This window comes from Cervus canadensis, chromosome 4, assembly GCF_019320065.1.
Source record: "Cervus canadensis isolate Bull #8, Minnesota chromosome 4, ASM1932006v1, whole genome shotgun sequence".
Lineage (NCBI taxonomy): Eukaryota > Metazoa > Chordata > Mammalia > Artiodactyla > Cervidae > Cervus > Cervus canadensis.
In genome coordinates, this window is record NC_057389.1 from 54,328,878 (window position 1) to 54,392,966 (window position 64,089).

The window sequence follows — 64,089 nt, forward strand, 5'->3', positions numbered from 1 at the left end:
TTCAACCCCTACTGTGTGCATTGTCATGAATACCAAAGAAGTATCAGGTGGCATCCCTGCCTGTTTTAGCGTAATTCATGGCCTAACATAAGAGATCCCCTTCTTTTTGTCAACCCTAAATTAAGTAATTTGGTGAAAGGTTGTGAACTTTAAAGGGTTAGAGTCATCCAAAAGCATTTTTCAATGAAGTCATTTTATTTTCTACTCAAGATAATATTAAATAATAATATTATCTACACTGTTTTTCTGGTTCTAACTATAAGGCTTCTTACTTGAATTATTTGAGAAATCCGAACAAGATCATACTCTGTTTTCAGCAGCACAGATAAAAAAGTGCTGAGCTCAGTGGAGATGTAGAGCAAGGACATGCCTCTTTCTTTTGTGCCCAAAATGATCAATTTAGAGAAAGACATAAAGATGGAGAAGAGTGTTTCATGCTTTCCTTTCCACCTCTCATTGTCATAAGGGAAACTACACATGATATTGGAATAGCCCAAGTGTTGCATTGCCATGCAGTCGAAAACTCCCTCTTTGTCCATGTGAAAGAGGGATTGTCATATGGCAAGGGCCAGGAAGATTTCCAGAGTACACAAAGTAAGTTTATCTGAAGACCTTGGCTTCTGCCCACGAAGAAATCTGACTCTAGTTGCAGAAATAGGAATAACTTGAAAGTCCTACATGCCAAGGGAAAAAGTGAACTGACCTAGTCAGCTTCCCTTATGAAGTGAAGGCAGAACTATGCAACAGTAAGGCTATACGTGGAAGTATTAATAACAGGAGCCGAAAAGGCATGAAGACCTGTATGCGAGGTAAATTTACATTTGAGCCAAAAGTATAAGCAAGTAGAAGCTGTGAGGTGGCTTGTGGTGCTTGGAACACATTTTCCCCAGACTGCTCATTAATCCTACAGATTTCAGTTTAAACATCACCTCCAAACAAACCTCCCTATCCTCCTTCCCTACTCCTATCCCCAGATATGGAGACTTGGTCAGGGTCCCCTGGTGTGTGCCTTCATCAAATCCTCTGGTATCTACCCCATCACACTTAGCACATTTGTAGTTAAAGGGTCATTTATGAGATTTTCAGTTGCCTCTGTCTTTCCCTGGCTGGGCTGTAATCTCCATGCTGACAGGGGTCACATCAATCATTTTCTTATTGTACATACTCTCAGTGTTCACACAGTGTCTGGTTTGCATAAAAAAAATGTTTCTTAAAGTATTTAATGAGAAGAAGTCTTCACTCTGCAGAGGTCACAGCCTTGAGAAGCCTAAAATGAGGAGGCTGGCTTCAGAAGACAGGTGGCTGTACCAATTTACATTCCCACTAACAACATACAAGAGTTCCCTTTTCTGCACGCCCTACCCAACACTTGCTATTTGTGGCCTTTCTGATGATAGCCTTTCTGACAGGTGTGAGGTGATATTTGATTGTGGTTTTGATTTGCATTTCCCTGACAATTAGCCATGTTGACAAACTAGTGGTTACCAGTTGAGAGGGGGAGTGGGGAGGGTCAAGATAGGCAAATAGAATGAAAAGGATGCAAGTTACTGTGTATAAAATAGATGAGCCACAAGAATATATTGTTAAGCACAGGGAAAGTAGCTACTATTTTGTAATAACTTTAAAGGGAGTATAGTCTATAAAAGTATTGAATCACTATGTTGTACATCTGAAGGTAATATAATAATGTAAATCAGCCATGCTTCAATTTTAAAAGAAGAAAACAGGTTGCTATTGCTGTCCCTGGAGAGATCCCACCCAGTCTCTGAGTTTCAAGCCTTCAGCCCAGTTACACTGAAGGCCCTGAGCAACTTCAGCTCTGGGGTCCCAGTTCCTATCGCAGGATACTTAAAGGTGAATTCTTGGTAACTTACATATATCCGCAAAACAAATAGCAGAGGGAAAAAACAGACTGTGTGCTACGTAAGTGGAATTATTGCTAAACGGAATGCTTCTCAAAGTCCCAGAAAGCAGTCAGTGAATTAAAGGTTTATATTAACCTCATTTCACATTTCCCTTCATTTACAGGAAATTATTTTAATTTTCCATGACCATCTGTTTGATGTTTACTTCACTGACTGTATTAAAAAGTAGCTTCATCATTCTGTTTTGTTCTAGGTTATTTAGATAGAAAAAGGATCCCAATTAATATTTTATTAGTTGCTGTATAATAATTTGTTTTCAAAATACAGGAGTTTAAAAAAATTCAGGATACTATTACATGTCTGTCATACTGGAGAGTGAGAGAAATATTTTTAAAGAACGTCATGTTCAAAAATAAGTAAAGCGTCTCCCTTCTCTTTAGTGGGCCTCAGTCAGCTTCAGTTCAGTCACTCGGTTGTGTCTGACTATTTGCGACCCCATGGACTGCAGCATGCCAGGCTTCCCTGTCCATCACGAACTCCCGGAGTTTTCTCAAACTCATGTCCATCGAGTCAGTGATGCCATCCAACCATCTCATCCTCTGTCGTCCCCTTCTCCTCCCACCTTCAATCTTTCCCAGCATCAGGGTCTTTTCCAGTGAGTCAACCAACTCTTTGCATGAGGTGGCCAAAGTATTGGAGTTTCCACTTCAGCATCAGTCCTTCCAATGAATATTCAGGACTGATTTCCTTTAGGATGGACTGCTTGGATCTCCTTGCTGTCCAAGGGACTCTCAAGAGTCTTCTCCAACATCACAGTTCAAAAGCATCAATTCTTCAGTGTTAAGTTTTCTTTATAGTCCAACTCTCACATCCATACATGACCACTGGAAAAACCATAGCCTTGACTAGGCGGACTTTTGTTGACAAAGTGATGTCTCAGCTTTTTAGTATGCTGTCTAGGCTGGTCATAGCTTTTCTTCCAAAGAGCAAGAGTCTTTTAATTTCATGGCTGCAGTCACCATTTGCAGTGATTCTGGAGCCCAAAAAAATAAAGTCTCTCATTGTTTCCAGTTTCCCCATCTATTTGCCATGAAGTGATGAGACTGGATGCCATGATCTTAGTTTTTTGAAAGTTGAGTTTGAAGCCACCTTTTTCACTCTCCTCCTTCACTTTCATCAAGAGACTCTTTAGTTCTTATTTGCTTTCTGCCATAAGGGTGGTATCATCTGCATATCTGAGGTTATTGATATTTCTCCTGGCAATCTTGATTCCATCTTGTGCTTCATCCAGCCCGGCATTTCGCATGATGTATTCTGCATATAATTAAATAAGCAGGGTGACAAAATACAGCCTTGACGTACTCCTTTCCCTATTTGGAACCAGTCTGTTCCATATCCAGTTCTAACCGTTGCTTCTTGACCTGCATACAGATTTCTCAGGAGGCAGGTAAGGTGGTCTGGGCCTATACGGCATATTTTATAGGATTAATTTAGATATCCTGGCTGTTAAACTGTCTGGATTTTCTGTGCATTGTAGGATGTTTAGCCTCTGCCCATGAAATTCCAGTGGCACACACAGGCTATAGTTACAACAATCAGAAATGTCCTGCCACATTGCCACATATCCTAGGGGGCAAAATCATCACCATTGAGAACTGTTGGTTTAGAGGGCAGGAGAGGCTGGCAGGCAGACTGTTTCTACATCCTCTAAGAAAGGCAGACCTAAATGAGACAATACCATCTTTGGCCTTTTTGGTCATGTATTTTTCTTTTTTCTTTATTTTTGGCTGTGCTGTCTTCATTGCTGCCTGAGGACTTTGTGTAGTTGCAGTGAGTGGGGGCTACTCTTTGTCATGATGCTCTGGCTTCTCATTGCAGTGGCTTCTCTTATTATGAGGCACGGGCTCTTGGCACGTGGGCTTTAGTAGTCGCAGCATTCCAGCTCGGTCGTTGTGGCCTGTGGGCTCTAGAGCTTGAGCTCAGTAGCTGTGGTTCATGGGCTTAGTTGTTTTGTGGCGTGTGGGATCTTGACAGACCAGGAATTGAACCCATGTCCCCTGCACTTCCAGATGGATTCTTAACCACTGGATCATCAGAGAGGTCCAAAGGCTTTTTGTTCTTCTAACTGGGGTATAGTTGTGTAACCAAGTTGGGGCAGTTTCTGCTGTACAGTGAAGTCAATCAGCTGTAAGTACACATATATTCCCCCTCCCTCTTGGATCTCCCTTGCACCCCTCATCTCCATCCCACCAATCTAGGTCACAACAGAGCACTGAGCTGAGCTCCCTGTGCTATACAGTAGGTTCTCATTAGTTATCTATTTTATATATAGGGGTGTATATACATCAGTCCCAATCTCCCAGTTCATCCCACTCACCTCCACCTCTCCAGGTCCACACATCCATTCCCTACATCTGCATCTCTATTCCTATCTTGCAAATGGATTCATCTGTACCTTTTTTCTAGATTCCACATAGACACATTAATATGCAATATTTGTTTTTCTCTTTCTGACTTCACTCTGTTTGATAGACTCTAAGCATACACCCTAAGAAAACCGTAATTCAAAAAGACACATGCACTCCAGCGTTCATTGCAGCACAATTTGCAATAGCTAGGACATGGCAACCTAAATGTCTATCAACAGTTGAATAGATAAAGAAAAGGTGGTACATACAATGAAATATTACTCAACCATAAAAGGAAATGAAATCACACCATTTGTAGAGACGTGGATGGACATATATTTGGAAAAATATATGACAGGAAAGTCACTAATTTGGTCTCCTTAAACTACTCTGGACCAGATGCAAAAATGCTCCATGGAGTCCCATCCCTGGTGAAAACATGGAACAGAAAATCTCTTCCTAAAATGCACAGAGGCTTCCCTCCTCATACAGTAGAAAGAATACTATAAAGTGATCTAGTCAGACCCGCAGTCTGCTGCTTGTTCCCCGTGTGACCCTGGAGAGTCCCAGGTCCCTCACAAAGTACAGGTACAATACTTGGTCCCCATACAATAAATATTTAGAAGAATCAAATCAAAAAGTACCCAGTTTTGTTTTCCACAAGGGACAGAATCATACCAAGTAATTCCTGTCAATGTATTTCCCTTGTTTGAAAATATTACTTTATTCTTAAGGAAGGAGTGGGAGGCAGAACAGAGCATGGTTACAGGTCTGGTCTTTGAAATCTGACCAGGCAGGGCTGAAAGCAACTGTCTCCACCTACCAGCTGTGTAGTTGGTATACTGACTGGGACACATAACCTCTCTTAGCCTGGCTTTCCTTATCAATAAAATTATCATAACACCTACTGTTAACATATAGGGTGGATTGTGAGAATTATAGAATATATGCAAGGCACTTTGTACAAGTGTCAAGCACAGTGAAAGCATCCGTAAGTTATGTTTGCCGTGACTGAAATCATTTTGAGGGGGCTGTCTATTTTATAATTACATTTATTTACTTGGTTTTGGCTATGCTGGGTGTTCATGGCTGCACAAGCTTTTTTCTAGTTGTGTTGAGCAGGAGCTACTCTCTCATTGCAGTGTGTGGGCTTCTCATTGCGATGGCTTCTCTTGTGGAGTATAGGGCACACGGGCTTCACTAGTTACAGTTCCCTGACTGTAGCTGCTGCTGCTGTTAAGTCACTTCAGTCGTGTCCGACTCTGTGTGACCCCATAGACGGCAGCCCACCAGGCTCCGCCATCCCTGGGATTCTGCAGGCAAGAACACTGGAGTGGGTTGCCATTTCCTTCTCCAGTGCATGAAAGTGAAAAGTGAAAGTGAAGTCGCTCAGTCGTGTCTGACTCTTAGCAACCCCATGGACTGCAGCCTACCGGGCTCCTCCATCCATGGGATTCTCCAGGCAAGAGTACTGGAGTAGGTGGCCAGTGCCTTCTCCGCCCTGACTGTAGAGCATAGCCTTAATCATTGTGGCGCATAGGCTCACTTGCTGTGCGTTATATGGGTTTTTCCTGGACCAGAGATTGAACCCATGTCTCCTGCACTGAGCTGCCAGGGAAGCCCTGTTTTTGTTTTTAACATTTATTTAGCTGTGCCAGGTCTTACCTGCAGCATGTAGGATCTTTAGTTGAGGCATGTGAGCTCTTAGTCATCACATGTGGGATCTAGTTCCCTAACCAAGGATCAAACCCAGGGCTCATGCACTGGGAACTTGATGTCTTAGGCACTGGATCACCAGGGAAATCCCTGTCATTATTGTTAATAAATGCAGAAAATATCATGAGTTGCCTGGCTCATGGGAGAGACATTTGGGAGCAGAATTTCCTTTAGAATCCCTAAACCAGAGGCTTAAAAGGAATTTCCACTTAAATGGTTTTGCTCAAGCGCTGAAAGACATGTTGGAAAGATTAGCCCTGTGTCAGGTTTTGATGGCAAGAACTGTGTCTTATACGTATTTATATTCAAAGCACCTAGGACAGTGCACAGCCAAAGTAGATTCATTCAATCCTCTACTGGATAGGTTAAGTTCCTGAGCATCTACTGGATACCCAAATCAGTGCAAGGGTCTGAAAGATGGAACAAAGATAAGCAAAAACAGGTGCAGTCATAGCCCTCATGGAGATGGTAGTCCCATTACAAGACTGCAAATCAAAAATTCCCAGGGCATAGGAAGATGTCAGAAAAGTCACATAATCTTTTTGGCCTCTTTAATTTTCCCACTTATGATAGACACGTAGTCATGGAGAAATCATTCTCAGTTTTAAGAAAACCAACATTATAAGACTTGCTAGGTAATGCAGTAGATGGCAGATGCTACAGCCTCGGTCTCGGAGAAGTGCCTGGTAAGTGTGGCTCACTGCGGGGGAGAATGTCCCTATTGAACCGTAAATGTGACACAATCTCCAAATAGATTTGAGATTTCTGGCTCAGATCAGACTGAAGAGAACTAAGTTCCAACAGTGAGGCATTTATAAAGGACAGCGGATGGCAGGCAGTTGTGAGGGCCATGAGTAAGGGATACGATCCCCACAAGACTGGGTTGTAGGAGCCAGATCCCCTAGTCTTTGAGCCCATTTGTCTCAGCCAGGTACCTGACAGTGTAGGTCATATTGTGCAACTAGGAGGAAGGTAACAACTGGCCTACCCCTTTATAAAGATCTCTTTTAATATTCACCCAAATTATAGAGATGGGAAAGAGGGAAAACACATTTCATTCATCTTGAGAAGACTGTCAGAAATTTCCTCTCCAGGCGATTTTAAGCACCTTGTTCCTGCAGGAAGAAGCCTGTACCAGGATCAAGCATTCCTCTGCTAGATTAAATCCTAATGCTTTTAGAATGGTTAAGAACTTGTTGAATGCCTAGGGTTGGGCTTAGCCTCTTGAATGCCTATGATTAGAATCTTCATAGAGTCACAAGGATGCCTCAGTCTTGAGATTAGGACCAGGCTGCACTCAACTTCGCTCTTCTTTTTTGTGATTTTGGTCTTTAAGCTGAAGCATCACAGAACTCTGGAAAAGGAACAGAATGAAGGTAGGATTATAAAGAAAGGCAAAAGGAACTAAAGGACATTGAGAGAGGAGATCTCAAAAAGAGTTTGAGGTCATCATAGTTTTAAAATAGATGTGAAGAAAAATTCCAGACTGCATTATTTACTTCTAAATAGGACAACAGCTGGGTCATTTTTAATTAAAAGGTCTGCAACATTTTACATATAAGAAAATGTGCAGTTCTGTGGTCTGTGTCATATAGGTTTCAGACTTGTCTGGTTTTCTCTTGGCACAGTTATAAAGGCAAGTATAAATTGAAAGCTATTTTAATAATCTTTATGGTGCAGTATTATATATTAGATCCAATTCATTGTTTCTTACCCCATATTTATTTCCCACAGCATACCACTGCTTTTACATTAGATGTCTACCCTGTAGGGAGAAAAATGGGCCTAAAATATAAAGCTAGCCCTTTCTTTTTACAGACATCCTGTAATTAGCTTAAGTTTTCATCTCTTCACAGCAAGATCCTGCTGCACAAAAGTTTTCTTTTCTCAACATGTTTTTGCCAGATGTTTCCACACAAAAAGTGTAAAGGCAAAGTTTTTTTGTGCATTGGTGCATATGACTTCATCCTTAATGACGGCCTCAAAATGCTCCCCCTCCTTAATTAAGAGAATTAGTTCCCCCTCCCCCCACCCCTCCCCACCCACCAGTTCCTGTGTCAAGAATATCTGTTGTCTCTTGTCTTCACAACTTCTCAGCATTTCAGCCATGTGTGAGTGTCCTGTGTGTCCTCAGAGGGAATCAAACTTAGCTCCACTCATACTCATCCTGTATGTTTAAAATCCAAAATAAACACTTAAGCTCTTTGACTGACAAAAACTCATTCATGGCAAGTTAGCATGTGAAATTGCTATTCTCTCCCCAGTTAACCATACAGTTTTGTCTGATTAAGGGATGAGTCTACACTCTGTGTTGAAACACTGTGATAAGTTTGCATCCATATTAGCAGTCAGGCTCTATTTTATTTCAGATAATAAGGTTTTCAGCTTTACTAGAGAATATTTCTGTGTATTCTAAAATATTTTCCATACTTATGATCTTACCTATCTCTGCCATCCATGCTGAATTTTGTAAGGTCAGTAGTGGAGATAACCTTAGGAAATCTGATTCAACCCTTTATTTGGTAGCTAGCAAAACAGAGGGAGTTGCCCCAATCATACACCTGATTAGTAAAGACATCTTGACTCTCATTCTCTATTCCACATCTGTTAATAACAGATGGCACTGAATTTTCATGTGGAAACCCAAAACTAAACAACAAAATTCCTTCATCTTTTATTAATATCATTGACAGAGGCACTGAAGATGATGCCTACATATGACAGAGGCAAGTCAATGTTTTGCTCCAACTATCTCATGAGTTGGGCTGATGTAGCCACACTTTCATTTAATACACTTGGAATACAACACAACTGTAAGCTCCCAAGGGCAAGAGAAAAGTCTTTACAGTTAGATATGAGTCCAGATCGCGACTGTTACCCTTTATAGAAATGAACTTGGGCAAGTTATTCCACTTCTGAAAACCTCAGTTTTCTTATTTAAAAACCGAATTAGAAATGGGAACTTTTGCAGAGAGCTGTTGTGAGGAATGAATAGATGCATTGATGAGCGTAAGCGTAGATAGTGTAATACCTGACATAGCAAGCATCTGACATACAGCTTTTGCTATATTTGGTTAAAATCCCAAGGTTGGTAACTTCCTGAATTAAAGAGCGGGGGAGAGAAGTGGAGCAGCAGGCAGCGTCACATGTGAAACTGAGGTTTCAAGCCCAGGTTACTAGATATTTCTAGTCTTCACCGGTATCCACTTTACCTCTCCCTCCCAGATATGAGAGACACTGCATTTCCTAGCCTCCTATCTGTTAGGTGGGGCCACCACCCGGACAAGGGTGAGACCAGTAAGTTTCCTAAGATGAAAAATATAAGGAGCTGCTGGCTTTCGGGGTCACACCAATGCCAATCCTATGCTTGCATGACCCAAAGAGCCTGTGCCTCCTTGGATGTCACACTAAGGGCTTCACTCCTCTCAGCCTCATCCTAACCCTGAGTAAGACCATGTGATGAGGGCTGGCCAGTAAGCTGCACGTGGAAGTGACCCTTAAGAGCCAATACCAGATGATCTCCATGCCCTTCTCCTCTGCAGCCGAGGAGGCCACTGGTTCCAGAAGGTGGAGCTTGGTGGCTCCATGTTGTAGGGTCCTATGCTGGCCTACACAGACATGGAGCATGATCGGGAAATGAGGTTGTGTTCAGCCACTAAGGTTTGAGGCTTTTTTTTTTTTTTATGTTGATGCTGAAACAAACCTAGCCTATTTTTATCCTCATTATTACCACTATCCCAATCAAAATAAATCATTTTATTTTTGTCATTCTCCTCCTGAGAATTGAACCTAGGCAGAATGAAGTTGAAATGTTAGCCTTGGCTCTTTCTAATTGTATTTTCTCTGAACTTCAGTTTCCTTGGTCAATAAAATAGCACTAATAAGCCAAGGCTTGCAGGGGCTCTGGGTGGTGTCGGGGACAGGGGTTGGGGGTGTTGGTGCTTTTTAGTTGCCTGTAAATGGGAATGTCCTTCTTAAGCTTCTCGTGGGCAGGGAATATCTCTGTATCCCTTGCACAGCGTCTTGGCATGTTATGAATGTTTAACAGATGTTTATTGATGAAGTTAAAAAAAAGACTGATTTACTAGTTGTAGCAAGTTTTCTACAGAGTAAAAGCTACGAGTCATCAGTCAACCAAGAAAATGGCCCAGATTTTCTCCTATGTCTCCCTGCAAATCTCTTATTCTTTCAGCCTGCACCAACTGGGTTGTCAAGATTACCTCTTATCATCTTTGGGACATTATTAGATATTGACCCATATTGTGCCAAATTATACCTGGACCTGGATGTACATTTGCCTCCCTTACTGTTCTGACTACTGTCACTCTCCTTTCTCATCTGTTTCCCTCATTCTACTGTATTCAAAAATGGTGAAAGATTTTAAAGCTTGGCTCTTCACCAGAATGAGATGTCATTCTGTACTATAGTGACTCAGTGGGATTTCAGTGGGATTATATTCAAACCTTGAATAAATTGCAAAGCTCTTTTCTCAGCATTTAGGTGAAAGTTCATCTTTTCCTTCTAAATGAAGCAGATACAACGTGGAGTTTCTTGCATAGTTCTGATGAACTTTCTCACTTTGTTAACTTGTCGTCATTGTCACCATCATTGTTCCAGCAACGTATTTATCTGGTCCTGCTACTGTGTCGGCTCTAAGTCTCCACACGCCTTGTGTCATTTATGCCCCACCACAGCCTTGCGAAAGACACGCCTGTGTTAGTCCTGCCCTACAGATGAGAAAATTGAGGTTCAGAGAGTAAGTCACTTGGACATAGAGTAACTAAATACCAGAGCTAAGTTTAAACTCAGGTTCAATTTGACTCCCGATCTTGTGATCTTACCTTGCCATTGTACTAAGCAAAAGAGAAACATGAAGGGATCTCAAAGGTAGCCCAGTTCCTTCCTGTTTCATGAAGTTTTAAAGCATATATTTGAAAAATGGCAGTGATACCTAATATTCTGAGAATGTCAGTAAGGATGGGAAATGAGGAAGAAAAATTGGTGACCCGGTCTGAAGAATTAGACTTAAATAAAGCATTACTTGGAAAAATACCCCGCATTTCTTTATAACCTACATTTTTAAGAGAACAGGAAGGGGAGGAGATTTGGTGAAATCATTTATTAAGAGAAAGTATTTTTTAAAAGCTATATTTAAAGAGGCACAAGAGCATTTTATATATTATGAAAATTAGATCTTTTGACTCATATTATACTCTATTTCCCAAGTCTGTCATTTATATTTTCTTTCTTTGTGGCATTTTCGGTATAAATTTATTTTTCATTTTTATGCTTAAAAAGGTAACTTTGGTGCTTCCTGTAACAGGGAAAGAATTTGGATGTTAAGCCTAGTTTCACAAGTCTATTTTGTGCCAATAAAGAAGGCAGGGAGCCACTGTGTAATTTGTGAGGCAATTTGCAGAAGGCTTCCTGTTAGTCTCCGGACATCATTAAATAATAGCCATGTGCTGATTTGGCTATTTTCCATGCAAGGCCTGGAAGCCACACTATCAGCATTCACGTCAGTTTGCAATCCTGGTTGATTAGAATAGGTGTTAACACCAGCCCGTAAAATCACCGCTACTTTATGAATTTGTTGAAATGTCCAGTGATTTGCTGCTGAGAGAAAGAATTTAAGAAAGAGAAGCATGGTGAAGGCTGAAAAGAGGGCAGAGGGAAAAATAAAGAAAAAAGAATAAAAGAAAAGAAATAGGAAAAAGATAAAGAAAGTTATTGAAATAAAATGGAAAAATAAAAAGGGGGAAGAAAGAATAAAAGGAAAAAAAGAAGGGAATCAAAATATAATGGTTGGGCGGATAGATGGAGAGATGAGAGGAAAGAGAGGGACTAAGTGGGGAGAAATGATGGCGGGAGAGAGGGTGGGAAGAAAGAAATCAAAATATAAATCCTCAGGCTAAATTTATTTCAACCACGCAAAGAATCAGAAATCCTAGGGATGAAAGAGAATACAAAGTTCCTTTAAAGCTCTTCTTTTGCAGGAGTTAAACCTGAAGCCCAGAAATATTGAGCAAATTACCTCAAGCTCACACAGCATGTCCATAACAGAATGAGAATCAGGTTCCAGCCCAGTCTCCTGACTTCCAGTCTAATATACCTTCTCGCACACCTTTGCTTCACTGGAAACTTGCTATTGGTTTGAGTTGACTTCAAACAACTTCCAACATAAATGATATTATAGCCAAAAGTGGGCCCTTTGACAGACCAGAAAATCTGACCTCATGTGATTTTTTTTAGGTTGTAACATATTGTCATAACAGAATTTGACCTATGATGTGTAAACATCAAAAGGCAAGTGAGCTAACAGTTCCTCCCTACTTTAAAAAAATTAAAAGGGAAAGTTGTTTGCAAACTCTAATAGAAAAATGTATTTCAAAGCAAATGACTTAAGACAACTTAGGAAAAGGCCAGAGTCTTCAGTACTGTTTGGTAGAATTTTGATTTTGTGCCATAGATACTTGAGGAACATTGTGCTTTCTTCTATTGCTGTTTAGGGCCAGATAATCAAAGAGAAAGGGAAGCAGGAGGCGGATGTAATTGCAGTTGGCTTTTCATTTCAGTGAGCGTGATTTCAGTTCAAGATATGACTTTTCTAAGAAGGGGAGGGAATGGTGAGTGGTTGAACATCAAAAGGAAAAATTGTGAACAACGGGAAAACCAAAGTATTTCTCCAAATGCCCTTAAATACAGAAAAGATCCCCTTTCATGTGATGTAAATGTGCCCCTCATTCTTGCTGTCAGGATCAGGACTGGATGAGAGCTGCCTATGACTATGCGATCCTCTAACAGAAAAAAAAAAAAAAAGCCCCTTTGCCCTACTTAACTGGTTATTGCTTTAACTTTCTATTTTACTTTGACAGTGGGGAGCTTGCTCCATCCAATTAATTTATTTTGAATGGCACTCTGCTATATTATCTTAGCTGTTTAAGATTTGTGCCAACAAGGTCAGAGTGTTTCGTTTCATCCATTCATTCAACAAATAGGTATTGCGCTAAGTGCCCACTGGGCACTGTTTTAGGTATTGAGCATACAGCACAAACACCAGATTAAAAACTTTGCCCTCACAGAGTTGGCACTCAAGTGGGTTGTTGGTAGGCAGAGATCAACCATAAGTAAATTGGTATGAACACATAGGGTGTGTTAGGAAGTAGTAAGGGCTGTAGTGCAAAATGAAACAAAGGGCTAGAGAGGGCAGGGTTATTGGAGGAGCCTTAAGTTTAGGTAGAATGAGAAAGGGTCAAGGCAGGTGGTCTCTCTGATGTGAAAAGGCTTGAGCAAAGGCCTGAAAGAGATAAGGAGACATGGGTATACAGCCCCTTGGTTCTAGTATCCATGATGCACACCAAAATCCACAGATGCTCTAGTTCCTTACGTGAAATGATCGAATTGCAATCAGATATGGAACCCGCGGATGCTGAGGGCTGACTCTGAGGCATTGTTCAAGAGAAGGGAACGACCCTGAGGACAGGCATTCAGGTTGCATGGCAGAAGCACTGTGAGTGAGTGAGCAGGGAAGCTCAGAGAGGTGGTACCCAGAGCTTGTAGGGCTGAGTAGCCTTTGGGAGGACTTCAGCTCTGTGAGTTAGATGAAAAGACAAGACACTGGGGATGCTTGAGCAGAGGGCATGATCCACATTTTCACACTGTCGCATTGGCTACTGGGAGGAGAACAGCAAGAAAGGCAAGGGGGGGACCACCAAAAGGGACCAAGCTAGACCAGACAGGAGGTGATGATTCGTGTCATGACAGTACCAGAAGTATGTGGCAGATCCTGACATACTGATACCAGAAATGATATAATCTGTTAACAAATTACATGTGAGGTATGAAAGAAAGGGAGGAGTTGGGATAATTCCAAAATGGATCCGGCTGTCTTCATTCCACTACACAGTCACATAAATCTTCCATGTCCACCACAACCCTCTTCTTCTCTACCTCCACCCACCCCAGGCCCAGATGTTAGCACAAGTTGTCTGCCATTTGGACTTATATAATCTATTCTGATTTTCCCTTTATATGAATTTACAGACTCCAAACTGAGTTTGAGACTGTAGTCATAACTAGATTTTTGTTGCACGTGTTTATTCTTCTTTTTCTATGGTTTCTGGAATTTTATTTATGTTTTCATGGCTTGATTGTATATGAGCTTTTGTTGTTATTTTTAAGCTAGAAAAGACCTGGGTTCAATCCCTGGGTTGGCAAGATGCCCTGGAGAAGGGATAGGCTATCCATTCCAGTATTCTTGCCTGGAGAATGTCATGAACTGTATAGTCCATGGGGTCACAAAGAGTCAGACATTACTGAGCAACTTTCATGTTCACTTTAAACTAGAAAAGCATATACAGGAGGAAGGGAGAGAAGAAGGAAGGGAGGGAAGGAATGGATGGATGGATGGGGAAAGAGATAAAGGGATAGTACAGCCACCATGGAGAACGATATGGAGGTTCAGTAAAGAATCCACCTACAATGCAGGAGACCTGGGTTCAATCCGGGGGTTGGGAAGATCCCCTGAAGAAGGGAAAGGCTACCAACTCCAGTATTCTGGCCTGGAGAATTCCATGGAGTCCATGGGGTCGCAAAGAGTCGGACATGACTGAGCGACTTTCACTTTCACTAAAAAACTAAATATGAGGCTTCCCTGGTGGCTCAGTGGTAAAGAATCCGTCTGCCAATGCAGGAGACATGGGTTCAATCCCTGGTCCAGAAATATCCTACATGCCGCAGGGCAATGATGCCCGTGCTCTAGAGCCCGGAAGATGCAACTACTGAAGCCCACATGCTCGAGAGTCCATGCTCCACCGTAGGAGAAGCCACTGCACTGAGAAGTCCATCACCGCAACTGGAGAGCAGCCCCCACTTGCCACAGCTAGAGAAAAGTCCGTGCAGCAGTGAAGACCTAGCACAGCCAAAAATAAATTCAATAAATAAATAAAATTATTTTTAAAAAACTAAGTATGCAGTTACCATACAACCCAGAAATCCCATTCCTGGGCATATATCCAGAGAAAACCATAATTCAAAGAGATAGATGCACCCTGATATTCACTGAAGCACTGTTTACAATAACCAAGACATGGAAACAACCTTAATGTCCATCAGAAGAGAAATGGATCAAGAAGGTGTTGTATATATATGTAGTGGAATATTAGTCAGCTGTAAAAACAAATGAAATAATGCCATTTACAACAGCATGGATGGACCTTAGAGATTATCATACTAAGTGAAGTAAGCCAGACAGAGAATGACAAACGTCATATGATATCACTTATATGTGGAATCTAAAAAATGATACAAATGAACTTATTTACAAAACAGAAATAGACCCACAGACATAGAAGACAAACTTATAGTTATAAAGGGGAAAGTGGGGGGAGACTAAGTTAGGAGGTTGGGATTAACATATGCACACTATTATGTATAAAATAGATACCCAACAAAGACTTACTATATAGCACAGGGAACTATAGTCAGTACTTTGTAATAACCTATAAGGGAAAAGAATCTGAAAAAGAATATATATGTGTGTGTGTGTGTATTTGTGGTACACCTGAAACAAACACAACATTATAAATCAACTATACTTGGATTAAAAAAAATAATAAAGAGATAAAGGGAAAGAGCTGAAGTGGGTAGGAGAGAGAAAGAGAGGAAGAGAGAGAATATGAAATGGCCAAATAATAAATAGGTAATTTGAGTTGGAAAGTAAAGAAGTAAATGCAAGGAGAATCCATTGGGCAGACAGAGCAGAAGAATGTGATGGCTCGGGATAGATTCATCATTCCTCTTCGAGCTATCAAAAATACTAAGATACTCACTGCCAGTGCAGCAGTATTGTGTCCCTAAGTTGATGATTAATAGAACTTAAGGTAATGGTTCACATGAACTTATTCTGAGGCAAAGCATAAAAAAAGAAAGAACAAAATTTAAAAGACTAAGAGGAATACCTGAGTTCAGTATATGCTAATTCAGGAAAATGTTTTTATAATTTCAAGAAGGAGAATAGCATTTTAAATGTTCTAAAAAGATAGCAAGTAGCACCAGGATGATGATTTTGGATGTCTTAAGTTTATCACATTGAGACCAGATTTACTAATATTTATATATTCATGCTCCATATCCTTGTATGATAGCTTTTAAGAATGTATATAGTAGAAAAGCAGAAAAGTAACAAGTGAAGGAATCACAGCAAAGAGAAAATATTGAGAAGAAAATAAAACCAAGGATAAAATTAATGAACAATCACTAATTTCCCTAAGAAAAAGAAAAAAGAAATGCAAAGATGAAGTTCACAGAGTCATTAGAGATAATCAGTAAGTTTGATTTTGAGCTCCCTACCAACCAAAGCAAAGAGGAAAATATGTATAAAAACCTACAGTTTCTATAATATTAAAACAAACCAGCACTACTGCAGAACCTAAGAGTAAAATCTGAAGAAACTATGTTCTGAGGTGCCACATAATATGGATCAAGACCTTGACAATATTCTTTCAACAAATACAATAATATGTTTTATAGAACCGGTTTCTTCTTAGACTCTTAATAAGTTGTTCATCTTTTCTACTTCTAAAGGAAAACATCTTAATTCTGATAACTTTCATTTCATATCAGTTTTTTTAGAACAATTACAAATATACCATAAAATAATCCTTGACACTATGGTAACCATTGGAACTGGCTGTTTTGTATCCACCAGTTAATGGGATAAAAGGGCAACAGTTTCTGGGCATAATTTCTGCAGATATTTTATGTAAAACAACATTTCTGCAACTTCTGCCATTTGACCTGTGTCAAGCAAGTTTGGAAACAAATCCATTTGACAGATTCTGCTATGATTAGGACTGAATGAAAACCTCCTGATTGGGACTAAAGCCAGGACTGTTGGTTCCACTGTGGGTGTTCTTGGGCTGGGACAGTTTTGGAGGTCACCCTCATTAGTATCAATATGGCCACCTAATTGGTCCCTCACTTGTTCAACCGTTACAAATGTGCTTGAAACTGAGCTCATTTACAACCTAAATGCGTGTGTGGGACAGCAGGCAGAGCACAGTGCTAATTTTGGTATTGTGTTATAGGGGCAACAAATGGTATGTTAATATTTTATTCATCTTCAAATCAACTGTAAATTGTGCATCCTCGTATAGCTCCTCCTCAGGCAAATGAGGAAGTCTCAGTCGTTAAAATGAATGTACAAAAATCAAAATGATAATTATTTTCCTGCAAGATATCATCTTTTTCCACTGGATGGTCAGTATGTGTGTTGGGGGGGGTTTGCTCGCAGCCCCTCCAGAAGTCGCCTCGTCCTCAGCTGTTGCTCCCTCTCCCCCTCTTTCTTGTGCCTGTGCAGACATCTGAGTTGCCCGCGAAAGCACTTTCACTTCTGCTGGGGAAATTACAGCATGCTTCTTTAGAGGGTAGAGAAAAAGGAGAAAACTTAGATCTTCTGACACCAAATCACTGGACTTTGAAAGGTCAGTAATCTGTCAAGACCAACAAAACCATAAAATGCCCACGTATCTCAGAGAAGCACCGAGGCATAAATAGGGGAGGGATCAAAAGAGAAGGGGAAGAGAAGGAAAGACTAAGAGGTGATGACAAGCCAGTAGAGTGGCGTGAGTATCCATGCACTCATCTATTCTAGAAGTTCTTGTTGAACATCAGGAAATGCCTGGCACCAGATTTCACATATATATTAGTTTCCACTAGGGTCTGACTCTGGGAATATCTGCTGAATCAGTGGCTCTGAACTGAACCAGAAAATTCACCAAATTAAGAGAGTAATGGTATCAGTCAGGGTCACTCTAGAAACTTATAGCCGAGAAGAAGAATCCTCTGATGTGAATTTTTCTCGTCTTGTGAAATTCCCTGCTTCATGTTCAAAGCAAAGACCACGTGGACAGTCATAATTTATCCATCAAGGGCTGTACAGCTGTCTTCCTCTGGAAAAAGAGTCTGCATCACCTCTAAGCTAGACTTCACTCTTCTGCTGTCTCAGAGCGTTAGCCCAGAAAGGGGCCAGCTTCCGTGAGCAGGGCTGCAGAAGAAGGTGTCATTGATGTCCCACAGATCCTAACTTGGATAAGCACTTAGTGAACACCTACTTTGTGCAAGAATGGAGAGAAAGCACAGCCTCTACCCTCCTGGGACTTTCATTACAGCTTCATGAGGAGAATTTTCTCGGGGCTCCTTCCCTCTCAAAACAGAGAAGGCTTCTCAGAGCCTGCTCCAGTCAAGTGTCAGGGAAGGAAGGTAGGTAGTCTTTTCATTCCCATTCCACAGCTGGCTAAAGTGAGTTCTAACAAAGTCAGGTTACTTGCTAAAGGTCACCCAGAGGTCAGAGCTTCAGAAAAAAATTATCACAAGATTGGTGTCATGTGCTGGGTAGTTTAAACTAAAAAGGAAGAAAACATTCGTATCTAAAAAAGAAATGGGTTGCTCTGAATTTCTCAGTTTCATTTATTCAGCAAGTAGGTGCCAGGTACTATTCTAGCAATGGGAGATATAGCAAAACTCACATGGTGCTAGATAAGAGAGCCAGACAAAGCATTTTAAAAAATATTTAATGTGTCAGATGAAAAATATTATGAAGAAAGCAAAAACACTGGGGATAGAGCATGCTGGGAGGAGGCTGTGTATAGAGAGTAGGGGGTGGTGCTTCCCTGAGGAGGTGACATTTGAACAGAGATCTCAAGAAAGGGAAGGAGTTCATTATGTGGTATCTGGGGGACTCGGAGCAGGGGAAGAGCAAGTAGAAAGGAAGGTGTTTGTCAAGGTTGAGGAACAGCAAGAGGAGCAGCATGGCAGGAGCCCAAAGAACTTGGGGCGGTGGGGAGATGCAGCCAACATGGCAGCCAGGGTCTGGCTTTGATGCTGAGTGAGATGGGGAGCTGTTGAGAGTATTAAGCCAAAGAGGACTTGCCACGACCTGGGTTAGTTTAACAGGATCCCTCTGGCTGGTGTGTGCACAGACTGTATGAGGCAAGTGTGAAGCAGGGAGGTAGCCAGGAAGCCAATGCTAAAACTGATCCTGTAAATGAACGATGGTGAAGACCCAGGTGAGGGTGGAACAGAAGGGCTGGTGAAGGTGGCCATTTCACTGTGGATTCCCAACATGAAGTCTGTAGAACTGGCTGGAGCATGGAATATGGGGTGTGAGAGAAAAAGAGGCTTACAGATCAGAAAACTTAGATGAGCTGTTAATCCCTTACAGCTTCATATTCCATGATACCCATCAGGGCCAAGGAAAACACCCTTCTCTTGGATGCTGGGCCTTTTGGCCTAACAAGATGACTGTTTAGTCCTGGTTCCACCCATTACTAGGTGAGAGACTAGGGCACATGAAGGACACTCTCTGCTCCTCAGGATCTTGGCTGAGAATTAAGGATGGTCATTTCTGCTCTCCCTACTTCAAAAGGAGTCATTGAACAAAACTAGAGTTCAGGCAGCTCAGGTTTAGGGATTATTGGTTACGTCATTAGCACCTTCAGAGTTAATTTTATGAGTCAGCTGAGTTACCTTTGGGGTATCATTAATAGATCCCAGGAAGCTCCCCGGCCTAGAAGACTCCTCTAACTGCCTCTCGGGATGAAAGAATTTCACAGTTAGCCTGATTCTTCCCTGTTCAGGCATCATGGACCCCAGGCATCCTCCTTTAAAACAGAAACTCTTGAGCTACCATCAGTCACTTGCCATTTTAGGTGAATTTACATCACGTCTCTGCCATGATAGCTGGCTTAAGTTTGAATGGGAGGAAGGAAAGAATAAATATGGGGCAGAGATGTGACAGTTGGGGGGTTGCTGAGTATACTGTGGGCAGATTGAGAGGATCCCTTGTGGGGAGAACCTCTGAAAATAAACTCTGTCAATGGTGAAATATTATCCAGACTTGCCTCACATCATAGTGTTGGTCTCATCTAATAAAAAATGAAGTCCTACAAGGGCACCATCTTGGAACAGTTATAACAAGTAGCCATGGCAGCCAAATTGCTTTAGAAAAATGTTGAATTTGTGGAGAATAACATGCCATTTGTTAAAGAATCCACCTGCAATGCAGGAGACCCTGGTTTGATTCCTGGGTTGGGAAGATCCACTGGAAAAAGGATAGGCTACCCACTCCAGTACTCTTGGGCTTCCCTTGGGGCTCAGCTGGTGAAGAGTCTGCTTGCAATGTGGGAGACCTGGGTTTGATCCCTAGGTTGGGAAGATTCCCTGGAGAAGGGAAAGGCTACCCACTCCAGCATTCTAGCCAAGAGAATTCCATGGACTGTATAGTCCATGGGGTCGCAAAGTGTCGGACACGACTAAGCCACTTTCCCCCTTTCACTTTCAACATGCCTCAGTGGCCCCTTTGGCTTGCTTTGTTTAAATAAACTTGCCCCAAGCACCTCACACTTCTCTAATTATGAATGTCCCTGCTTTACCTCAGCCTTTTAAAGAGCCCTTTCCCTCTAAATATTTCTGGAATTGCCAAGGGTACTGAAATGTGACCAGAAATAATTTGGTTGAGTGTCCCCATCATGGTGGGAACCCATGGATCCAGGCTTCAGTTCTTCCACACAGACTCCCCCTCAGGACTAGACATCTGTCCCCAGCCCCATGGCTGTCACAGAGGCCACTGCAATCCTGGTAAGTTTGAAATACCTGCCAGTTCCCTAAACTGGAAGCGATTGTCACCTGCCCACTCAGCAAAGTGAGAGGAGGACACATGGGGCGACATCCAGCTAGAAGTTCCACAGCAGATTTGCTGAGCCTCAACTGTCATAGTAGCCCAGGGCAGGGCTCCCTCACTGGAGGTGCGGAGAGCCAAGCAGGGCACCGCTCAGCCCACACCCTGACGGCTCTCCCTGGGCGCTGTGTCTCCAAGCTTGAAGCTCTGCTGTCGCCTTTGTGGCCACTGTCATCTCCTCAGGGAGAATCATCTCTGTGCCCAAGCCAAGATAAGTGAGATTCAAAGGCAGAGGACGTCATGGCTGTAGTGCACTCATCTAGGGCCCCCCTGCAAAGTTGCTTGAGTGCCAACATGTGCCTATCATTATAGGGTATCATTCCTCCAAATGATAGAGAAACACTATGGCATGAGGCAAAGCTGGATAATATTTTACCCACAGTCCCTTTCACCAAGGCTGCAGATAGGCCCCGGCGGCCCAGGTCAGGACAAGTTCTGGGCTCAGTTGAGAGACTAACTGTAATCCCCGCTCTCCACACCTATCAACCTTTACTCCTGGAATTGCAGCGCCAGTTTCATTCTTCTCTGGAGGTACCTGTTCCTCCACATCTGTCCTCCACCCGGGAGCACCTCATTTTGCAGAAGTCAGTTTGCAATTGCATTGGTAGGCAGGATTCCAGTCTTTTCTCTGGACATTCCTAAGCCCTCCTGTTGAAAATCAGTAGAAACAGATGAAGGTGTTGGGGAAGAGAGTGGACTAACTCCCTCTGAGAAGCTCCAGGGCCACAGTTTATGTCTGGTCCTGGATTATTGTTGTTCAGTCGCTAAGTCGTATCCAACTCTTTACAACCCCATGGATTGAAGCACACCAGGCTTCCCTTCCTTCACTATGTCCTGGAGTTTGCTCAAACTCATATCCATTGAATTGGTGATGCTATCTAACCATTTCATTCTCTGTCGCCCCCCTTCTCCTTTTCCTTCAACCTTTCCCAGCATCAGGGTTTTTTCCAGTGAGTCAGCTCTTTGCATCAGATGGCCATGTCTGGTCTTGGATACTGTACTCCTAAACTATGTCTGAATCTTTTCCCTCTTCTCCTCTGAAAAGACACCAAACATTACATCCCATGAAGACACAAAGACTAAAACCTCCTCTCTTTTCCCCACATCTCTGCTCAAGGAACATTGTACATGATTGAATTCAAGACACACTTAGCTGTTACTAATGAATGGTCAACTGGAAGTTCCTAACTGGAAGTCAGAATTATTTACAAGTTCAAAATGGGGATGTATTTTTAGTGGTTGCATGTAAATGTTCAACAGCACTAAACAGGATGGGACCTGGCGGTCCAGTGATTAAGACTGCACTCCCACTGCAGGAGGTGTGGGTTTGATAACTGGTCAGGGAACTAAGATCCTATGCACAGAGCAGCCAAAAAAAAAAAAAGAATTTAGAAAATATTTGTAGTAGAATAAAAATGAAAAGGTAATTTACCAGAATTTGTTGCATGCAGCTGAAGCTGCTCCATGCAACTGAGTAGAGTGTAGAAAAGAAAGCAAAGTCACTCAGTTGTGTCTGAGTCTTTGCGACCCCATGGACTGTAGCCTACCAGGCCCCTCCATCCATGGGATTTTCCAGGCAAGAGTACTGAAGTGGGTTGCCATTTCGTTCTCCAGGGGATCTTCCCGACCCAGGGATCGAACCTGGGTCTTGCTCATTGTAGGCAGACGCTGTTACCGTCTGAGCCACCAGGGAAGTCCTAATAGAGTGTGGAGTCTTAAGATATGAAAACAAATAATGGACACTAGCATAAAATTTTGTAAATTTGAACAAAATCTGTACTTTAGTTAATAATACTGTATCACTTGTTAATTTCCTGTGTGTTTTTAACAATGTAGTGGTCATGATTTTTGATGGCATCATTCAATCTTATGGATGCAACATAATTTATTTAACCATTCTCCCATTGGTTGAGATTAGGGTGCTTTCTAGTTTTTATTAGCACACAATGCCCCTCTTATTCTTAGAGAGGTAGGATGTATTGTTAGGAATGGAACTTCCAAGGATAGATATTTGGCATTTGGGAGTATAATGCCATGCAGACAGCCAGTTGTGATGTGGTACCAGGTTCTAGGTGGGTGACTGGCCTGGAGAATGAGCAGCTACACATGGTTCGGCTTCAGCTTTTCTTTCTAATGGGAGGAATCCATTACCCAGTTCTTAATGTTCTTATAACCTTGTCAAATCACAGCTTACCTGCCTTGGTTCCCTTTTTTAGAAAACAAGGTTAATCTCATCAGTTTTGTAAACTATAAACTATTGCACAAGGATAAGGTATTAGTTTAATTATGTAAGGTGCTTATAGGGTTAAGGGAATTCATTAGTGCTCTGCATCAGATGGTTGGTTTTGACTTCTGGATCCATCATTCATTACTTATTATTATGTAACTTAGGGAAGTTACTTAACTTCTCTTTTCCTCCATTTCCTCATCAATCATATGAATGCAAAGCACCTCATAGGTGAGCATTAGGTAAGGTCATGCCTTTAAAATATGTAGCAAGTTACTATTATCATTGTTGCTTATTATTAAGCAATGAATTTAGACTCAGTGTGTTTGAAGCTCTTTGGAAGTCCCTGGCTTTCTGTTGAATGTTCTTAAAGCACTGACGGTGTGAGTACATCCGTATCATGTAATTACAAATGTTATCAGAATACCAAGGTTACTTTATTCAAAAGGCTTAAGCAAGTTAGTAAAACCAATGTTTTTCAAAATGTGTGCCTGAAAGATATCAGTTCTGCAGGGACCTGACGGGAAACATTGTAGTAATCAGAATGGAAAGGGCAATTGGAATTTCAAGATTGCCACCACCACCGCCACCCACCCCCCTACCCACCCACCTCTAGCCAAGAACATAGCTTTGCTTTCATGGTGAAAAATTGTTTGCCATCATCAGTTAAAAATTGTTAGCTGATGAGCAAAACCATTTCTCCACGGACCCAAAAGTGGACCTCATTCCCAGGTCCATGCAGTTAGGTGTTACCATGTGACCTTGAGGCATTGTAGTCTCTGTCTCAAGCACCCACCTCTGCCCCTGCTGCATGGGAGCAGCCCTCAGCAGGACGCAAACAAATGTGTGTGGTTGTGTCCCCTACAGCCTTCCAGAAACAGATGTGTGTGGTTGTGTCCCCTACAGCCTTCCAGAACTTCACCATAGCTTGTCAGCCCCTGGACTGGAGCACATCAAGCGAGGAAGAGTTGTACCACAGGGCAGGAAGGGCAGAAATTGCCAGAATTGTGTACCCTAGCATTAAGTTTGCTTTTTACCCAAAGAGTAGAAGGAAAGCCTTCATGGAGTTTTGGAAAGAATATGACCTGGTATATATAAGCCCTGCCCTCAGCTGACCAGTATTTCAGCTTTCAATCACCATGTGACTCATTGGTCCTATCTGGTTAGTTTCTCTGTAGAGTCTCCTCCTATGGAAATTCACTCCTGATTGAGATGGTATCTTCAGGGTATGACCAGCAGCTAACCCCAAGGCACCTCATGAGGCAGCACTGATAACCTTGGTGAATCTGCTGTGGCTTTTAATGCGAATCCAAGCCAGGATCAGAACCTTGAATCTGTCAGCCCACATATCTTTCTCCCTGTCAAACTTACATCGAGTTCAAGTGATCAACATATGAAGTCAGAAGCTCATCATAGTAACTGTCAATGAAAAACATAATTGCCACATGTGAGCTGTCTCCACTGATATACTTACTTTGGAATAACATAACAATAATTATGATGGTTGTCATTTATTCACAATGTGCTGAGCATAGCATGAGGCACTCAGCGTGATAACCTTGTTTAGTCCTCACCACAAGCCTGTCAGGTCGGAACTGTGGTTAAGCCCCTTTTACAGAGAAAGTCAGAGGTTATGTAACTTGTAATATGACAAATCTAGTAGGCGGTAGAGCCAGGAACTGAACCACGTGGTATAAACCAGAGTTGGGGCTCCTAACTGCTACACCATAATGTCCATAGAAGGCATATATGCTCAGAAGGCTGCTAGTAGACAAATCCTTAGAGAAAGGATAGCAGAAAATCCAGTTTTCAGGTGCATCCATTTCACAGAAGAGTGATATCACCAGCAGATCCTCTGCTCACAAAGTCCTTTGGTTACAACCCTCCATCCAACTCCACACTGACTGTGGCCTTGCCACTCAAACGGGAATTCTCAAATCCTGTTATTCCCTAGATGGGGCCTGAGAAAGCACTACTGAGTTTTGTTTTACCAACACTTTTCCCTCTGCATCTGGTCTTATCTGCCATTCTTTCCCCTTAGATGACTGCATCTATTTCATGTAAATTTCATAGTCAAACTATGAGGCGTAATTCCTTCCACCCTACTCCACCATCAGGCCAGTCCCCAGGTATGATTAATCATCCCTATCTAGTAAGATGCAAAGTGTTTCAGAATCTCTATTTGTATCCTCACTTTAAAAAAAATTTTTTTTAAGGAAAGAAATGAAATAAGCCATATCTGGAGTAGAATGGTCAATAAGAACACAGTTTGTCCCATTAAATAGTGAAAATCCTTAACTCCTTAACTCAGTGTAGACTAGGGCTCTTCCTCAAGGGCTAGGCATGTTCACTGGGGAGAGTGCCTCAACTTTTGAACTCCTTCAAAGAAAGCAGAAATGAAGGAATATACCTGCTTTGGTAAACAAGACTGGGTCCTTATGATTTATGAATTACATGCCCAAGAACAAGTCAGATACTACATCCACTAACACACATGCTCCTCTATCCAAAGAGCAAGCAAGGTACTATTGGTGGAGTCTTCATGGTGAACCAGGCTGAGGGGAGGCAGTAATCACAGGAACCCCACAGGTTAGCCCCAGATACACAGCCATTCAGTACCCTCCAAGAGCTTGTACATCACTAAGAATAACTCATTTGGCCCTTTAAGACAGTATTTGACCCACAAATTAGTGTACCATAAAGTTCTAATAAAATTTGTTTTTTCAAAGTGCTGTTTTAATGAACAGTTGAATTATCACATAGGAGTTTAAAAATTAGTCAGAAGAGTCTTAACAATCAAGTCCTTTAAACTCTGCTCTCCCTTGCTCACTTGACTACTCTTGGTAACAATCTAAATGAACTTCTCACCTAGTATGGAACACATGTATTCTTACAAAACAAATATTAATGGAATAACTCTTCTGCTTTATTATTTTAGCTGATTTGTATCAATGTATCAACATTCCAAAGAAAATAGAAAGCATATGTTGTTGGTTTCTAATAATTTTTTTCTTTTTCATTATTACTGTTGACATAATTCACGTAATGTAAACTTCACCACTTTTTAAAGTACAAGTCAATGAGTTCCAGTATATTCATAGTTTTGCACAATCAGCCCCACTATCTATTGCCAGAGCATTTCCATCAGCCCAACAATAAAACCTGTACCTTTTAACAGTCACTCACAATTCCCTTCTTCCTAATCCACCTGGCAACCACTAATCAACCTTCTTTCTCAATGGACCTGCCTATTCTGGACATTTGGTATAAGTGGAATCATATAATATGTGGCCTTTTATGTCTGTCTTCTTTTAATTAACATAGTGTATTAAAGATTCATCCATCTTATAGTATTTATCAAGCAGTAGTATATTCTCTTTTATCACTGAATAAACTTCTGTTGAATGGATATACTACATTTTGTTTATCCATTCATTGGTTGATGGACATTTGGGTTATTTCCACTTTTTGGCTATTCTGAATAATTCTGTTCTGAACAGCCACATGTAAGCTTTTGTGTGAGCATATGTCTTTATTTCTACCAAGAAGTAGAATTGCTGGGTTATATGACAGCTCTATGTTTAGCTTTTTAAGGAACTTCCACAGTGGGTGAACCATTTTATAATCCCATCAGCAAAGTTTGAGAGTTCCAATTTCTCCACATCCTTACCAGCTCTTATTATTTTCCTTTATTTCTTCTTAATTCTAGCTATCCTAGTGGGTTTGAAGTGATACGTGTTGTGTTTTTTATTTGCATTTCCCTAGTGACTAATGATACTTAGCATCTTTTGTGTGTTTATTGGTTATTTGTCTGTGTTCTTTAGAGAAGTGTCTATTCAATTCATTTGGCTATTTTTAACATAAAATTGTCTTTTAATTGTGCTGCACTGTGCTGCTGTGCTGTCGTGTCTGACTCTTTGTGACCCCATGGATTGTAGCCTGCCAGTCTCCTCTGTCCATGGAATTTTTCGGGCAAGAATACTGTAGTGGGTTGCCATTTCCTACTCCAGGAGATCTTCCCAACCCAAGGAGTAAGCCCGCATCTCCTGCATTGGCAGGCAGATTCTTTACCACTTTATCACCTTTACTACTGAATTGAAAACACATGATTTTCAAATATTTCTTCCACTTTTGTGAGTTGTCCTTTTATTTTCTTCATTATTTTCTTCAAAGCAGAAAAAAAATTTTTTTATTTTGATGGGGTCCATGTTATCAGTTTTTTTCCCATTTGTTTACGCTATTGGTGTTGTCATGCAAGTGTATGCTCCTGGGTTCTTTGTCTCGTCACAACGAAAATTTGGAGTGACGGACATTAAAGCCCCTTGTCGGGTCACAGCTCTCAGAGGACAGACCCTAGTATAGCTCTTAAATAAATCAGTGTTACAGCTCAGTGTTACAGCTCTATTTATTTAGATAATAGCAGGAAAATCCATCTTTAAGGAGTGAGGGCACGTCGATCCAAAGACGCAAAGAGAAGAGCACCCCATCGCGCGGGAGAGAGAGCGGGCTTTGGCTCCTCTTTTTATATGTTCCTCTGTCCCTGGGCCTGTCTTATGTAAATTGGGCCTAGGCAGGAGCGTTGTTTGTTTTACCTGAGGTTCTCACTCCGGTCCTTGGACCTTCCTTTGTTCTATTTTCGAGGGCTTTCCCCTTCCAGGTCTTTTAGCCACCGCCATTTTGGACTCCTTTTCCTTATTCTAACTACCTAACAGTGTCATAGCAATAAACCATTGCCTCATCCAAGGATATGGAGATTTACACTTGTGTTTTCTTCTAAGTGTTTTATAGTTTTAGCTCATATAGCTAATTTTTGTTCCATTTTGGGTTAATTTTTGTATACGATATGAAGTAGGGATCCAACTTTATTCTTCTATACTATATATGTCTATCCAGTTGTCCCAGCACCACTTGTTGAAAAGATTATTCTTTCTTTATTGAACAGTCTTGACATTCTTGGCAAAAATCAGTTGTTCACGGATATATAGCTTCCTGGATTCTCAGTTCTATTCCATTGATCCAACTATCTCTCCTTATGCCAGTCCACACTATCTTGATTACTGTGACCTAGTAGGAAGTTCTGAGTTCAGGACTTATGATTCCTCTAACTTCACTCTCCTTTTAAGATTATTTTGCTACTCCTGGTTAATAACTTTTTAAAACATTAAAAATGAAGCTGCAACTCACTAAAGAAAGAAAATGTCAAGCAGGCACTGTGACCTGTGCTTGTTATATACAACTTTCAGAAATGTTTATTCCACATGCTGGATTGATTTAATGTGAAAGTCACTTCTTCTTTGGAGCCTTTCCTCAAACTCTTTTTCTAAGAAAACCAGTAACTTCTTCATTCATACACTGCATATATATCTACCAGCACCTGGAACTGGAACACTATATTTGTTTATATGTCTATTCCACCACCCCCTGCCCCCATTAGACTATAGCCCCATGGAGGACTAAAACCACACTTGTCTAATTTGCCTCTGGATCCCCAAAGTCATGTCCTAAGTAGATGGCCAGTATTTATTTGTTGTAAAGAGAGAAGACAATAATGACAGAAGGGTGGATACTTAAGAAGGTTAAAGGGAAGCAAGAATGGATGAGAAAGAGAAAAGAAATAGGTGCTAAGTCGTTTCAGGCATGTCCGACTCTTTTCGACCCTTTGGACTGTAGCCTGCCACGCTCCTCTGTCCATGGGGATTCTCAGGCAAGAATACTGGAGTGGGTTGCCATGCCCTCCTCCAGGGGGTCTTCCTGACCCAGGGATCGAACCCGAGTCTCCTACAGCTCCTGCTGCTCCTGCCTTGCAGGTGAATTCTTTACAGCTGAGCTATCAGGAAAGCCCAAAGAAATAGGTAACACTTACAAAATGTTTATAATGTTCCAGGCATTGTTTTAAGAGGCATTATTTCATGTATTCATTCACACAGCAACCCTAGGAAATAAGTTACTCTTATAATCCCCATTTCACAGATGAAAACATGAGTCACAGAGTTCAACAATTTGCCCAAAGTCACACAGCTATCAGGTAGCCTAGGGTAGTCTAGCTCCTTGGCCATGTTCTAAAATACTGTGCCAGGCTGCCTCTCAAATAAAGACTAATAAAACAGAGATCCTTGAACTCTGCCTTTAGATTTTTATTCGGTAGGTTTTTGGTGGTACCCAGATATCTGTACTTTTAAACAGATTCTCAAATAATTTGGTGGAAAGCTCAGTTGGAAACCAATGCTTTAAGAAGTGGCCAAATAAAACACTGGATTTTATTGAGAGCAAGGAGGATTCTGTTGAGATGTCACACTTGGGAGGAAACACTAGGAAAAGTAAGAGAAAACTGGATATGAGTAAAGATGAGGGAGGAAGAAAAATACAAGCTACTGGTAGTCTAACCAAGAAGTAGAACTAACCAAGCATCAACCACCCCTCCCTTGGACCCCAGCTGGCCCTTGACTATGACTGTATGGCATATCCTGCAATGACATGTACCTTCTACCAAGTCCTTATCATACCTAGAATCATAAGATTTCAGAGTGTCCTATGAGCAAATGAATAAACCATAAGGGCAAATAGGAACAAATAGTAAGAGAAAGAACTAACATTTATTTACTGTTTATTATGTGCCAGGCTGTGTTCCAGATGCTTTATATATAAGAACTCACTTTGCATAACAATCCTAGGAGGCAGGTCCTATTGTCTTCCCTCATTTTACAGGTAAAGAACCTGAGTTACACACAGGTTAAGAAGCCTGTAAAAGTCACATGGTAAGAAATGACAGAGCCAGATTCAAACCTAGGCAGTTTTGCACCAGAGCTCACACTCTTAGACTGCTTATAGAAGAAAGAGAAAAAGAAGGAATGAAAGATGAGACCATTAATGGGATCAAATTTCCAGGAGACATGAACACACAAGCCCTCTGAGGCCCACTGATGCTGGCCCCACTCTGGCAGGAATGTTCAGAAGACCGAGGGAGCCCAAAGGGCACTCAGCCCCCTCCCCTGAGAGACTATGGGAACCACCACAGATGGCTGGTCATTTGGACCTCCATGCAATGGAGACAAGACAAGACTGTTCCAAGTTTCTAAGACTCCCAAATAAGGGCTGAGTCTCTTTTTGGTGAATTTCATTAAAGAAACAGCTATCACAAAAAGGGTGTATTTGTCCTGAGTTATCTCAGTAAGGGAAAATGACTTTTTAAAATTACCATTACTTTTGTAGCAAGGAAAGTCTGAATGATGCTATCAGGGGCTCTGAAGGACTTTTATTTCTGCAGATGTTGAAACATGTATGATGTCTGGAGGATGAACTTTCACATCTGAAATTTGGGTCTTTAGAAACATTGCTTTGCTGTTTCCTGATGGTGACTGAGAGCCAGCTGCAAGTGGGTTACATCAAGGGCAGGGATTGTTGAGCTCTGCACTGTAGACATTTTAGGCTGGATAATTCTTTGTTGTGGGGACTGTCTTGTGCATTGTGGGATGTTTGGCAGCATCCCTGGTATCTAGCCACCAGATACCAATGAGATTCCCCCTTCCAGCTATGATAACCACTCATTGCCAACTGGGCAAAAGTTAGCTGCAGATGACAACTACTGATCTAGGAGAAACCATTATAATTAATGGCTCCTCTATGATCTCTTCAAGCTTTGCATGAAATGTTCACTTTTTAATCACAGTGCTTCAAATACTTGGGTGTTATCCCTAAAAAAATTTATAAACAAAATATATTTAGTAGTGGGATATGAATATGTTTGTGTCCTTGGAAGAGCAAGAGGAGGCAATATGTTCTTGGTGATAGTAAATTGGTAATACTACCACTATTATTATTATTATTAGCTATTACTAACTGTAATTAGTGTCAAGTACTGTGCTAAAATTAGCATAAATAATCTCATTGAATCCTCACAACAGCCCTAAGAAGGAATCTAGTCATTATGCCTATTTAATAGACTGGGAAACTGGGTAATTGGGTCAAGATCACCCAGCTAGAAGCATCAGAGCCTGTGTTCTTTGTAGTTCTGCCCTAATCCAAACCAGTTTCTTTCTCTTAGCATGATCTTTGTCATCTCACAGGAAGCTCAGACTATATCTATCTGCCCCACCCGACACCAACTCTTGCTTATCCTTTAAATCTAAACCTCCTTCCTCCAGGACCTTCCCTGTTCCCTGACTTTAGCCTCTGACTTCCTATGCTCCTGTCATAACCTGTACACATCTTTATTATTGCATTTACTGTATTATGTCATCTCTTTGTGTTTCTGACCCCTCTTCACTGGGAGAGCTTTGAGGGTCAGAAGCTTCCCTTATTTATCTCTATCTCCAGTGCTTTACATATAGGCGTACAATAGGAGCCAAATGGCAGAAAGTGAAGAGGAAACTAAAGAGCCTGTTGATGAAGGTGAAAAGAAAGAGTGAAAAAACCGGCTTAAAACTCAACATTCAAGAAACTAAAATCATGGCATCTAGTTCCATCACTTTAATGGCAAATAAAAAAGGGAAAAGTAGAAGCAGTGACAGATTTTATTTTCTTGGGTTCCAAAATCACTGCAGGCTGACTGTAGCCCTGAAATTAAAAGACACTTGCTCCTTGGAAGAAAAGCTATGACCAACCCAGAGAGCATATTAAAAAGCAGAGACAGCACCTTATCAACAAATGTCTGAATAGTCAAAGCTATGGTTTTTCCAGTAGTCATGTATGGATGTGAGAGTTGGACCGTAAAGAAGGCTGAGCACTGAAGAACTGATTCTTTCAAATTGCTGAAGAAGACTCTTGAGAGTCCCCTGGACAGCAAGGAGATCAAACCAGTCCATCCTAAAGGAAATCAGTCCGGAATATTCGTTAGAAGGACTGATGCAGAAGCTGAAGCTCCAATACTGTGCCCACCTGATTTGAAGAGCCAACTCATTGGAAAAGACCTTGAGGCTGGGAAAGATTGAAGGCAAAAGGAGCAGAGGGCAGCAGAGGATGAGATGATTAGATAACATCACTGACTCAGTGAATGTGAGTTTGAGCAAACTCTGGGAAATAGTGAAGCATAGGGAAGGCTGGTGTTCTGCAGTCCATGGGGTTGCAAAGTGTCAGATACAACTTAGCGACTGAACAATAAAAGGAGCCAAATAAATATGGGCTGTCTAGTAAAAACTTCACAGTCGGAACAGGATTACTTCTGTTTGGGTTGAAAGACATAGGAAGTAAAAGTCCAGGGACCTAATCAAAGAAAGACAGTTGAAAAGATGAAAAGAAACCTACCCAAGATCATGTAGTTGGGGGTTGGGTGAGGCAAGAAGGGGTTCCCAAAACCAAAACCCAATCCCCTCCCCACCGCTCAATGCCTTGTCCACTTGCTATACAAACACTGACGGTGAAGTGAAAGGAGTTTTCATGGCAGTGATAAAAGTAAACAAATGAATTTGTGGGTTGACACATGGCCAGCAATAAACTCATAAAAGGTAAATATTGACATATGAAGATTATATATCACTGTATTTACTGAGTAGAGAACTCAACCAGGAATTAGGATAGCTTGTGTGTTCGTTTTGGTTCCTTGGCAAATTAGTGAGATTCCAGTCAAATTATTCCAGTTCTTTGCGCTTTTATTTCTTTTGGCTGCAGGATTTTGCTGATTAAAGGACATACGATCCATTTCTATGCTTTTAAATGTCTTTCTCTATTTAAGCATGCTCAGCTGGAAGTTGAAATATGTGGGCTTCATGGGATAAAATCCCATCATGATCTGTAACTTGTGTGGTTTACAGAATTATTGAGGAGCTCCTCCAAAGCTTTGAGGAGCCTGATAAGTCATACAGTGAAAATTTCCAGCTAGTGGCTGAATTTCTTTTGCAGAATCCCCAGCAGGTGCTTAGTGAGTCTCACCTCACTATCTGTGATGTGAGGAGGAAAGTGATTTAGACTGAAGGACGCTGGGGTAGTGTGAGTGTATGTGTGTGTGTTTCTGATTGGCGTATGCCTACATGTCCATCTCACTTTCTGCAGGGGTTATGATTTGTTGGTTTCTTTACATTACTAATCTTTAGCACAGGGCTTAGTAACAACAATCATCATGTAACATAACAAGCACTTATGTCAGAGACTGTGCTAAATGTTTGACATAGAATAGCTTATTTAATCTGTATAAGAACCTTATGAAACAAACACTATTATTACCTTTATTTTTCCAATAAGGAAATTAAGATTCAGAGAGGTTAACTAACTTGGCTAAAGACACATGTCTACTAAGAGCTAGAGTCTCAAGTTTACTTCCGACAGAGCTGGAGTTATTAATAACTAAATAAATATTTACTGAGTCTAACTAATGAAATCCCCATCTACCACCATGCCTTATGTCCCTGCTACAGATGAGAGAAGAATATAAAGCTTACATACACCAAACAGTAGCAATATTTGTATAAATATTGTAGATTTAATTCAGCTGAGGGATTGGTTTTTCATATTATTGGAGGTTTTCCTTTAGCTATCAAGTTTGAGTTTCAAAAACACAAGTTAGAAAATATATAAAAATACTTATTTTTATATATATTTAAAGATATAAAAAATATATAAAAGATATAAAAGTATATAAAATATTTTCACATATACTTCACTAGGCCATATTTACAAATGCTGTATTTAAGTTAATATATTATCAAGTCTACTATAAACAAAGCAGTAGAATATAAGGCTGGATCAATAAAGAAAGCAGAGTAGTAACTTAGGCTTCCCTAAAGAGAAACTGGGGCATCCCTGGTACCTCAGCAGTAAAGCATCCAATGCAGGAGATGTGGGTTCAGTCCCTGAGTTGGGAAGATCCCCTGGAGAAGGAAATGACAACCCACTGTAGTATTCTTGCCTGCGAAATCTCATGGACCGAAGAGCCTGGTGGGCTACAGTCCATGAGGTCACAGAGAGTCAGACACGACTTAGTGAGTAAACACAACAACAAAAGACAAACTAGATAAAACATTTCTTTGGGAATATTACCAACCTTTATTTTTTCTGTTAAAACACAACCTAAAGTAGAGAAGTAATTTCTATATTAATTTTAAACAATGGAAATCTAAGGCAGATATAGCCAAAATGAGTAAATTAACTGAAGGTTGATGTTCTCATTTATGGATATATAAATAAAGAAGTTTGGCCATCTCATATAGTTAATTATTAATGGGGAAATGTGAGCCAAACTCATGAAGCAGGTAAAGTTTATTTTTAGACATTCAGCTGGCTTCTCTCTCTGGCTTCTCTTTTGGGGTCACCCTAGATGCCTAGTAACCTTAGCCTGCTTCTGTCTTCCAGAAGAAGCAGTGCCCTGTGTTTTAGACCTTTACTTCTTCTGTCAGGATCCTTTCAGATGCCCGTGTTACAGAGCTAACACCAACTGGCTGAAGAGAGGAAAAATAATTTATCAGAGTGTGTAATTGTCAAGTCTAGGGGTAGCCCTAGCCTGAGGACCTAGGTATTCGAATTACATAACTGAGAAGCTGTCTATCTCCAGATCCCTTTCCTTTTTCTTTCTTTCTTTTAACCTCTTTCTGATGGAGGTTCTAAGTGGTAGAATACAGCTGCTCCACATAGGCATCTTATCAGCTTAGCTACTCCTGTTAAAAAAGGGCGAGTTTCTGAATAGTCCCTGCAGGCCTCGACAGGCTCATTTGTGCCTGTCACGTGCCCGTCTCCTGACCTAAGGCCAGGCCTGTCATCTCTATAGAGTTTGGGATGGAGTTAATCCCATCACAAACACATGGACTTAAGTTGGAAAGAGGATAGTCTTCCAAAGGAAAGTTGAGGTCCTAGTACCATATGTGGTGAATGAGTGTGTGGCAGTCACAAACAATATCTACACCCATCTAGTTATCATAGAGAACATAACAGGTACCGTCATACGATGGAGACTGATCACTAAAAGCATTGTGGTATCCCTAAGGGACCACATGCAGGTGACTCTTCACAGTTCATATGTAAACCAATCCTCTTGAATTTATAATATAATTAACATAAGGATGAATACAGCAAAACTGGATCCATAGCAATACACAAGGAATCTTTAGGTAGTAGCCCATTCTGCATAGCCACCCGTGACTCCTGCTCTAATTGAATCTTACTGTAATATCTCAAGGAAGATGAAAGTAGAAAAAGAGCTGGTAATGGAAAAGCAGTTTTCTAATAAGCCCACTAGTGTGCCACACTTGGGTGCTTAATGATTGTTATGAATCACATTTGTCTGAGTAATTTCAATTATATACTACAGAAATACTTTCACCATGCTGTGTAAAGATATGCAAAGATATTCATAGCAGCATAGCTGACAATTGTGAAAAATTGGGAATGACTTAAATATTTATCAATAAGGTAAAGGTTAAATAAATTATAGCCAAACAATAGAAAGCTCTGCTGGTGTTACCTGAAAATGTTGACATGGAGTGATGTCCCCAAACATCTTATTTGATGAATAAAGTTGAAAAAAATATATAGTAAAATCCTAGCTTTGTTTTCTTAAGAAACTATATGTGTGTATATGCATAGACAAGAAGGAGGTCTGAAAGAATGTACACCAACTTAAAATTGTTACATCTGCAAAATGGGATCATATGGAAGAGAGTTTTTACTTTTTCATTTATGCATTTCTCTCTTCTATATGTTTGAATTTTTAAAAACAAGTATGTGTTTTAGCATGTATATTTTAAAGTTTTTTAAAAGACAGAAGTAATATCTAAAATTGTGTCATTCTTCTAATGCCATGCACACAAAGACATTCGTTTTTCTTGAGAGCCACCAATCTTCTCTCTGTAAAATCTTTCTCTACTTGTCATTTTCATAACTCATACTGTCACTCTTCACTGCTCTCCATTTGGTCTATAGAGGGGTCCCCAACCTCTGGGATCTAATGCTTGAAGATCTGAGGTGGAGCTGATATAATAAGAAGAATAGAAATAAAGTGCACAAAAAAAAAAAAAAAAAAAAAAAAGAAATAAAGTGCACAGTAAATGTAATGCACTTGAGTCATCCTGAAATCATTCTCAGTCCATGGAAAAAATGTCTTCCACGAAACCAGTCCATGATGCCAAAAAATGTTGGCGAGTTGGGGACTGCTGCTCTATTGAAAGACCCAGTCAGGACTTACAGGCTTATTAGGCATTATTTCTAATAAAAAAAGATTGACTTGTAAGATGTATGTGGAATGTACTAACAGAGTAGCCATTCGGTATCCTTTTCTTTCTTTCCACCCTCACAATGTATCCCCTCACTAATCCAAAGAGTACTTAAACTCTTTATAATAAAACTAATTTAGATAGATGGATGGGCAGATGGATGGAGGGATGGATAGATGGATGGATAGATACATAGATATTTCATATGTGGAATAAAATTGAGCAAGTTGAAACAGATCAAGGAGGCTCTGTTGGTAAAATCACAGGGAGGTGAAATAGGGAATGAAAATCAGGACCAAGGAAAGAGGAATAAAAATATGCTGGACATCATTCAATAACTATTTGCTGATGGTAATTATAGGGATGGAAAACCCATCAGGCCTATGGAGCTAAAATTAATCAGCAAGTATTCATGGAGTGCCTCCTGCTTCTTTTACTGGTTCTGGCTTCCTGCCTGCCCAGCACCCAGGCTGGAGACAATTGCATGACAGTCAGCTTGTCAGGACAGAAGGAGCAAAATAAGCAGGCAGAGGCTCACAGCAGCCTTCTATAACCTGTCATGTTCACTGGAATCACAGGCAAGCAAGATAAAGTCCTTCTGTGAAAGACTACAAACCTAGCCTACAAATTGCGAATATCACTACGTTAACTGAAAAGGGCCAATTAGTAGAGGTACTATTTCTGCAAATAGTTAATTCATTTGTGCTCTATTTGAAATGTTTAAAACAAAAATCCTTATGCTTTTCCTATTAAAGTTGGGAAGGGGAATCAGTAGGATTTATAACAACTATACTTAATTTTCAGCGTTCATTGCTGGCAAAAATTTTAGGTCATGATTGCAAAAATTTTAGGACGTGATTAATTCCCCTAAAATGTAAAATATGGTATCTGTGTCTCTGTTAATATTTTGATAAATAGCTGTTGAAGTAGACATCTGTTGTTTTCTGCGTGGCCTTTTCTCCTACTTTAATTTAAAAGCCTAATTATTGGAAAGAGCATCTCTCTTCTCTCATTTTTTCCTTCTCTTTCTTTCTCTCTCATTTGTACCCCACTATGAAGTATCAATGGTGGGCATTTCACCTAGGCTTTGCCAGTCAGAGTATAATCCCAACTAGACCCAGCAAGATCCATGGAGCTACTCCTAGGGACATCCACTAAAATTTTTGGAAAAGAACTTTCTTTCCACTGAGGTTACTAAATCCAAGTGCTATGGGCCACCAGGTGGGGGTAACCTTCCCAGGAATAAAGCCAAAACAGAGGAAAGTAAAGCTAAGAGATAGGGGTCAAGTCCTTTTTTGAAATAAGTTTTAATTTTATTTATTTATGGTTTTGCTGGGTCTTCGTTGCTGCAAGTGGGCTTTCTCTAGTTGCAGTGAGCAGAGACTACTCTCTGTTGTGGTATGTGGGCTTTAAGTGTGCAGGCTTCAGTAATAGTGGTGCTTGGGATAAGTTGCCCTGTGGCATGTGAGATCTTCCTAGACCAGGGATGGAACCCATGTCCCCTGCACTGGGAGGCAGATTCTTAATCACTGGGCCAACAGGGAAGTCCTCAAGTCATTTTGATATCATTTGAGCCCTTGAATCCAACCATGCCTAAAACTAAATTTCCTCTTGACTTTTAAGCAAATCAGTAAACTTTCTTTTTGCTTTAACAGTTGGGTTTCTTTTAAATCCATCAAAAAAAAAAAAAGTCTTGATAAAATACTAATGGCAAGTTTTCTTTGTGTTATTTCCATGAGAAATAACCTGGAGGAGAATTTTCATAATTTAAACAAGACCTGTTCACCTCCTGGAAATTCTCCCTGACCACCACCTCCAGACCCACAACTACCTCCCTGTCCTTAAACATCTAGGTGACTTGATGGGTATGTAGAGCTCCATGCAGCTGTCACCACATTTCTACACATCTTCCTTGTTTGATAATGACTTGTTACTCTGTCTCCATTTCTTCCAGAGTCCAGGCTGTATCTTAATCATTTTTATGTCCTTGAAACCTTACACTGGGACCTAACATGTAATAGTTGCTATTTTGTTGAAGAAATTATATTTTCCTGAAGAAATGAATGAATGGGAGAGGAAAATAGTTGGGAAAAATCCCTTCTATTAATGAAGATTCTATGATTGAAATTGTCAATAAAATAACTGGTATCAGAAGGCCAGAGTAAACCAAATTAATATATCCAAACTGAATCCTCAAACTGTCAGTCACTAGGGGTGTCTAGTTGAGAAATTCAGAGAAGGCAATGGCATCCCACTCCAGTACTCTTGCCTGGAAAATCCCATGGACTGAGGAGCCTGGTAGGCTGCAGTCCATGGGGTCGCTAAGAGTCGGACACGACTGAACGACTTCACTTTCACTTTTCACTTTCACACATTGGAGAAGGAAATGGCAGCCCACTCTGGTTTTTGTTCTTGCCTGGAGAATCCCTGGGACAGGGGAGCCTGGTGGCCTGCCGTCTATAGGGTCGCACAGAGTCGGACACGACTGAAGCGACGCAGCAGCAGCAGTTGAGAAATTGTCCTTTCTTTGATCATTAGGATTCAGAAGCTGGGTGAATATGGAGGAGATGGTCCTTTTTTTTTTTCCCTGCAAAACATTGACTGTTTAAAATTCCGCAAAATTTCATAACCTCTTGCAATATGTTTTAAAACTGAAACGTACAACCTGCAATGTGGAGTACAGGTTTTATGCTATAAGGGAGGAAGCAGCAAGAGCAATGCTGACCAGAATCTTGCTGCTAACTAGTAGGCAATACAATAGGTGGCTTACGGTAGGGGTCTTCTGTGACAAAGCAAAGAATAATAAGGTCCTGAGGAGAATAAAGAGAGGCAGCACCATCTCTGTAGCACAGGGTGGTTGAGTGAGTTTTACAGTTAATATGGGCAAATGATGGGGGAAAAACTCTACTGTACATTGGGATAGGATCAAGGCATTGGAATAACAATCCCTTTATGTGGGCAAAATCTCTTTTTAATTGATTTTTATTGGAGTAGAGTTGGTTTACGATGTTAGTTTCTGCTGTACAGCAAAGTGAAAAGATATACACATATCCTCTCTCTATTTATTTTTTAATTAATTAATTTATTTTACTTTACAACATTGCATTGGTTCTGCCATACATTGACTTGAATCAGCCATGGGTGAACATGTGTTCCCCATCCTGAACCCCCCTCCCACCTCCCTCCCCATCCCATCCCTCTAGGTCATCCCAGTGCACCAGCCCCGAGCATCCTGTATCATGCATCGAACCTGGACTGGTGATCCATTTCACATTTGATAATATACATATTTCAGTGCCATTCTCCCATATCATCCCACCCTTGCCCTCTCCCACAGAGTCCAAAAGACCGTTCAATACATCTGTGTCTCTTTTTCTGTCTTGCATATAGGGTTATCATTACCATCTTTCTAAATTCCATATATATGCATTAGTATACTGTACTGGTGTTTTTCTTTCTGGCTTACTTCACTCTGTATAATAGGCTCCAGTTTCATCCACCTCATTAGAACTGATTCAAATGTATTCTCTTTAATAGCTGAGTAATATTCCATTGTGTATATGTACCACAGCTTTCTTATCCATTCATCTGCTGATGGACATCTAGGTTGCTTCCACGTCCTGGCTATTATAAACAGTGCTGTGATGAACATTGGGGTACACGTGTCTCTTTCAATTCTGGTTTCCTCAGTGTGTATGCCCAGCAGCGGGACTGCTGGGTCATATGGCAGAATACTATTTCCAGTTTTTAAGGAACTTCCACACTGTTCTCCATAGTGGCTGTACTAGTTTGCATTCCCACCAACAGTGTAAGAGGGTTCCCTTTTCTCCACACCCTCTCCAGCATTTATTGCTTGGAGACTTTTGGATAGCAGCCATCCTGACTGGCGTGTGATGGTACCTCATTGTGGTTTTGATTTACATTTCTCTGATAATGAGTGATGTTGAGCATCTTTTCATGTGTTTGATAGCCATCTGTATGTCTTCTTTGGAGAACTGTCTGTTTAGTTCTTTGGCCCACTTTTTGATTGGGTCATTTATTTTTCTGGAATTGAGCTACAGGAGTTGCTTGTATATTTTTGAGATTAATCCTTTGTCTGTTGCTTCATTTGCTATTATTTTCTCCCATTCTGAAGGCTGTCTTTTCACCTTGCTTATAGTTTCCTTTGTTGTGCAAAAGCTTTTAAGTTTCATTAGGTCCCATTTGTTTATTTTTGCTTTTATTTCCAATATTTTGGGAGGTGGGTCATAGAGGATCCTGCTGTGATTCATGTCGGAGAGTGTTTTGCCTATGTTCTCCTCTAGGAGTTTTATAGTTTCTGGTCTTACATTTAGATCTTTAATCCATTTTGAGTTTATTTTTGTGTATGGTGTTAGAAAGTGTTCTAGTTTCATTCTTTTACAAGTGGTTGACCAGTTTTCCCAGCACCACTTGTTAAAGAGGTTGTCTTTTCTCCATTGTATATTCTTGCCTCCTTTGTCAAAGATAAGGTGTCCATAGGTGTGTGGATTTATCTCTGGGCTTTCTATTTTGTTCCCACTTTTTTTATATCCTATTTCCACTTAGGTCATTGCAGAGTACTGAGTAGAGTTCCCTGTGATATACAGTAGGTCCTTATTAGTTATCTATTTTATATACAGTGATGTGTACCTATAAATCCCAATCTCCCAATATTCCTCCCCCACCCTTTCCCCCTTGGTAACCATAAGTTTGTTCTACATCTGTAACTCTATTTCTGTTTTGTAGATTAGTTCATTTGTAGCCCTTTTTTAGATTCCAACTGTGAGTGATATCATATGATATTTGTCTGACTTATGTAGTATGATAATCTTTAGGTCCATCCATGTGGCTGCAAGTGACATTACTTCATTCTTTTTTATGGCTGAGTAATACTTCATTGTGGGCTTCTCTGGGTGGCTCAGTGGTAAAGAATCCACCTGTCAATGCAGGAGATGAAAGTTAAATCCCTAGGTTAGGAAGATCCCCTGGAGAAGGAAATGGCAACCCACTCCAGTATTCTTGCCTGGAAAATCCCATGAACAGAGGAGTCTGGTGGGCTACAGACCATGGGGTCACAAAGAGTCAGACACTGCTTAGTGACTGAACACATACACAATATTCTAATGTATATACATACCACATTTTCTTATTCATTCTTAAATCAGCAGACTTCTAGATTGCTTCCATGTCTTGACCATTGTAAATAGTGCTGCAGTGAATAATGGGGTGCATGCCTATTTCCAATTAAGGTTTTCTCCAGATATATGGGCAAAAATCTTAATAAAATTACTAGATGAGTAAGAAACTTCCAAGTATTTGAGTTCTGGTTAGGACATGTTACTGGTATTTAGGGTTTTCCCTCCTTTCTCCCACTGCAAGGCAGTCAAGCCTAACTTTTTGCATGTGCTTCAAAGAAATGAATTTGAGCTGACAATTTACTTCTCTCCTTCCACATGCTGCTTCCTCCATGCTACTGTCAGGTGCAACTCGTAGAAGCACTCACTTCCTCCAACCACTGAGCCTTCTCAGTCTTTGCCAGACAGTTTTCCTTTAGCATGGGTAGTTCTGAAAGTCTGTCTCTTCCATGGAGCTGCCAAATGACTGGTTTGCCTTCCTTTGCCTCCAAAATGTTTCCCCTGTCCAGCCGTAGCTTCCCACCTCCACTGGCACCACCCCAGGGCAAATCTGTATGTTTCCTTGAATCCTGTGTGCCCGCCTCCTCACTGTTCCCCCTGCTTCCTGCCTTAGCTCCTACAACCCAGGCTCCACATGACAGGTGGAATGAGCTTTCAAATAGTAAATTAGATTACACCCATAATCAGTGTGCTGATAAATGTCTAACAGCTGCTGGGAGGGAGTATCTCTGTATCTGTTATACAGTTTTACTGATACAAAGAATGCATAGCATACAGTTTACCAAAAAATAATAAAATACACTTTCTACAGTAAATTCTATATAGCCCATTGATTTTCAGATTGGTTTCAATGGTTTTTGCCAAACTCTTGTACCCATAGTCAGCCTACAGCTGCAATTATGTTTGGCAAAAGCAGATCATATTTGGTTAATATTCAGTTCAGCAAAGAAGTCACTCATGCCACTGAAGTTCAAACATGAATGTTAATTTTTTTTTTTTTACATTAATGAGCAAGATGAAAGTGAAACAACAAAGATGTATGTTTGGACTACACTTTGGCAATGATGTGAGTGCTTCTCTGTTGATCAGATAGTAGTTTTCAAGTACTGGAAAAATATTTCATCACTCTTTTGTGTTATTCATGAATGAACACACATTGAAGTCCAATCTTTTTTGCTAAATTTTCTCCTATCACTTTCTTAAGTTTAGACAATCAACACAATAAATCAAGCTCTGATTTGCAGCGTTTTCCAATTTCTATAGCATACATACTCCATCACAATTGATTTCAAACTACTGAAATAACATTTCTGAATGCAAAGTTGGGAAGAGATGTTGTGTCACACCATTATATGGGATATGCATTATAAAGAATGGACTGAAACAACTTTAAAGCATAGATAATGGTAAAGCAATTAAGAAGTGAAGTTTTGAGCATTTATTACCTTGTTTTTTTAAGTATTTTGTTTAATTGTAAGTTTCTAAATGGTCTAGTTTTGAATCTTGGCCATGATGAACAACTGACTTACAGAATTCCTGAAAACTTAGCAATCAGCTCCCCAAGCAGGTGCACCTGGCTGCAGCACTCATGAGTTGCCTCTCCTCTGAGGGAATTGTCAGGCCACCCATTGCACTATCTGGGGAAGGAGTGAAGAGAGGCAATGATGATTGTCAATAAAATTAATAATTACTTTTGTTGTGGTGAACTAACAATGAAAAATTATACACACCCCTCCTTGTTTTCCCAAGCTTAGTGTTTAAAAACTCCTTTTGTACACACCATCCTGTTTGACTTACAGATTCCTGTGAGGTAGGGGGTTGATATCACCCTTCTTTTATGAATAGAAAAACAAGGCTGAGAAGAAGTGAATGACTGGCTGCAGATGATTCAGTTAAGTAAAGGACAGAACAGGATTTCAAAGTCAGGTCTCATATTGACAAACAAGAGGCTAGAGAAAATTAATTGACTAATACTGACATCAGATTTAAAAGTTGTAACAAATGTCCTTTTTAACACTTAAGAGTCTCTTATAAAGTACATTCGTGTCTTGTTAAAGGACCCCTATAACAAGGATGTTTTGATCTTTCAACTCCACTATTTCTAACAAAGCCCCACGTGACCTAATAAATAAACAGGTGTAAGCACCAAAATGGAAATGTAAGTTTTTGAAAATGAGCTGACGGGTCCCGCCTAGAAATGGAACCGATTGAGACAATCTCTACTAAAGGTACATGGAATAGAAAAGGAGATTAAATCAGAAAGAGGAAGAAAGCTAATGACATAATGGCCAGCCACAAATGCCACAGATGAAAAACAAGGTACATAATACTTGTTACAGTTATTCAGTGTGCTTGCTCTAATGTCTGCAAACACTAAAAAACATTAGGTTCCTGCTCACTGCAACACTTATCTCATTTATCTGCTGATATTTACCTCCTCTTTGAATCAGGTATTGCTTAAACTAAGTTCTGCAGCATAAAGAGTATAGACTTAATAGGACACCCATAAGCATATCATGCATATGAGTATAAACTGTGATATTTTAGGTAGCTTATGATGAAACCATTGAAAGCATCATAAGAATCAGCAAAAACACCAGGGGTGCCAGTAACAATTTAGCATTTCCCAGTTCATGTGGGAATGTTAATTCCAATTACAAAAAGAAGTACCAAAATGGAATTCATTATGATTAAGAACTTGCTGTCCTAAATGTGCATTCTTTATAAAAAGCATGTCTGGTGTAAAATGCAAATATTGAAGCAAAGAAAGACGGGGCTTTTGGAACTCAGCTGGGTTCCGTTGAAATTCTGACCTTACAAAGTTAAACAAGAATAAAAGTGTTTCCTAAAGACAGGATACTGTTTTAAAGAGGCATCTAATACCTATGGTAGCTGTAGAAGTAATCTTTTTAAATAATTCCAACAACCCATGAAATCTGCTTTTGCTGGCTTAATGTAAAATTAACATGTTCAATGAACTGCCATACTCCAAATTAATACATGTGAAAATGATAAAAATTTATTGATTCTAATTTACATTTAATGTCATAGATTTAAAGTGAGGTGGGGGGATAAAAGGATAGAATAACCAGAAAGTACAGCCATGACAAGGAATCATGGGCTGTAGGAAAATAAGTTACAAGGAGGTCTCTTTATGTAAAAGGAAATACATGTGGTAAACAATGGTAAAGGTAGAAATGAATGTGGTATGTACACTGTGCTCTTTCTTCATCAGGCTCTCTCTCAACTAAAACTACTAAAAGCATTCATATCAACTAATCCAGGTTCTCCATTCTCCCTGGAAACATACTGATTAATGCAGGACAAGCTGAACACTGGGGCCATGGTTACTTCCTATGCTCCACATATTGCTGTTTCTACCAGTTATGCTCTCCAACAGTTCCTGTCAGTTTTTCCCCCAAAATTATGTTTATTCCATTTGCATCGGTCTAGTAATTACTTGATTTAATTAAATATTAAGTAAAATGATGAAACATGAGTAATGAAACTTTTTGGTTTATAAAATCCAAATGGAAAAACACCCTATAAATAATTGCTGTCAAACTGGGTGAATCTAAGACTGCTTTAAAAGATTGGGGTGAGGACAGAGAGGATGAATGATAAAAATTTAGAAATCTATACTCATATTATTTTTAAGTATTTTTAATCTCTTGCTTTACTTTAAAGAAAACTGGAAAAATAGTAATACCACATATTAATAATAACTGCTAATGATGACTGAACATTTAATATACCCCAAGAATTAGTCAAAGCACTTCAAATATATCACATTTGTTTAATCTTTATCATAATTTGAATTAGTACTATTATCGTAATATCTTATGGAAATACCCAAGTGAATTTTTTGGCCAACCCAATATCATCCCCATTTTACAGATAATAGAAACTGAGGCACAGAGAGTTAGGTTGCCCAAGGTTACATTATCCATAGAGGTGGAGGCCAGCCAGCCAGTCTGGCTTTTAACAGCTATGCTGATGCAATGCAGGTGTAGTTTATACATGAATGAAAACACAAAATGCCAGTCACTGGACTCTCAAAAGCTTTAGACCCTCATCAAAGGATTAACAACTAAATATTGCCATAAATTCTAGGTTTTAAAGCTTCAAATTTACAACTATAATTTTTATGATTCCCTTGCTTTAACTGACTTTAATACCAGTGCGATCACATTGGTGACAAAGTTTTGCCTTCTACAAGGGTGAAAGTCGTAGTCTTAAATACTAACCAGAATGAGAGTTGAGGTCTATATACACTGGAATAGGGATTTATTGTAGATACTTAAGCAGAAGTGTGACAGGATTTAACTGATGATTTGGAGGAGCATTCTGGCAGTGAGGCCTGGATTTTTTTCTTTTTTTTTAATTGGTATATAATTGCTTTACAATGTTAATTTCTGCTGTACAATGAAGTGAATAGGCTAAATGTGTACATATATCCCTCCCTCTTAGATCTCCTTCCCACCTCCATCCCCCATCCCACTGTGCATCCAGGTCATCACAGAGCACCAAGCTGAGCTTCCTATGCTTTATATATAGCAGGTTCCAATTAGCTATCTAAAATGATACAACAGATGAACAGAACTGGAGAATTCACTCTGATAATATATCAATTGCTGTATAAATGTAAAAAAGTTGTTTAGTTACTGTTCAGGTTTAAGGTTTTATTGATCTTAGGATATAGTCTCAGACCCATTCCATTTCTTCCTTCCTTCCCTCATTTACTTATTTATTTAACAGACAGCCACTGGGTACCCACTATATACTAGTGATACAGATGGAGAAGGCAATGGCACCCCACTCCAGTACTCTTGCCTGGAAAATCCCATGGACGGCGGAGCCTGGTAGGCTACAGTCCATGGGGTCATGAAGAGTCGGACATGACTGAGCAACTTCGCTTTCACTTTTCATTTTCATGCATTGGAGGAGGAAATAGCAACCTACTCCAGTATTCTTGCCTGGAGAACCCTCGGGACAGGGAAGCCTAGTGGGCTGCCATCTATCTATGGGGTCGCACAGAGTCGGACACAACTGAAGCAACTTAGCAGCAGCAGCAGCAGTGATACAGTGATGAAAAAGACAGACACAGGCTCTGCCATCACAGAGCTTTTTAAAAATTTTTTAATATTTATTTGGCTGTGCCGGATCTTAGTTGCAGCATGTGGGATCTGGTTTCTTGACCAGGGATCGAACCCAGGCCCCTTTGCACTGGGAGCCTAGAGTCCTAGCCACTGGACTACCAGGGAAGTCCCAGAGCGGTTTATATTCTAGAGGGGCAGACAGAAATTTAACAAATGAATCCAGAAGTAGCAAACTATCACTGTAATGTGCTACCAAGGTAAAGTACAGGACACTAGAGGAACAAATAGTAATGGGTCTTTGTTGTTTTTTAAATTTTTTTAGGAAGGAGTACTCAGGTGTTTAAACATAACTCAATTAAAATGAAGATCTAGAGTGATATTTGGACACATTTCATTAACTCATTTGGCCTCCACAACAATGCAGCAATGCAGTAAAACTGATATTATGTCTAGTTACCCAATGTTTGATTGTAACTATGTACTGGACTGTATTCTAGGAGTGGAACATACAGAGATGAACAAGACAGAAAAGGTCCTTGCCTTGTTGCAGTTTGGATGTATCACCTCATTGCCACCTTTACTTCTGAGACAATCAAATATATTCCCCCTTAGATAGGGATTCATCCTATTTCTTCTTTTTTGGTAATTATAACTTCCCAGGGTTACAGATTAATAATTTTTTATCTACTAGTAATTTTTCATATTTAAAGATAAGGTCATATATATATGAAACACTTTCAGTGGTGCCTGGTTAGATAGAAGTTCAGTAACTGTTAACTACTGTTAGAATTGCTGTTATTATTACAATGCTTAATCTCATGTCCTTTCTGGTACACAGGATTTCATTTCTTGAATTAAATTCCATACACGTTTATTGTAGGCATATCACAGGATTTGCAAACTCTTTTGTGGAAATTACAAGATCAGTGAAGAAAAATCTCTTTAATATTGTCTATTTCTACCTTCCATGCTTAGCTATGTGATCTTGGATAAACCTCAAGCTCTGTAAGCCTTGGGTTCCTCATGTTAAATATATAGATAGATATATACCTATCTATTCAGCTGTTGTCAGCATAAGTGGACAGCAGACTGTGTGTTGGGGGGGGGGTGGTGTTGGGGGAATCAATAAATGTTAGCCACAAAGCATAACAATTCTAATACTCTAAAAAGCAGACACTGGGCTAATCTAAAGTTTATGCATGCTTTCAGATAAACATGAAAGACTAAAGACTGAGAGGTTTCCCATCAAATTAAAAAATTAACAAGCATACTTAGACCACTGAAAAGAAACAAATCAGGAAAATTTAACACTTTTGCTCCACTGAAAGTGTTTTCAATGGTGATTGTTAATTTGAAACAATGAGTCCTCTCCCTCTTTAAAGTGATTCCCTAGACCCGCAAGAAAAAAAATGAGATGGGAGAGTTAATTGGGAACTCTTGTAAAAGCAGATGTTATATAAATGCAGGGTGCCAACCACCTGCAATATGAACAGGTAAGAGGGATGAGGTGTGTGTTTGTTTTTTAAGAGCAGAGATTCAACTATGAAACAGGATTATAGTATGGGAAAAGACACTTGATTAGATAAATTAGGGTCCCCTTAGTTTTGTTGTTTAGTTGCTAAGTCGTTTGGGACTCTTTTTGCAACCCCGGGACTGTAGCCCACTAGGCTCACCTGTCCATGGGGTTTCTGAGGCAAGAATACAGGAGTGGGTAGCCATTCCCTTCTCCTGGTGTCTTCCCCACCCAGGAAGTGAACCTGCATCTCCCACATTGGTAGGCAGACTCTACCACGGAGCCACCAGGAAAGTCTGCCCTCCCCCCCTTTATATATGTATATGCTTAAATACTTAAGTAATTCCTAATATGACTTCTAAGCAGATGTACAAGGATATTCATTTCAGTGCAAGTTATTTAACTCACTTTTGAAACACAGTAAGGTAACATTGTAGGTCTGGGTCTTGACTTTCTTTCCATGAAGCTGTTGGTTGTTTAGGGACCCATCGGGTAAAGACATGTGATTCTAGTATTTGAACTTGGAAGGTAAGAAACCTGGGAAGTAGGCAAAGTAGCATTCTTGGAGTCAATTCTCATTTAGAGGCCACCGTGAGCACCCAAGACAAGGGCTTCCCTCCCATTGACTACTGCCAAGGCAAAGAAAACAGAAGTCATTTCTTCTGGATCAGAAGAAATGTTGCTAACAGAAGGGGTTTTGTTAGCAACTGGCTTGCTCAGTGCCCTTCATAAAAATTCTTCTGGCTGAGGGTTCTACGCTGGCAAAGGTCTTGGCTCCCTTCTTTCCTCCGGCGGTGAGCGTCTTTTCCTTTGCCAAGATGGTGGCCCTGGCATCACCTGGAGGCGGCCAGTGCAGATCGCCTCCGGACAGGTGGCTTGCTAATAGCCTAGTTCTCCCCTGTCATCCTCGGACAACACACGGGGCAGCGTCCACCACCTCAGAACCAAGGATGAGCGACTTGGGCTGCCGAGTAACGAGAACCTTGGCCAAGATGGTGGACGCGCAGCCAGGCGGCGTCAGCTGCCTTTACCAAGATGGCGGCGGGCGGCTTCCGGCACGCGCTTACCCAATCCTCTGCAAATGTCAGGGCAGAGCAGCCGCTGCCAGTCTGGGTGCAGCCGGGGGAAAAGTAGCTGCAGCCGAGCGCCCGGGCAGGGCTAGGTGGAGCTGCCGCAGCCTCCGTCCCCGGCAGCAGCAGGCAAGCGATGTCACCTGTAGGGGCGCAAAAGTTACCTCCCCAAACCCTAAAGCAACACAAACACAACCTTTCCCCGAGTCACACAAATGGTAGTATGGGCGGCCCAAGGTAGGAGGCTCGACCCCGGCGTCGCCGTAGCCCTCCCGAAGCGGCGAGTTTGGGGAGGGGGTGGGGGCGGGGGCTGGGGCGTGGGCCTCCCGCGCCGACTCCCCTGGCCCCACGCCCCTCTCTTTGGGGACAAGCCACGTGTTTCCCTCGGATGGAGGGGGAGGTGCGTAACGGGAACAGCTGGAAGGAGTTTAACGCTGACATTTTAAAGCTGCGTGTGTTCAATTTTATTTGGAGGGACTGGGGTCCCATGAACACGAAATAGTGAGCAACGCACTGAGGCGAGTGCAGCAAATGTCAAGATTCTGGGGAAGGGCCTCCGCGGGAAACTTGGACGTGGGCCCCCGAGGGGGGTGGAAGGAGAGGTCAGGAGTTGGGGGTGGCGGGGGAGGAGGGCGTACTTTGCAAGCAACTTACTATTTCGCTTGCAACTTGCTTTTAGGCCTGCCACCTCCTGCTTTCCTTAAAAATAATAAAAAGTGCAAAGAAATCTAGTTCGCCGGAGGTTTTGCATTTGGCGTGCAACTTCCTTCAAGTGTGAGCGCGCTAGGACGGAGGGAGGGATGGGGGTTGAACTTGGCAAGCGGCGCCTCCTTCTGCCGCCGCCGCCGCCTCGCAGACTCGGAGAAGAGGGTGGGGGACGGTCGCGGCGCGGGGGAGGGTGGGTTCTGCTTTGCAACTTCACTCTGGGTGCAAGCGTGTTCGGCGGGTGCAGACTGGGCCGCCCAGACGATGCGGGGGTGGGGGACCGGCCGGCACGCGACTCCCCGTGGGCCAAGAGTACGTACGAGCGGACCCCCTTCCCTGCCCGCCCCTCCCTGAAGCCTCCCCAGAGGGCGTGTCTGGCTGTCCGGTCCCGCGAGCGGCCGAGACACTGCGGCACCGTTTCCGTGCAACCCCGTAGCCCCATTCGAAGTGACACACTTCGCTCAACTCGGCCCGGGGGCGGAGGCGCGGACCGGCCCCGCGGCTCTGCTGCGGCCGCGCCCCGGCTCCCCCAGCCAGCCCGCTGTCATCCGCAGGGGCGCTGACGGCGTTTACCGCCGAAGGACCGGGCGAGCCCCGGAGTGGATCCGGAGTCGCGGAGTTGGGCGGGGGCGGGAAGGAGCGGCAAGAAGAGAAACTAGAGAGAAAACTCGGCTTCCCTCCGAAGCCTGCCCCAGAAAGGCCAGGTCGGCCTCGCCGGCGCCTCCTCTCCTTTTGCCTGGGGGGTGGAGAGGTGGGGGGCGACGAGGCGGCCTGGGCGGGAGCCTCGCCGGGGGGCCGCGGGCGGGCAGGCGCCGTCGCGGCCGGGGTGGTGGGGCCCGCGCGGAGGGCGTGGGGGCGGGGGCCGCGGCCGCTCCTGCAGTTGCCGAGCGTCGCCAACAGGTTGCACCGTTCCCCGCGCCACCGCGCGGCCCCTCAGGCGGGGAGCGGCCGGGGGTGGAGTGGGAGCGTGCGCGCGCGCGCGTGTGTGTGTGTGTGTGTGTGTGTGCGCGCCGTGGCGCCGCCTCCGCCCGCCCCCTTCTCGGTCCCGTTCGTTCGCCGCGGCCGGGCGGCCCTTTCGCGTGTCCGCGCTGCCTCCCCTCCTCCTCCTCCTCCATTTTGCGAGCTCGAGTCTGTGACGGGAGCCCGAGTCACCGCCCGCCCGTCGGGGACGGATTCTAGTGGGTGGAAAGAGACGCCGCAGCCGGAGCGGCGGAGCGCCGGCCCGGAGGACGCGCGCCGGAGAGCCCCGGCCCGCGAAGACGTGCGCGGGGCGGGGGTCTGGCTTGTCAGCCGGGAAATGGGAGACTCTCTCAAATAGGGGCTCTCCCCTCCCCCTCATGGAGAAGGGGGCAGCTGTTTACTTCCTTTTTTTTAGAGAAAAAAATCTCTCCCTCCTCCTGCTCCTGCTTTCACACGCTAAGTTGTTTATCTCGGCTGCGGTGGGAGCCGCGGACGGTGGCGGGTGAGCGGCGCAGCCGGCAGAGGTAAGGGGAGGGCCGGGGGCCGGGGCCCGGGCGGGCGCTTGCTCCCCGAGGTGCGGGCCGGGGCCTGGAGGCTGGCTCGGGGGCGCCGCGGTAGCTCGCAAACTTTTATTAGCCTCGGGGAGTGGGGGTGGGGGCTGACGAGGGCCGGGTGGCGGTGACGAAAGGGCAGCGCGCGGGTGACAGCGCTGGCCTCTTCCTCTCCCTGGGCCGCCGTCCCCCGGACGGGCCGAGGGGGAGGAACCCGAGCTCCCTGCGAGTGGAGCCTCGTCGAGCCGCCCCAGGTTTCCAGGCTCTCGCTCTCGTTCCCTGGCAAGGAATCCTGGTTGGTTTTTTTCTTTTTTTTCCCCCTCTTTCCTAGTCCCTTTTCTTTTCCCTCCCAGGGGGCCTCCATGACACCCATTTTTCTGGTGAACGTTGAGCGGCGTCTGAATTCTCGCCTGACTCTTTCCACTCCACCCTAGTGCGCCCGAGCGCGAGCAGGGTTTGTGTCGAGGCTCCAGTGCGTCTCCTTTCTGGCGGGCGCGCATGTGTGTGTGTGTGTGTGTGTGCGCGCGCGCGCGCGCGTGTACACACGCAGGGGGCTGACAGTCTGCGACTTGGAGACTTCGGCCAGGGCTGGCGTTATCTGGTGGAAGTGGGCGTGTCGGAGAAAGAACTCAACAGGTCTGGACACATTTCTCTCTTAACCTCGCACTTTTTCCCCTCTCCCCTCCCTCGGCCCCGGGTTTGTTCTTTAGCGCTGGGCATCACTTCGCGCCTGAAGGTTTGAAGTAGCCCCTTTTAGAAAAAAGACCCTCGCTAACCATAATAGTTTTGAGGTGCAGTTTTTGACAAGCGCTAGTTTGACGTTTTGAGATTGCAGACTCGACAGTTGCAGCCTTGTAATGCCGCTTAAGACCCCTTGGCATGGTTCGTTAAGGCCGACTACTGTGACAGGGTTATTCGCAACTTAAACGGGGGGATAAAGTCGTTTGAGGTATCTTTTCGTTTTATGAAGTTTTGTTTTGGTTTCGAGTTTGAAGGCAGCTGTCAAAGCGGCGTGGATATTCATTAGGCTCCATTTGATACCTTGTGTTTAGAGATCGTTATCAGATAAATACAGCAGAGGGGCGGGGAGAAAAGCAGTTTACCCTTGAGATTTATAGAGGCGGGTACCCACCTCTGCCTGCCTTCATCACATTCCACTTTTAGAGAGGACCGGTGAAGTTTGAGCATCTTAAAGTCTCCGTACAGGAAAAGTTTTTTTTCTTTGAACGGGATTTGACTATAATGTCGCAAATAATGCTTATCGAAGAATACCTGCCTCTTAAAAGATCTGGATTGTCAATAACCTATCAACCTAACCCTCTTGAAAGAAGGCTCAGAATTAGGATAGGTTAAGCTTTAGAATGCGGAGCAAATTTTTTGAGCATTTTACTTGGATTTATATGAGTGTGATTTTACAGGTCTGGGGTGGCTTTTGTTTTTTTTGTTTGTTTGTTTTTCTTTGTTTTTTCAATATTTAGATATTCAGAACGGAAAAAATTTAATTTAGAGATTATAGTAGTATTTCATACTGAGGTCTTAAGCGGTTTAAAAACATGTAGTTTCATCAATAGATTCTGTTGTGTTGTAAGGGTTTGAGAGAGCTATAGTTCTTGTACAGTATTTAAATAAGCTAAAATTGTAGTGTGAAGCTACTACACATTCTACTTTTTTAAATCTAAATTTTGACTAGCCTGTGTACAGTGCCTGTCATTTCATATGTCCAAAATTTGAAGGCAGGCACTATTAGGCACATTCAGTAGGAAATATGGGTTAAAATAAGAGCCTTTTCCTACTCTATTGGAAGATGAGCAGACCATCATTGTTTATTTTTCAAATAAAATACATGGTTCACCAGTAGGTTGTACTAAAAGGTTTGGATGTGTGACCAGCCAGTAGGAGGGGAATTGAGGAGTAATTAGAGAATTCTAGCATAGTGTTTATCAAATTTTACGTTTATTGGTTCTCAGAAAAGCCGATAACCTTGATTAGTTGAAAAGAAATGATCATACTTCCTTTTTTAAAATTAAATACTTTGACATCAGCTGGAACCTTTAGAATAATCAGATGTCATGAATTATAATGTCTCTGATTAACAAAGATACCAATTTGTGAGTGGCAGGATGACGAGCCACGCTTAGTTTGATACAGTATTGTTCAGAGCTGTACAAATGGACTGCATTGTACTTTTAAATGTGGTGACTGAATGGGAGCAGGAGCCTCTGCTTTTGTATTCTGGAAGGCAGAATCTATCTACTCTTTTGATAACAGGAATTAGATTCGGTGTTAACTAAAAGGTTCACTTAACAGGCTCTTACTAATCGGATCACAGAGATAATGTGATTTTGTAGCTTATTATGTCCCCTTCTTTTTTTGTAGCTGATACTCACTGATGGACCCCAAGGAGTCTTTAAGCACCCCCAGTAGAGAAGAAATTCCCAGCAGTGTGCTTGGTCGAGAGAGGGGAAATGTGATGGACTTCTATAAAACCCTAAGGGGAGGAGCTACTCTGAAGGTTTCTGCATCTTCGCCCTCACTGGCTGCTGCTTCTCAGTCAGACTCCAAGCAGCAAAGACTTCTGGTTGATTTTCCAAAAGGCTCAGGAAGCAATGCGCAGCAGCCAGATCTGTCCAAGGCAGTTTCACTGTCAATGGGACTGTACATGGGAGAGACAGAGACAAAAGTGATGGGAAATGACCTGGGATTCCCACAACAGGGCCAAATCAGCCTTTCCTCTGGGGAAACAGACTTTCGGCTTCTGGAAGAAAGCATCGCAAACCTCAATAGGTCAACCAGTGTTCCAGAGAACCCCAAGAATTCAGCATCTGCTGCTGTCTCTGCTGCCCCCACAGAGAAGGAGTTTCCAAAAACTCACTCTGATGTGTCTTCAGAACAGCAGAATTTGAAAGGCCAGAAGGGCAGTAACGGGGGTAATATGAAGTTATATACCACAGACCAAAGCACCTTTGACATTTGGAGGAAAAAGCTCCAGGATTTGGAGTTTTCTTCTGGGTCCCCAAGTAAAGAGACAAGTGAAAGTCCTTGGAGCTCAGACCTCTTGATAGATGAAAACTGTTTGCTTTCTCCTTTGGCAGGAGAGGATGATCCATTCCTTCTGGAAGGAAGCTCGAATGAGGACTGTAAGCCTCTTGTTTTACCGGACACTAAGCCTAAAATTAAAGATAATGGAGATTTGATCTTACCAAGTCCTAGCAGTGTGCCACTGCCCCAAGTGAAAACAGAAAAAGAAGATTTTATCGAACTCTGCACCCCTGGGGTAATTAAGCAGGAGAAACTGGGCCCAGTTTATTGTCAGGCCAGCTTTTCTGGGGCCAATATAATTGGTAATAAAATGTCTGCCATTTCTGTTCATGGTGTGAGTACCTCTGGGGGACAGATGTACCACTACGACATGAATACAGCATCCCTTTCTCAACAACAGGATCAGAAACCTATTTTTAATGTCATTCCACCAATTCCTGTTGGTTCAGAAAATTGGAATAGATGCCAAGGGTCTGGAGATGATAACTTGACTTCCTTGGGGACTTTGAACTTCTCTGGTCGATCTGTTTTTTCTAACGGCTATTCAAGGTAAGATTAATGCTTTCTATTTCTTGAAAATGGTATGTTTAAGATCCATTGATAGATTTAAACATTTATTTGAATGTATTCGACTGCAATTCAAGTGCTTTTTCATGTGAATACGTTTAAATGGTCTTTTGAAAGTAGGCTTGGTAGACAAACTACATGATTTATCCATATGGACAAAACCCTTTCAAGTTTTGTGTTTGTTTTTTCAGAAATAGTGGTATTTAGTATCCCATTGGGCAGTGATTGAAAATTTTATGTAAAAATTTAAAATAATGTTGCTCATTAACAGCTAACTTTAGTAAAAGTGACGTAAATTCAGAGGGGGATAATGTGTGGAAACATATTTATTATGCATATTTTTAAGTTGTCCTAAAATATGCTCTTACGTGACAATGAAAAACACCTTTAATACTTACATAATCAAACCTTGTGCTATATTTGTACATCTGTGAAGTGTTAGCCTGGGGAAAATTAGAAGTACTAACAATAAACCCTTTTCTTCAAACTGTGAACCTTCCTGTTGAAGATGCTGAGTTCTGAGATTACTAAAGCAGTGCAGCGAACAGTTTACCTGACCTGAGTATTAGATGTGGGACAGAGTTCCTGACCCAGGGTAGATAAGTTATGTCTGCTGATTGGTTTCTTTAAGAAAGAAATTGGTGCTGAGTTTACTTTAAAATGTTCCTACAAGTTCTCAGATATATAACTAATAGCCAACATTGTTAAGCTTCTGTCTCAGCTATGTTTAATTTGTTTCTATCTTCTTTATTCTCCATCATTTATAAGTGTACTGACATTTCTGTTTGACTCAAAAAGGTCTGTAAAAATGTAATTACCAAGAAAAAGTTCTAAATGTAGGTGAATCTGTTGGTAGGGGTTAAATGCTCTGTCCTGCACACCCATTGCCAATTCAGATAAATATGTATCACATTTTAGGTGTGAAGAAAAATATAAAAATTAATTGTAGAGAGACAAGACTGATTAATCAGTGTGACTTCTTGAGCTGGGAGGAGGGCATAGTAGACACCATGATTTTTTGTATGTAAGTACTTCAAGTTCTAAGATGTTAATAATGGTAGTCACTTCCCACTAACAAGTCGTTGAAAATTTTATTTAAAATTTTAAAAAATACTTTATTAATGATATACCCGAATACTGAGGTGACTCTTTTCGTTCCTCTTTAATTAGGAAGCTTTGCTCGTTGGGGAAAAATTTTAGACTTAGGCCATGTTCTATTCCTTTTAAAAGGCTTAGATGTTTCTTATAAAAGAAAAAAGAAAAAAAAAATCCTTGGTTCCTGTGTGTTTTAAAATGTAAACTACCTACTAATCTGTTACTTAAATAATAATTATCTTTTACTTAGAACGTTTCAACTTTTTATTGCTGTCATTCTGAACTGAGGGTTTAAAATGTTTTCAGTAAGAAGATTCGAGATGTTACTACATTAGCTTGTTGTGCTTCAGTCTTAAAAGACATGCTGTGTTTTAAATTTCTCAATTCAGTTTTTGGTAGTGGAATTCATGATTGTGCTTATTTGTCTTAAAAGAATAAGTGCATTTGATTTGACTAAGGTATTTGTAGGAAACTGCTACATTGATTTATAAAACATTTAATTGTACAAAGAAAAATAATATATCTTAGGAAACACTTGGTGATTATTAATGCTTTTTGTTCTGATACTTAGCATGGTATTGTTTTCATTTTCCTTACTGTAAAAAAGGCGTGGAACTAGAACTTCTCATTTTCTAATCACTTAACTTTCATTAAGCGCTATAAAATCTAGGATCTGGAGAATAAGTCTTAAATGAATATAGTTATTCTTTAATGATTTAAGATAGTTTTAATACTTTATCAGGTCATTGATAACATTTAAGGTATGTCAGCCTCAACAACCATATGATCGTAGGCAAAACGATCATGTGGCTCTTTCAAGAGTCTAATATTTAATGAAATGATTATTCTATGCTGATGTGTGGTTTGGAATTATAATCAGTAGTTTGTGTCCTAATGAAAAGATGTAATATCTTTACAGGATAATTTGAGAAGGTTTGAAAATTTTGTACTTGGTGGCATTATCTTAACATTGGGAACTGTGATTACCCTGAACAAAGCTTCTTCCAAGTAAATTGAAACAGTGTTTCTTTTTACCATCATTGAATTAGCCTATTGTTTCCAAACAATAACCCTGATATAACTAAAATTGGTTGCTTTCTCTTCTCTATATGTTACATGGTTCTAGCCAAACTTTATGACTAGTGACCTTGAGTAATCAGCAGATAATTCAACATGATAAGACCACAACTATGTTAAATAATGACTTTCTGACTTTAGATACAGAAATATTAAATCCACTAATAACTTCACTTGCACTCTGTTTAAATTCTTTTAAAGCGTAAATTGTAATTTGACTTTTCAAGATGTCACCTAAAATTGCTTTTTCTTAAAATGCTTAAAAACACTTCACTCTCTTTTATGAGGGAAGGCAATTCTTCTGATGTATCAGCATAGTACAACATCCAGTTAATACATTGTTGTAAAATTATGAGTATCACAATGGGCCGTAGTAGACTATTTGAAGATTTAAGTTAATTGATAGTAAAATGAGAGGAACCTTGTTGATACTCAGATACATTCTTTAAGTAAAATGCAGTAGCCATTCTACCTTAATATACTTTTTAAATACTGAAATTCAAAAAATTGACCATAAACTTGTAACATTGATGAAGGCACATTTCTGCATAATTGATTTTCAACGATGTTTCACTTGAGCATTAATGATGCAACTGCTGAAAGGAGGCATAGAAGTAAATGGTTTCCGGTGGAATTAAGAGATTTTATTGGAACTGTGTTGAAACTTTAGTATGGAAAAAGTTGATCATTTTCTGAAGCGTATGGTTACTGGAGAGAAAGAATGATACAAGATGAATTTGTAAACTTAAGTCATAGGTGGAGTTTAAGGCTCTGTTGATTGGCATTTAATGAAGCTATGAAAATTTATGTAGATTTTAACATCTCATCATTATTTGCATCTGTGCCTCACTTATTAACATAATGGGAATGAAGACCTGTACAAGCACAGGATGAATGAAGCAAATTGTGTCCCCTTTACATTTTTCTCATTAACGTTGTGTTGATTGTTTTCTCAGAGAGAGAGGAGGCCTGAGGAAGAGATTTTTACTGATTTCTCTCCTTTTTTAATTGGTTCTTTATTTGTACCTTTTTTCTCTCCTTCCAAAGGTTCTGGCAGTGAGTATTTCAATCAGTGTCTTTTTTTTTTTTTTTTTAATCAGTGTCTTTTTAAGCTTAATATTTCTGATACTCATAAAATGATTTCTGAATGTTAAAGGAGGCTAGCTTTTGACCCTTTGTCTTCATTTTTTAAAACCCTGTACTTCATTATGGCTTTATTATTAGTAAAAGAAAAAAAAAGATAAACACAATGTGTATTCAGGTGTGTTAGTTTAGTTTGGAATCACTACAATACAGAGATGTGTGATTAGCGTGTGGTCAGATTTTATTGAAATTACTTCTTATGATTTTTCTTTGACTGTTCCATTATATTTTTATAGTTGATAAAAATAATTTGTATTACAATGACGTTTTGGCTTTATCTATTGATGTTACAGATATTTTAGTTAATCTGGCCACTTTCACTATTATATAGACTGTTTATAAATTTTATAAACTATAAAAGACCTATTCTGAAACATACCTTGCATAAATATAGGTTAAATGCATGTTGTAACAGCAGTAAAATTCATATGTATGTAAAGATCATATTAGTAGCTTTTTGAGATTTTAGCAAAGGAGAGATTGGATCAAAAGTGTTTAGTATGAGTGATTAATATAAAAGAACATCTGTATTAATTGGTTGGTTATATAAGTCTTAATCCACTCTGGGCTGCAGGTGATTTGAAATAGCCTAGTTGTTAGGAACTCTTAATTTACATTGGGTTTAAAATTAGCCTGGGGCATATTTCTTGAAACATATTTTTTCTTACTTTTAACATCATACCTAATTGTAGTGAGCAAAAAGTTTTCATTATGTACCACTGTTTATGTGAGCAAATTAAATACACAAAATAGGTTTGTGCCTGATAGCATATCAGGACATCCTGATAATTGTGTAATGCAGTATTTACAGGTGTTTGCCAAATTAATGGGCACTTGCTTCCAAATTTCCAAGTCATAAAAAATATATATTGATAAATTGTGTTGCAAAAGAATTTTCAAGAAATATTTTGTTAAATATAGCTATAATTGAAAAAAATCAATTACTTATTGACCTTTATAGAAGGGTTTAAAAGGCAGTGTATTCCTTATTTCTGTAATTTCAGAGAGACTTCCATTTAGGAAAAAAAATAAAGGATCTGTTAAGTGTTCCTCTCTCTGAATTGTGCATGATCATTTTTATGCTAGACTGGGTTAGAGTGTGAGTTTTAATGGTAAATTTTTGTACTGATTTTTACCCACGAAGGTATATTTTAGAAAATATAGTAGTTCAAAATTAGTTGGAAAGAGTGGTTTCTACCCTCAAACACCAGATTTTGATAGATTGCCTTTTTATTCCTGAGTACCACTATCACATATATGCCTTGAATACAGGCTTCCAGTGGAGTTTGTGGATTAACAGGTGTTGGGGGAAGGGATGTGAGAGGGCGAAGCAGTAAAGATGTGGAAAGGTGGAAGATAAGTTTAGAAACATCAAGAACATTCCAAAAACCAACAGTTTGGATCAGCTGTCATGAATTCAGAGGACTGAAAAAAGAGAACTTTGGAGCTGTGTTTGCACATCAACTCTTTGCACATAAAGCAGTGCATTAACCAGGATTACAATTTAGTTTCTTTTATTTGATGTAAAAATCTAAAGCTAATTATGGCAAAACAGCCCTGATGTTTATAGGGATCCTTGTTGTCTTTTGCTATTCTTTATTACCAAAAAAAAAAAGGGTGGAATGGAAATTTTAGTTCCTTTTAGATTATTTCAGCTAAGACCAAGTTTGTATTTTTCCCATTTTTATTTAGACTGCTGTTTACTCAAAAAAAGTCTAATTACTGGCATGTAGTTGAAACAGTGATGATATATGATGTGGATATAAGCACTTTATATTTCTCAGTGCATTTTGACATACACTGTCATCTGACCATGTCATACACTTCAGGAGTAGAATCCTTTTCTTGAGTAGTAATGTATTTCCATGGGTTGTGTATTTTTCTACTGAAAAGTAAGGAAATGGATTCTTGTTTAATCTTACCAATTTATAATAAATTATGTGTGTGTGCGTGCTCAGCCATGTCTGACTCTTTGCAGCCTTATGGACTGTATCCTGCCAGGCTACTCTGTTCATGGGATTCTTCGGGCAAAGAATATTGGAATTGGTTGCGCTATTTCCTTCTCCAGAGGATCTTCTCTACCCAGGGATTGAACCTGAGTCTCCTAAGTCTCCTGCATTGCAGGGATAGTTTTTACCACTTGAACCATTGAGGAAGCCCATAATAAACTATGGAATTCTCCAGTTGCTAGATGGTCATTTAAGCTATTTATATTGCAATATATTCCTTAAAGCCAATTATTTTGAATGGAAGTATGTCATCACCTAATTTTATCTCTGGCCCAGCTTAAATATTAATGACTTATCTTAGTAGAGCTGCATGCTTAAATATACTTTTTCAGAGTAACATATTAATTTTGAGTGCCTTAAAATTTTTTTCATTTGAGCAAGTTTCAACAAAATCAATAATGTCTCTAATACAACAAATTTAGTGAAAATGTCTCTTATTTTAGAATTTTTTTCATTTGCACTGTAGAGCTCCAAATATATATATTTCAGGGGAGAAAGGTTATTAATAATATGATTAGCTATAAATATTTAGCACATTATCTTACATTGAATTTTTATTTTTTAAACTTAAGTTCAACTTAAGTATGTAGTATTTAGGACATACAGTTTGTGGCAATAAACGTTAATTTTTCTTTTTATAATAAAATTAACCTTTATTCTGGTTGATTTCATAATTGTCCTTAATATTTAGCTGTGGCTATTATGAAAGTATATTTGATAGCCAATTTTTTAAAGCTGTTGTGAAATGACATCTAATTTAGTACATGATTTATTATTTCATGCTGGTTGGGGCAGTGTGTGACTTATGACCTTATGACTGTCACATGTTGAACATTAAAGCTCTACTGGTTCGCTGTGGACACTTTTTTACTTTGCTGTTGTTTTAATGTTTTGTGCTTTTGTTTTGTAATTTTGGGGGATAAGGGTTTCCTTAATTTTAAGATGACATAAATGGCAAATTTGGTGGATTTAAAAAAAACAATAAAACTTCAATCCCTTCCAAACAATTTCGTTACTTAATAGTAGAAGTAATAGAAAGAAATAGACTAAAAATTAGGAGACTTGAGTTCTAATGCTGAGCTGAACTGATCCGTGACCTTGAATAATCAGGTGTTTTAGACTAAAAATATTTTCTTTACAATTATACATGAATTATTTTCAAAACGTGTGTGCTTCCGTCTCTAAAATCCTACAGTGCTCTTATTATTTTAGTGAATGAGACATCTGGGGTAGGGAATGAAAAACTGAAATTGATTCTTTGTACACTGTCAAGTATAAGACAAGAATGAAACCAGGTTTAGTGTTTTTACAAAATAGTGATTTAAAATAATGTAGTTGGTGGTACATAGAAAATAATGTGTAAACACTGTTGTTGGCAGAGCCTGAGAGTTGGGGCTCGAGCTCTCGAAGCTTGCCTTCCGTGTTAGGTACAGTGATTTTAGATTAGAAGTTAAAGGGACTGAGAGCTCATTTACAGCCCACTTATTTTTTCAGAAGAGGAAATGAGACCTATAGAAAGTGTTTAGAGAAACAGCACAGGATTAGTTAGTGGTATTATCAGAAACGATTTAGCAACTAAACAGCACCAACAATTACACTTAGAATAACTAATTCTCAGTAGTCTAAGCTCCCCAGCAGGCCTCTCTTAACATCTGGTCTCTAGAGATCTGAAACAAAATACAGATTAGTCAGGTATTTTGTAAAAGTTATGATGACGTTAACTACTTCAGATTTTTTAAAAATGTATATTATCCATATTCTTTCCTGTATATTTTAAACTTTTTTTTTCCTAATAATTTTTTCTATAATTTTCTGTCACCAGTATGCTCAAGACTTTGTATACATTCATCTCATTTAAACCCCTAAACAACCCTATGAAGGCTTTTAATTCTGGTTTCTGTGTTGTTATTGACTCTGTCAATAATTTTGTAGTATAGAAGACAGCTGTTATTTACCTTAATTTTACAGGTGGGGAAATTTGAGACATTTATAGAGAAAGAGAAAATAATAGGAATACTTAATTGTGATCTGAAGGGGAAATATTTAATATTGTCTTAGAAATCCCTCTTGAAGTGAAGTGAAAGTCTCTGTGTCATGTCCGACTCTTTGCGATCCCGTGGACTGTACAGTCCATGGAATTCTCTGGGCCAGAATACTGGAGTGGGTAGCCTTTCCCTTCTCCAGGGGATCTTCCCAACACAGGGACTGAACCCAGGTCTCCTGCATTGCAGTTGGATCCTTTACCAGCTGATACTTCCTATTTGTCATAAGTGAATTTTTAAACAATATATGAAGGAGAAATGGGATCAAGCCACTTGTCTCTCTTGTGTATATTTGTGTAGTCACTTTCTGCTCTCTGTCACAGTTTCAGCTTCTGTAAAATAGAACACCCAGCACTCTTGCTTGAGGGATTTGTGCATTGTTGTTTACTTTGAAAATTAAAAAGTACTATAAAAATTCAGTGTGGCATTCTTAAAGCTCTGCCAAGTCTCCTGAGCTCAAACCAACATGCCCCTCACTGGCTTAAGTACATTGGGACATCTGTGCCTGTGTAGGCGTTTCCTATTTATGAAGCATTAAGACATTTTCAGTACCATTATGTATAACCCCCGAAGGGTCATGGATCCCGGTTTTATAAGGACGAAATATATTTAAAGCTTTTAAGGGCCAAATCACTGTTTTATTGCATTTTTTTCTTTTCAGTTTGGGTTTTTTGTTAGCTTTTCAGTGTGATGTAAATTTAATAGCCATGTTAATAACTTCAACCACATTGTTATCCTTTTAAATAAATGCTAGAGTATCCCTCTTTCTGTTTTATTGTCTGGTATTCTAAAATCAAGTATGCAAAGATTGTCATTAAGAAACTTTAATCTGAAAAGCTGTGTGTGAAAGAACTTCTGACTATAATGAATACCAAAATGTATCCTCAGGGCATAAATCTGGGAGAATTATGTAGTTCACTTAACTTTATTTACTAACATTTTTCTTTTTGATAAAGTGGTTGAAAAAATTTTCAGAAAAACAAATTTAGTGGATGAAACCAATCTCTTTGGATAACAAAGTGTCAAATTCAGAAACAAGTGACAGTTTAAATGGGTAAGCTGTTAAAATTGATAATATAAAACTGATAATTTAAAATGGTAATATGCTAATTTAAATTGGTAATATAAAAAAATAACTCGGTTTGTAGGCAGCTTTCTTATAGGGAAACTAAAACTTTTAATTAGAACTAAATGTGAAATGTGTCATCTGGAATCCAGCTGAGTTTACTAAGGACAAAGTGTGACTATAAAATACCTAGATTGATTTTTTAAAAACAGGAAACACAAAATGAATGTTGTCTTTTTAAGCCTCTACCTTGGGAGGCTATGTATATTCTTCTTTTGAAATTGCCTTCAAAACCACCTTATAAGACTTATTACACTATAGTAGCACCTAAATGTTCTCACTTAATCAGAAAATATGTTTATTCCTGAGTTTGATCATTTACCTTACTTATGTGATTCCAGATGATTTGAGTATTTCCAATAATGTAGAAATTTAATCCTCTGCCAAGTTATAACATTTGTTTTCATTGAGATTATTTAAAAGAACTCATGTAGGTATTTCTGTAGAAGACTTAAATTTAAAAGTTTATGAAATACCCCTGCAATTGCCTAGCCTCCCAAGATAGGGCTTCCCTGGTAGCTCAATGGTAGAGAATCCTCCTGCCAATGCAGAAGACAAAGGTTCGATCCCCAGGTCAGGAAGATCCCCTGGAGAAGGAAATGGCAATGCACTCTGGTATTCTTCCCTGGAGAATCCCATGGACTGAGGAGTCTGGTAGGCTACAGTCCATGGGATCACAAAAGAGGCTGACACGACTGAGCTCCTCCCAACATTAACTAATTTGAAATGAATGTGGCTCGATTGCTAAATTCAGATTGCTTTCTTTAAGCTATCAAGGAGCTTTATGCTAGCAACTTATATACTCCCTTTTCTTGACATAGTGTAGAAAAAAATAGATTTACTCACTTCTTAGCCTAATTTTTTTATAGATA

General features: G+C 40.5%; 1 protein-coding gene across 5 annotated transcripts; it reads left to right on the forward strand.

Moving 5' to 3' along the window:
* Positions 1–49,291: 49,291 nt before the first annotated feature.
* On the forward strand, positions 49,292–60,450 carry LOC122439761 (glucocorticoid receptor-like). 5 transcript variants are annotated; one of them, XM_043465122.1, is made up of 3 exons: positions 49,292–49,421; positions 53,496–54,707; positions 60,019–60,450. In XM_043465122.1, exons 2-3 carry the CDS (start codon positions 53,509–53,511, stop codon positions 60,131–60,133), a joined length of 1,314 nt encoding a protein of 437 aa, XP_043321057.1. In that variant the 5' UTR covers positions 49,292–49,421; positions 53,496–53,508; the 3' UTR covers positions 60,134–60,450. The 5 variants fall into 5 exon arrangements, with proteins under 5 accessions (XP_043321057.1, XP_043321055.1, XP_043321053.1 ...); XM_043465120.1 differs by lacking the exon at positions 49,292–49,421 and adding an exon at positions 49,775–49,920 and having other exon boundaries at positions 60,019–60,449; XM_043465118.1 differs by lacking the exon at positions 49,292–49,421 and adding an exon at positions 50,174–50,312 and having other exon boundaries at positions 60,019–60,448.
* The last annotated feature ends 3,639 nt before the right edge of the window (positions 60,451–64,089 follow it).

Coding starts and splice junctions, on each gene's coding strand:
- LOC122439761 (XM_043465122.1), top strand. CDS start 53,509: ATGGACCCCAAGGAGTCTTTAAGCACCCCCAGTAGAGAAGAAATTCCC. Junction 54,708..60,018: donor TTTTCTAACGGCTATTCAAG/GTAAGATTAATG, acceptor GACTCTTTGCAG/CCTTATGGACTGTATCCTGC.